The 72,089-nt window shown below is 41.7% G+C and overlaps 1 protein-coding gene across 1 annotated transcript; it reads left to right on the top strand.

Annotated features, from left to right (window-relative positions):
• The first annotated feature begins 27,566 nt into the window (after positions 1 to 27,566).
• On the top strand, positions 27,567 to 56,441 carry LOC126281835 (uncharacterized). The gene is made up of 6 exons (XM_049981085.1): positions 27,567 to 27,592; positions 34,787 to 34,897; positions 38,795 to 38,931; positions 46,038 to 46,102; positions 49,516 to 49,599; positions 56,267 to 56,441. The coding sequence occupies exons 2-6, from the start codon at positions 34,787 to 34,789 to the stop codon at positions 56,389 to 56,391; spliced, it is 522 nt and encodes a 173-aa protein (XP_049837042.1). The 5' UTR covers positions 27,567 to 27,592; the 3' UTR covers positions 56,392 to 56,441.
• The last annotated feature ends 15,648 nt before the right edge of the window (positions 56,442 to 72,089 follow it).

Below are 72,089 nucleotides of genomic sequence, written 5' to 3'. Positions count from 1 at the left end.
GCTTTGAATGTATTCGTTGCACCTATCTGCTCTATCCTCTGCATTCAACAATGGAATACCCGTTGCACTCTTAATGTTACCACACTTGCTTTTAATGGCACCGAAGGTTGCTTTGACTGTGCTGTATGCTGAGTCGGTCCTCCCGACAATCATTTCTTTCTCGATGTCTTCACATTTTTCATGCAGCCATTTGATCTTAGCTTCCGTGCATTTCACATTCATTTCATTCCTCAGACAGTGTTTCTGTATTCCAGAGTTTCCCGGAACATTTTCTACTCCCTCCTTTTATCAATCATTTTTTCTGTTACCAATGGTTTCTTCGCAATTACCTTCTTGTATGTATGTTTTTGTTTCCAACTTCTGTGATGTTTCGTTTTAGAGAAGTCCATTCTCCTTCAGCAGTACTGCCTACTGAGCTATTCATTATTGCTGTATCTACAACCTTTGCGTCAAGGGTATCTCGTCATTCCTTAGTACTTCTGTATCCCACTTCTTTGCGTATTGATCCTTCCTAACTAGTGTCTCACACTTCACCCCACTCTTCATCACCACTATATTGTAATCTGAGTCCATACCTGCTCCTGGGTACGCCTTACAGTCCAGTATCTGATTTCGGAATCTATGTCTGACCATGATGTAATCTAACTGAAATCTTCCTGTATCACCCAGCCTTTTCCAAGTATACCTCATCCTCTTGTGATTCTTGAACAGAGTATTCGCTATTACTAGCTGAATCTTGTTACAGACATCAGTTAGTCTTTCTCCACTCTAATTCCTTGTCCCAAGCCCATATTCTCCTGTAACCTTTTCTTCTACTCCTTCCCCTACAACTGCATTCCAGTCCTCCATGACCATTAGATTTTCATCTCGCTTTACATAGTGTATTACCCTTTCAATATCCTCATACACTTCCTCTATATAGTAGGCTTGCGACCTCGGCATGTATACCTGAAGTATCGTCGTCGCTGTCGGTTTGCTGTCGATTGTGATAAGAAGAATCCTGTCGCTGAAACGTTCACAGTAACACACTCTCTGCCCCATCTTCCTATTCATAACGAATCCTACTTTCGTTATACCAATTTCTGCTGCTGTTATTATCCCGTACTGATCTTATTAGAAATCTATGTCTTCTTTCCATTTCACTTCACTGACCCCTAGTATATCTATATTGAGCCTTTGCATTTCCCTTTTCAGATTTTCTAGCTTCCCTTTCACGTTACAGATTATGAAATTCCATTCCCCGACATGTAGAACGTTATACCTTCGTTGATTGTTCAATCCTTTTCTCCTGGTAACCTGCCCCTTGGCAGTCCCCTCCCGAATATCCTAATGGAGGACTATTCAGGAATCTATGGCCAATGGAGAGATGAGCGTGACACCTCTTCAGTTACAGGTCACTTGTCCTGTGGATACGTGTTACGTGTCTTTAATGCAGTGGTTTCCGTGGCCTTCTTCGTCCTCGTGCCGTTGATCGTTGCTCGTTCTTCCGCCTTTAGGAGCAGTGTCCCACATCTAGGACAAGAGAGTGCCCTGAACATCTATGTGCTCCTCCACCATCTTTGACATCGCGGTTGACAGAATGAAGGTGACTCCTTATGCTGGAAGTCTTCGACCACCAGTACTGATTGTTGGTCAAAATTTGAGCAGCGAACCCGGGACCGAAGACTAATTGATTACAAATCAAAGACGCTACCCCCTTTTTTATGATAATGACTTGGTACCATCATGACACATCAGTAGACCGTAGTCAAAACTTCATATATAAGCTGCAAATGAGAGAAAAAATTAATTATGATAACAGAACAATAAGTAAAATGTGGAAGGAAAAAAATACAAGAACGTAGTCACAAATCACCAACAAGCTTACATGATACGTATGAGCAAATATTTTATATGGTTTTTAGTAATTTTTTAATTTTTATTATTATTTTGTGTTTTTATATATTTTTATAGTTTGTAATAAAATCTAATAATTGAAGGAAAACTAAACCAGATTACATTCGAAATAGCAAACTAAGAAAAATGCCAATTTGATTGCAAGGACTGTAGACTCTCATGTGTATCTATACTTCATGTATGCATATTTTAAAACAGAACAGGTCTGATGCCGAGTCAAAACACAAAACAAAACCAAGAGGGAAACCAGCACAGGACAAGCCGATGAAATAAAGTGGGAACATACATAACAAAGAAAAACACTTATCATCAAAAAAAATTTATTAACCAATACCTTTCCGAGGGAAAACAAGATTCAACATGTTGGCGAAGGGGTCTCGATATCGAGGCATTAGCATCTCCAATAGACAGTGCTCATGTACTGCATGAAGTTCATGTGATCTTCCCCATCGCCTTCTACAACGTAATGAAGGAACTGTCGCAGCAGCCACATAACGGCATGGGTTTCCGACCGTTGAAAGCAAGAAGAATTTGTGCTCAATATGATGTCTGTAGTATACGCAGTCTCATAAGATCGAGTAAGGATGGCCATTTGTGTCCTGATCCAAGACCAGTTTGCCATATGACCTCCACAAGTAAAGCGATGTCGTATCGTGTCTGGAGATGTACAACGACTACATAAATCCGTGTCACTAAGCCCAATAAGGAAAAGTCGCTCATTCGTTGGACTCAAGTTATTTACTTCCTTATACGACGAAGATGCTACACGCATCGGCAAAATCGAAAGACTGATATTGAACCAAAATGCTGTCCAGGTTGTTTGCGGCGATTCGATTTCAACGAGGTTCGGGAAAGGGACTGCTTCCAACGACTCTATAGGAATTTCACGGTTAGGACTGGTCTCCATGAGATGTCATCCCCCAAATAGCTCACCGCAAGATAGAAGTCACGAATGTGTTTTAACTTATAACTTATGCTACCAACATCAATATGGGGTTCAGGACTAGCAGGACGGACACAGAGAAATAAATTAGACGTGAATGTGTGAGTTTCTTGAGTCATCGTGTAAGCAGTATAACGCACATATAGCATCTGCGTCATCATTCGTATATCAAGCAAGTCCAACTTCCCCAAAGGAACGAGTTTTCGTCATACCCTGATCACCTATAAGCGAAATGTATATCTTTTCCATAAGAAATGACCAGGCAATTGTTGTACTTTCTTCGCCATTATCGAGGGAAGCGGATAAACTTGGCCCACTCAGTAAGATTTGCATAAGACGTATGTATCCAGTATTCGGTCTTTCTGGAGTAGAGTAAGAGAGCGCCTTTCATGCTCCAGTATCGCTCCCAGAATTTTTTCCGTAACAGTTGAGCACTGCCATTTTCAGTGGACAACGATCAATGATGATACCGAAAGACTTATGCCGATTCACAGCAGTAGCCCATGGAACAACCGTCAACAAAACCTCGCAAGGGAAGAAGCTTGCATTTACATTCATTAAGTTTTGCACCTAAACTCCGACAAAAATCATCCATTACAGCCTTCAGTCGAGGTATCTCTGCAGGATTGCGAAGTAGTACCATCACGTCATCCACGTATGCACGAACAACTGTAGTTCCGCCGGAAAGCGCCCAACCTGTCAGCTGGAATGCTAGCATCCGAGGTAGGGGCTCCAAAGATAACACAAGTTCATTGACAGCGGTCTTACTTGAGGCACTCCCCTACGGATATTTATTGGGGGCGTCAGTTGGCCATTAATAATCACCGAAGCCGAAATACCTGTAAACTGATTTAAGGGTATTCGTCGTGTGTCAGCAGTGAAACCAACTGCCTCCAGAATTCGAAGAAGAAAGTTGCGATTAACATGATAAACTGCCTAGTAGGAGTCTAGAAAAGGAAGGACACAAGGGACGGACGTTACAGCAGCAACGGAAACCACGTCACGCCACTCGCCTATAGGGGTAAGAATGGTACAACCAGGTACGCAGCTTTGACATTTTGCAACAGTCGTCTCAATCAGAGCCGACATCCTACTGAACTGCCCTCGCCACAGTCGTATAAACAAAGTTTAACAAAGTAAGTGGGCGAAAGCTATCAGGTGCAGTCGGTCCAGAGCGTTTCGGGATTTAAAGCATTTTACCTACTTTGAACGATGTCGGCACTACTGTACCCTGTAACATTCCATTCAAAGGGGAGGTAAAGGTAGCACTGAACAACGGCCAAAAGCCCACGTAAAATTCCTTGGGAAGTCCATCTAGACACGGGGAATTTTGAGAAGGCGATCCCACAGTACGTTTGTAAACTTCCTCAGGCTGAAAGGCAGGTAAGGGCGTTGCATAATGTGGAGGTGTATATGTCGTATCCAGGATGCTGACAAGTGGGTCGTAAAAGGTTTCAGTGGTCTCACCGGGGTCGTAGTTGTCTACACAGTACTGGTGTAAGGGAAGCACTACATCAGCCTGCGCCATTACGATACGTCCATCATTTGTCGTGAGAGAATGAATACAAGCGCGTCGGCGACTGGTCGGATGCAAAATCAAATGATATAAGAAGTCATTTCTTCCGTAACCAATGAACGCAGCTTAGATTGGATTTTAAAACCTTCCATTTGTATTCTCTTCAACCAATTTTGCCTTTACTTGCCTAACATCCGCAATTCGCAGAGGAGAATGATCGTAAGCAGCATAAAGTTCACGCAGGATGGGCTAGTAATATTCTTAAGTTATCCGAACGTCTCGCGCTTTGGGTGCATAGAAACGTATCAGAGTTCGCCTGAGCCTCCGTTTTGCTAAATGTGTCCACCAGTCAAGAGTGGAAGAGTATTTCCCACTGGACTGTAGAGTACGCTCGCACATGACTCTTATCACGTCATCGGGAAAGAGGTCACTAGGTGAGCGACGTTTGACATCTACGGAGGGCTAAACAATTTGACTGGTTGCCGTTCAAGATTGCGAATTGTGGTCACAGCACAGTGATCTGTAAAGGAAGCTGGGATGACTTCAACATTAAGTATACTATTGTTCACGCAGTCTGATAAGTAAAACCAATCTAATCTGCTACTAGAAGACGCGGTGAAGTAGATAAATTTAACTAAAGTCGGGTATTTTCATAGCTAGACGTCTTTTAGGCCTAAGGAGCGGACCAATTCATGTAATTCATGAGAAAAATTAAAATTTGGAAATTCATCAGCAGGACGCAATACACAGTTAAAATCACCACCCAACAGAATATCCGGAGGGCTCTTACAAAACAGATAAACTATATCCTCTTTATAAGAACAAGAATGATCCACTGCGCTCCCAGTGCCAGAAGGGGCATATAAAAGAACCAAGGAAAGATTAAAAAGTTGACAACCTATTCCCCTTCCAGAATCCTACATTTCCAACTTCACGGAAGAATAAGGCGATCCCCGTAGAATGTTCGGGTGCTACATTAAAGATCATACGAAAAACAGGTAATACGAAATTACTAGATAACGCCTTCTGTAAAAATACTATGTCCTTTAAATGCGAACATTTTAGGTTAGGCTTTACCGTCACTGTTATTGACTAGTTTACTGTTACTAGTCACCGTTAAATGGTAACAGTAAACTTATTGTCTCATTTAAAGACTATGTCCGTACAAGATTCCTAACTGAACTGACGCAACGAAGCCAATCGCATTTCTGATTCCACGCTATTAACATGTAAGGAAATGAACGTGTAGACTTGGGTCATTGGTCACAGCTATACAGGGATGTACGGAAGGTACTGACAAGGGAACCTCCCCATCGCACCCCCCTCAGATTTAGTTATTAAGTTGGCACGGTGGATAGGCCATGAAAAACTGAACACAGATCGATCGAGAAAACAGGAAGAAGATGTGTGGAACTATGAAATAATAAGCAAAATATATAAACTGAGTAGTCAGTGTGAAAGATGTGCAACATCAAGGATATTGTGAGCTCAAGAGCGCTGTGGTCCCGTGGTTAGCGTGAGGAACTGCGTAACGAGAGGTCCCTGGTTCTCCCGATGATCATTTCTTATTCTATTAGTTCAATTATTCCATCAGCCATTTCGCCTTGGCTAGTCTACATTTCACATTTACTTCGTCCCAGCGTGTATATAGCCCTGTTACTATCTTTGCCAGAATATATTTGTACTTTCTTCTTCTTCCACACATCACTAAAAGTATTGCCTCTGTTACTTCAGGCCGGCCAAGGCGGCCGTGTGGTTCTAGGCGCTAAAGTCTGGAACCGCGTGACCGCTACGGTCGCAGGTTCGAATCCTGCCTCGGGCATGGATGTGTGTGATGTCCTTAGGTTAGTTAGGTTTAAGTAGTTCTCAGTTCTAGGGGACTGGTGACTTCAAATGTTAAGTCCCATAGTGCTCAGAGCCATTTGAACCATTTGTTACTTCAGGTTTGCTCGTAGTTAACTTCCTAACATCTGTCTTTCCCACATCCTTGATTCCTTTTGTTACAGATATCCAGTACCCGTCAACTGAATAGCCTACTGAGCTATTCTTTATCAGAGTATCCACATCGCTGGAGACCTACAAACGTGCTTCGTCCTTCGTCCGTGCTTCAGTATTACACTACTGTCCCCACTGATGCTTCTGGACCATTCTATGAAACTTCAGTCTACTTCTTATCTTCTGGGATTGCCTTACAATACAATATCTGACTTCCGAATCTCTGTCTAATCATGATGTAATCCATCTGGAACCTTCCCTACTCTCTGAGTCTTTACCTGTTGTACCTCTTCCTCACGTGAACCTTAAGAAAAGTATGTGGTAATAACCTCTGAAATTTATTTCTGTACTTACTCTTTCTCGTCTTTCATTTTACCACCTAAGCTACATTCTGAGTAAGCCGTTCTTGTCCTTCTTCCTACAAAAGCATTCCAATTCATCATGACTATTACTTTTCCATCTACCATTACATACTAAGTCAGTCTTCCAACAAGTTGACATACTTATTCTGATTCTTCATCATCTCCTTCCGACGTAGGTACTCATGACTGAACTACTGCCATCGGCGCTGGTTTGTTACCGATTCTGATGAGATTAAGGCTACTACTGAGGAGCTCACAGTAGCTCACTCTGCACTACTTTCCTTGTTCTTAACGAATCCTAGTCCCATTATAAAATTTTCTGCTGCTGTTGATATTACTCTATATTCATATGAACGGAGATGCATATCTACATTCCCTTTGGCTTGATTGACCCCCACTAGACTGAGCTTCAGGATTTCAGTCTTCAGGTGTTTCTCTTCGGTTTTCCTGTTACTGTCAAAACTTCTAACATACAAAGCTCCGACTCGTGTAAATCTCATCGTTGATTATTCCGTCTTCTTCTCATGGTCACGAGTCTCATTCAGAGATCTTAATGGAGGATTAGTCTAGAAAAAATACTTTGAGGGGACAAGTCATGGGATAACTCCTATTTTCTTGGTGGATCTGCTTTCGCACAGTGTAGTGCAGTAACTCGTCGCGCCATGGCCTCAACCATTTGTTGAATCCTGCATAAAACTGAGTCATGCTGCCACTATATTCGTCCATAATTGTGAAAGTGTTTGCCAGAGAAAGACGAAAATGTGTGTTACATCTTATGGGACAAAACTGCTAAGGTCATCAGACCCTAAGCTCACACACTAAGTAACCTAAATTATCCTAAGGACAAACACACACACACCCATGCCCGAGGGAGGACTCGAGCCTCCGCCGGGATCAGCCGCACAGTCCATGACTGCAGCGCCCCTGACCGCTCGGCTAGTCCCTCGCGGCTAGAGCAGGACGTTGTTCACGAAACGATCTCAAAAATGTTAGATGGAACTCACATCGGCCGATCTTGGCGGCCAGACTGTTCTCTCGAATTGTCCAAAATGGTCTTTTAATCAATCACTAACAGCTGTGGCTGGGTGACAAGGCGCATTGTTATCCACAAATCTTTCATCGCTGTTTGGTAACATAAAATCCACGAATGGTTGCAGACGGTCTCAGTTGGTCCAGTTGGTCCAGGGAACTGAGCACATTCCATGTAAACACAACCCATACCATTAGTGAGCCCTCAACAACTTGGTAAGTGGATCTGCGCCATCCTCGAACCCTACCATCAGATCCTACCAACTGAAATTAGAACTCTTCTGACAAGTTCCCAGTTTTCTAGTCGTCTAGGGTCCAACACAAGCCCAGGGGAGGAGCTACAAGCGATGTCGTGCTGTTAACAAAAATTCTCGCGTTGGTCCGCTGTTACCATAGCCCATTAACGCCTGAGCCCTGGTCCACACCGAAGCCATAGCAATGACAGGATGACCGTTAGTGAACTGTATGAAATAAAAACTTCTCAACGGTTAGCACTACGACGTTGGTCGTGGGGCATGATAGGAATTACTATGCGCATGAATGGTTTGGTTTAGCGAAGAAGCCATTTTTCATGTGGATGGTTTCCCCAATAATGGAAATTGGCACTTTGGCGATTGAGAATTTGCATTTGGCGATCGAATAGTCTGTTTACCCTCAACGGATGACCGGCGTGCAATGCTCAGTCAAGGAATAATCGGCGCGATATATCTATATGGCACAGTGACTATCGAACGATAAAAGGAGGTTTTGGAAGATGATTTCATCCCCATTATCCAGAGTGACCCTGATTTCGACACGACATAGTTCATGCAAGACGGAGCTCGATGTCGATCGAAGCAGGATAGTGTTTGAGGTCCAGGACGACTTAGGGAACAGCATTCCGGCTCTGGGATACACAGAGGCCACGGTCGTGGGCTTCGATTGGCACGATATTCTCCGAATATGAGTACATAGGATTCTCTTTTGTGGGGATATATCAGAGACAAATTTGTACAGCAATAACCCAAAACCACTGCCGATCTGAAAACAGCCATTCAGGAAGTAATCAACAGCATCGATATCGGCTTTTCAGACGGGCCATGCAGAATTTCCCTTTTAGTCTGCACCATATCACTGCCAATGATGGCAGGCATACCGAATACGTCATTCCTAAATTCGAATATCTGTAGTGACCTTTATATGTTTAATAAAGTGTGTGCACGCCGTACTTTGAATTTAATTTACATTTTTGCCCATGTAGTTCAGTAATTGTCACCGTGTACTTCAGTGGTGTTGTCAAATAACAGTTAACAGCTTTTAATTATGGTATAAGTTTATAACTGTGGCAGTAACAGTGCTTTATTCTGAGATGGTAGTAACTACCCATAAAACAATACATTATATCCTCAAGATAATGCTAGTCAAAGGAACTAAATTGCTCACCAGGTCAGTTAGACCAGACCTTTAGGAAGCCGATATGCAAGCACCTTAATTACAGTTACCAATACCAGCGAAGAGATAGCACGTTGCTCCACAGGGAAGAATGGCGTGGGTGGTACGCAAATTTAAACTGAGCTATCGACAAACCGTCACTAGTTGGATACCGTTAACTTACAACAGTTCTTCGGCACGTAAAATGGAGTGCACAGCAACTTACAATATTTGAGTAAAACACAAAGAATAGAATACAGTCACCTTAGGAACGAAGTATTGGTATCAGAAGGCACAGTCCTGCGTGAATTTACACTTACTGTACTTGCGTCTGAACATTAACAGACTGCGTGTCAGCAACAGGTACTGGTCAGCCAGTCATGTGCTTTCAGCCCAAATTAAACAAATGTCACCTGAAAATTGCAAGGACGGAGTTAAAGAAAAATTAAATACTTATAATTTCTATTAACAGAGATGAAGGAAAGAAACCTGGGACATATACTGACAGTAAAAATGAAAAAAAGATCGTAATAAAAGGATACCGTTGTGAGTCGTGGGAGAGGTTCATTGCTAATGTTGAACACGGCATTCATAGAAGACAGAATATAGCGACTAAACTTACGAAGTACGTAACAGAAATAGGAAAAGATACTACAACCATGAATATAATAACAGAAAACCAATGGATGCACCATTATAGAAATCTATGTTATAATGAAGATAGTGAAGAAACTTATTTTATAAAGACTAATAGTAACTTCGCAATCAAACAGACATAAAAGAATTTAAAAGAATCGTAAGCATAACAAAAATACAATCGCTCCTGGACTAGATGGCATTAATGCTGAATTCATCAAACATGGAGGAATCATTTCAGAAATTTCTCCTATAGCCCTTTTGAAACATAGAAACGACTTTAGCTGCGTTCCATTCTCCAGGTGCAGAACAGCTATTCCAACATTATATATATATATACACTCCTGGAAATGGAAATAAGAACACCGTGAATTCATTGTCCCAGGATGGGAAACTTTATTGACACATTCCTGGGGTCCTATACATCACATGATCACCCTGACAGAACCATAGACACATACACACAGGCAACAGAGCATGCACAATGTCGGCACTAGTACAGTGTATATCCACCGTTCACAGCAATGCCGGCTGCTATTCTCCCATGGAGACGATCGTAGAGATGCTGGATGTAGTCCTGTGGAACGGCTTGCCATGCCAGTTCCACCTGGCGCCTCAGTTGGACCAGCGTTCGTGCTGGACGTGCAGACCGCGTGAGACGACAATATATCCAGTCCCAAACATGCTCAATGGGGGACAGATCCGTAGATCTTGCTGGCCAGGGTAGTTGACTTACACCTTCTAGAGCACGTTGGGTGGCACGGGATACATGCAGACGTGCATTGTCCTGTTGGAACAGCAAGTTCCCTTGCCGGTCTAGGAATGGTAGAACGATGGGTTCGATGACGGTTTGGATGTACCGTGCACTATTCAGTGTCCCCTCGACGATCACCACAGGTGTACGGCCAGTGTAGGAGATCGCTCCCCACACCATGATGCTGGGTGTTGGCCCTGTGTGCCTCGGTCGTATGCAGTCCTGATTGTGGCGCTCACCTGCACGGCGCCAAACACGCATACGACCATCATTGGCACCAAGGCAGAAGCGACTCTCATCGTTGAAGACGACACGTCTCCATTCGTCCCTCCATTCACGCCTGTCGCGACACCACTGGAGGCGGGCTTGCACGATGTTGGGACGTGAGCGAAAACGGCCTAATGGTGTGCGGGACCGTAGCCCAGCTTCATGGAGACGGTTGCGAATGGTCCTCGCCGATACCCCAGGAGCAACAGTGTCCCTAATTTGCTGGGAAGTGGCGGTGCGGTCCCCTACGACGCTGTGTAGGATCCTACGGTCTTGGCGTGCATCTGTACTTCGCTGCGGTCCGGTCCCAGGTCGACGGGCACGTGCACCTTCCGCCGACCACTGGCGACAGCATCGATGTACTGTGGAGACCTCACGCCCCACGTGTTGAGCAATTCGGCGGGACGTCCACCCGGCCTCCCGCATGCCCACTATACGCCCTCGCTCAAAGTCCGTCAATTGCACATACGGTTCACGTCCACGCTGTCGCGGCATGCTACCAGTGTTAAAGACTGCGATGGAGCTCCGTACGCCACGGAAAACTGGCTGACACTGACGGCGGCGGTGCACAAATGCTGCGCAGCCAGCGCCATTCGACGGCCAACACCGCGGTTCGTGGTGTGTCCGCTGTGCCGTGCGTGTGATCATTGCTTGTACAGTCCTCTCGCAGTGTCCGGAGCAAGTATGGTGGGTCTGACACACCGGTGTCAATGTGTTCTTTTTTCCATTTCCAGGAGTGTAATAGATGAGAGAACGAAGGGGGAAGAATAAAATTGGAAGACCATGAACGAAGTGCTCTGATTAAAATGGTTGTAAGCCAACGTGCAGTCTTACACTCCAACTGTTCAATCTACACTTCCAAGCAGCAGTGATAGAAATAAGTTCAGGAATGGGACTTAAATCCAATGTAAAAGAATAATAATAATAAAACTCGCTGTAGACATTACTATCCTCAGTGAAAATGAAGAACTATTGGACACCTTTAATGGAATGGTTTAATAATTACAGAACATGTATGTAGAATAAACTGGGTGAAGACAAATGTAATGAGAAATTTCAGTAATGAGAATAGCGAGAAACGTAACGTCAGAACTGGTAAGGACAATGTTGACTGAGTTAACGAAATGTGTTACCTTGGAAAGAGACCAACCCACGACGAACAAGACGAGATGGACGTAAAAATCAGACTAGCACAGGGAATTTTAAGTCAAGAGAAATCTTGTTAGCAAGGGAACTAAATTTCCTTAATGTGTCAGTGATCATTGTATTTTACGAATACAAAAATATAGATCGGTTATTAAAATTGATTTATTTTGTTCGACATTTCGGCTACAGTATCGTCACATATGAAGAACTTTACAAATTCTGTGTCAACATTAAACCTCTGCCTTATCTATTACCACTTCCATGGTGCTTGGTGGAACTACAAAGCGTAAAAATTGTAGATAAAGAATGAGACTGGTATCCACTGGTATTCTCTCGTCAATATATTTTTTATTGGAGGCATCAGTGTCTTCAATAATTCACAGAATGAAGTCTGCGAATTTTGATTATGACAAAATTCTGTAATCTTTTTGCAGATCTTCCAAGAGTCTGTTAGATTTTTCTGAAAGACTCTTTACAATAACACGAATGTCCGCATTTATCTGCGGAACCACATCTCATACGAAAATTTCTTCGTAGATGGTTTTATCTTCCTTAAGCGGATTTATACCACTACTACTTTGTACATGCATATATATCAGCTTCATTTAGTCGGAATAGTTGAGAAGGGACTGTCTTTTAACTTTATAACAAGTCATCTTCGTCCTGTAACAAAACATTTCATTTCGCATCGCTAAATCATTATCACTTTCGACCACTTTCTTGTTAAACGTCAATCGATAACTAATAAGGAACTGCAAGAAATATTACTCCTTGTAATGCAATAAAATAAAAATTATTACGACTCTTTTTCTTTGCTATCAGTGTGATGTAATAGAATGAACATGAGCCATGACTTATATGAGAAAGAAACACACATTAATGCAATGGCACAGCATAAAAGAGAAATAACTAATGTACGAATATTATCAACAGTGTAATATGTTGTTTAATTTAGCCCGACGTGTAAAAGCACTCAGTGAACTAGCTCAGTTCTCAGGGTAGTTTACGTAATCGTTGATAATTAATTGCCCTTTTCTTATCTACCCAACACTACAGGTATTATTCCAGGCTCGTGAGAAGTCGTGTGCTTATCGCAGCAGAGAATATTTGCCGGGTCTGTTCGATGTACACTACTGCAATACGTAACTTAACATCGTGCTTTCGTCTCGATTCCCCAATATAACAAGAGTAGCATCCACAAATGAAGTCCTATAATGGAACTGGAATCCTGTGACCAGACCTTTTCTGCCTGGGATGTTATCTCGTTGCGTAAAGAAAATCTGTAAGTAAAATTGTTTAATTATTAGTGGCTGCCTCCGGTCTCATGGGATCTGAAATAAAGTTAATTGTCCTAAGCGACGGCACGCCTCGTAGAAGAGCTAAAAGAAAATTGTTAAAGATGTTTCCAAGATGGTGTCCAACAATGAAAATTCTTTGTTAAGGACCATATCTACTTCAGACAATCCAAGTATCAGACTGCTAATTGATTGACCACATACACAAACTCTTTTGACAGAATAACCATTATATTTTTCGGGTTTTAAGTACAAGTTGCATTATCAGCTGGTACAGCAAGATGAGCTTTACACAAGAACGTCCTCTTAGTTCCGAATCCAAGCAGATAAGGTAGGTGAAAAACAAAGGAAAGAGAGTGCATACTTAAAAGCGCAACAGTCCATGGAATAACACGCCCATTGTAGTTCTATCTCTTCTTCTTTGGCGTACTTGTCGATTATTTATAAAATTTCTCATAATATTTAGTTCACATTTTTTTAAACCCATGTCCACTCAGGAGAAACAGAACAATGGCTCCCTGGTATGTATGGGACAAACGGATGCATTTGAACCACACATACCACAGTACGCTTCAATCGTCCATACGATTGTACATGCTTGTTTCTTCATTTAGTTTCTAAAATTAGTTTGCGCATATTATAATTTAAAATGCGTGTTTCCTCAAATGGTAAGGGAGAGCAAGTATAATATCATTATTTGTGTGACAGAAGCTCAGTCCGGAAAAATATTGACTAATCTCACTGGAAAACGACTTATGCTAACCCCCTACCCCCCCCCCCCCCCCCCCCCCCCCCCGAGTTCGCGTTCACGGGCACCAGGAGTCAAAAACCAGCCTAGAGCCTTCGGACTATTACAACATTTGTCCAGTGTCCCAAAAAAAATCACAATCTGAATATTGTTATTGCTTAAGGACATATTAATTGAATGTTCCCCAAGTGAATTCTGTCAGAGAACAGGTACAATCAAAGAAAACACAGTGACAGTAGTTACATATTGATATATTACATAAATTTGTCATATGTGATATTCGGAGCACACTTTTGACCTTTTCGTGGTAGACACACATTGACTCTTACAATTGGAGGTTGCTGCCACAACACATGCACTCGTCACACGCAATATATGTCGTCGATAGTCGATTCTCCCCAGTTGCGGCGCCGGTGTAATGAAGACGGTGGCGCAGCGATGCTGCACGTGGCGAAGCTGCCAGGCGACCCCCCAGCACGCGCGGTCACGCGATTGTTGAGTTGAGGCCGTCGGCCACCTGGTCACCTGATTCGCATCGTGTCCGTTGAATGCGCGTGGACATGAAATAACCTGTACTAGCATTAGTGTTTACTAATTATGTAACGGATGTTACCGGATAGGGGAAAAGAGAGATATTAGTTCACTCATTCAATATTCACTTACGAGTGACTGTTCCAATGTTCTATAACGTATTAAAGTTTCCGAGTAACCTTTAGTCCAGTTTTCGGGACACGATGTGTTTTCTGTCAAATTCCTTAGAAAATTATACAGTTTATTACTCCGTGAATAGCTAAGTTTGGCACTCTTAGAATGTCCTGTGAACTTTTGTAGTCACTTTACATAAACTCCAACTGTGTACCGTCGTCCGCAACACGCACGTACACAGTTGTATAACACAGAATGAGTTATCTACCTTTTCACTATGGTTGGTGTCCAAAGGTAGATTCACTTTGGTTCACTCTTACTACCTAGCTCCCCATGTAAAACATTTAGCTTAACATGATATTACCATTCATATTATTTCGTGAAGTCATCTTTGCTGCACAGCTATAGTCTTCACATATTAACTATTTAAAACAACTTTTTTAATATCAGAACAAAATAAATTACTATGTCAGTCGTCAAACTCCAATTGTAGACTCTTTTTGTCCTGAAATTGTTAACTGACAAAGAACATGCACATTGACACAGTCTTGATGCGTTTGATAGTATGTTTTTCTTGTCTTACATAGCACACACTGATGCTTCTACAAATGACATTGTTTCACATATAGTTTCCATTTAAACATTATTTATCCTGTTAAGATTCACATTACATTTTCAGTTTGAGAAGTCATGGCAATAACATTTTGTCAATATTAGGGTTTTGATGTTATTTATAAGGTTTAGTCATCAACTGTCCTCAACCTTTCGTGCCGAAAATAAACCTTGGGCCATCTCGACTACCGATTCACAGGCAGTTACATGTGTGTTATGAGCCTTTCATTACATATCCGTACCCTTAACTATTCTAAATTTTAAGTGAGGAACCGTTTACCTGAAGACCAGGTCTCAGCTTCATGGATACAATCCATGTTTTCGTATGAGTCATTTCCTGATAGACCTCAACCTTATACTTGGTGTCATGAAGTTACTTTCTCTAAATGAGACGCTCTCTTTAGTTCTCAGTAGTGACCCCTCATACGCACACAATTACATGGCTGAAGGCCACTACTGGAAGAAACAAACTATCATGTGGTCTCAGTAGTGTTGTAAATTAATCGTAATATGCTTGTTTATTCCCACACAGAGAAATCAATTATTAGTCACTGTTCCACAGTCTTATTTCTCATGTATTCTGTCAAGTTCTTGATTACATAATATTAAATCACATTTTATTTGCTAAAATTGGTTACTCACAAAAAGTGCACAAGGAATTCTTATCTTAGTACGTACACACACAAAACTGACAACTGTCCTTTAATTCTATCTTCCATGCAATTTATTTCTTCCTACTTCTTTCTGTTTCCAAATCAAGTTCATCCTTCTGACTGAAGGGGTTACACCATCACATCTCATGCTAGAACTACAAAAATATCAATGACATTGACACATGAACATAAAATTTCTTACTTACTATAAAGTATTTTTCTATGAAAATTACAAGTAAAGAATAAATGTTCTCTTTCTCAAGTGTCTGTCTTTGACTGTATGTACAATCTTAAGTCATGGTGTGGGTATAACCCACTTATTTTTCCTGAGTCGGGATACCCCAGAATTCAGCATCGTTCGTTTGGAATTCCTAATATTTTGTATGGTCCTGTGTAAATTATTCTCCATTTTCGGTTTACTTTCTTTATTGCTGATGCTTTTGGGTGCGCCTGTAACAATACGCCGTCTCCATCGTCGTATTGTTGCACCTTTTTTAATTGTCGGTCATATCCCCCTTTCCTGAGAGCCGCCTGTTGACTCAAAGTCCGCAACGCCTCTTTTACTTTCTCCTCGTGACTTTTAGTTCTGGGTAACTGAGGTACGGGTTCAAGCCATTACTTTCTCTCCGGATGGTCAAACATTAATTGCACTGGTGTAAAAGCTGTGGCTTCATGACACAAGTTGTTATATATTTGCTCAAAGATGTTGAGGTACTCACTCCACTTCGTATACTTAGTTGCAGCATATGTCCTCGTGAATCTATTGCACTCACGAAAAATTATTTCCACAGGGCTTGCTTGTGGGTTAAAGTGGGTTATCGATATGTGCTTGAACCCCTGATCCCTTAAGAAATCTTTCCACTCCGTACACTTAAAATACAAAGCATTATCTGTCAAGGTAGAAATTGGCTTGCCCATTTGCGGAACCAATTCCATTGCTATCCGCTTAATAATGGGGAGAGATGTGGCACGTTTTATAGTATATAACTTCACATACGTTGTGAACAAGTCATATATCGCCTAGATATACTTTACACGTCTGCTAGCAGTGTGTAAAGATCCTGCGATATCGGCTGATACCAAACTTAGTGGTCTATTCGGTATAATAGGGTGAAATTCCACTCTGGTACCCATATTACGGGCTTTATCCATTGGATACGTGGTACAGCTGCTATTTACCTCTGTACATGCTTCTGTAGGTTTGGATAATAGCAATAGGTATCGCTCTTTTTTTACTGAAATGTCCCCAACAATGGTGTGTATACTAAATTAGGTTTTCTAATCTCCCTTCTGGAATGCAAACAAGCCATTGTTCACAATTAAATCTGTCATTCACTATCCTCCCAACTGTTAATTATTTCTCGCACAGTTCGCCACAGCGGATTTGCCTCTTGCAAATTCGCTATGCTCTTAAACGTAACAAATATTTCTGTCGTCGAGCTCCATCCTGCAGCAGCAGTACTTTATACTCGGATGATTGCTCCACTAATGCAGCGAATTCGCTGAAGCTCTGTGGTATACGCGATAATGCATCCGCCTCCACATTTTTACTTCCCTTTACGTGTCATATTTCAAATAAATATTCCTGTAAGGCCAAAATCCACCGAGCTAATCGAGCATGTAGCAACTTACATCATAATAATAAGAAACTAAGTGATTGGTGACAACAAAACACTATTATCTTCTTTCCGTATACTTAGTAGTGATCCTAACGGAAAGCCCAGACCGCAGCAAGAGTCCATGGAATAACATGCCCATTGTAGTTTTGTCTCTTCTTGTTTGGCGTAGTTGCCGATTATTTATAAAATTGATCGTAATATTTAGTTTACATTTCTTTAAATCCAATTCCTGCCAGGAGAAACAGTACATATTCCGAACTGTCATGTTACCGTTTGCATTAAAATCCTCTTTAATCTAAAATGGTGACCGGTAATCCACAAGAGTTTGAATGCAAATTTCGCGTGAAGGTACCGATTACTTGAATGATCATGAAGAACATATTTGAAGTCAAGCTATGAAACCAACTATTTCAATCACTGTTCAGAACTCACTACTTTAAAGAAAGTAAATGTTTTCGGCGATATAACACTTCTCAAATATAATTCTGGAACGTTTCACGAATCGCAATGTCGTTTACTATATGTTCCGTGGTGCGTCAATTTTCAAAATTGTCCGTTACGATCTTCAAATTTTGTTTCAGTAATCATCATCAGATTAAAGTAGTTCTCTCCTTACAATAGAGAATCAGTCGAAGGTCTTTGTCTTGCAAGAAGTACAACTTCAGTATGGTTCAGAAGTAGACGTAGTTGACACATTTAATTAACTTCAGTTTTCTTAAAAACGTCGATAACATAAGAGCGGCGTTCTGTTTATGATGGGAGTCATTTTTTCCTCAGCCGATTTCTGTTTAAAAGGTGCGGAATTTGTCGTGAGACATCGTGGAATATTCCAGCTTCAGCCACCATAGTTTCATGAAGTGAGGGAGCAACAAGGAGCCTTTATAATGACGGCAGTAATGTGGGTGCGTTACGGACAGAGAGCTGTCATTGAGTTTCTTTTGACGGAAAATCAGAGCATCGCAGATGTTCATACGTGCTTGAGCAGTGTCTACGGAGACCTGGTAGCGAATAAAAGCACGGTGTGTCACTGGGCGAGGCATCATCGCAGAGAGGTCGCCTGACCTCGCACCTGGCGATCGACTGCAGACAGCTGTGACTCGTGCAATGTTTTCGTCGCCACGAAAGTACAAACGAACTTCTCGTTCTTAATGACAAAGGAAGATCTCAAACAAGCCAGCGCGTCCGAGAGGAGCTGCAAAACCGTCGATGCACAATTGTTCCTCATGCACTCTGCAGCCATGTCACCCACTTTCCTGCTTCGGTACGTTTGTGTCAATGAAGGATGCACTCCGCGGGAAGCAGTACGTGGGTGATGGCGATGTTACTGAGGCAGTCGAATGGTCCCATGCGGGCATGGGGGCCATCACACGAAACGGAGATTGACGTAGGAAATAGGATGTTACAGCCAAAAGACTGAGGAATAATGCGGGTTATGGGAACCCTGGATAAAACCAATCTACTTCAGAAGAAATGTGTTCCATTACTTAAGGAATGCCCCTCGTTCAGTGATCATACAAACTCAAAGCCTTATGCAGAAATGATACTATTTCGTATACTCATTTCAAACATCAGTGACTAACAATGTACAAAGCTGCTGACAATGGTGACCCGATATTCTCGCCGCCGCCGATCTTCGGTCATTTTTTGACTAGTGACCCGGTGGTGGAATATACGCACACACACACACACACACACACACACACACACACACACACACACACAGAGAGAGAGAGAGAGAGAGAGAGAGAGAGAGAGAGAGAGAGAGAGAGGGAGGGAGGAGGGACGTTCAGCATTCAGGCGATTGCAACAGCCCGCAGTAAATCATATTACGTGCATCAAATTTACTTTCCAGAGACACGAAGCAATATCAGATCATCTTTCTAAAGACAGCTCTTCGCAGCAGTTGCTAAGGTAATGAAGGGAGTCGTATTTGCTTTTCTTGCGCCTTTCGCAGGCTGGTGCTCAAACTCGGAGCAGCTGCGGCCTCCAACAGCTAATACTTGCGTTTACCTTTCTTGCACGTGCCTTAGCCAATTACAAGCTGTTCTAACTCCGTTGATATTATGACAGATTCTCTAAATCATTTTACGTCTTATGTTCTTACCTCTACAAACTATGGAAAATAGTTGGCGCTTCGGTAGGTAATAGATTATTATCATACCTTTTAATGGAATAATACGAGAGGCAACTGAAAAGAGCTGCCTCCGAATTTTTTTTGTCAGAGCTCCTAAAACATTTTCAATGAAACAAACGTTACTAACATTCTACATTTTTATTGTTAACATTTGCATGGTGATTTCTAAACATAGCCACCCTAGCGGTGAACACATTTCTCTCAACAAGAGAGCAGTTTGTAGATTCCGTGTGTAAATGTCTGAGTTTGTTGACGGAGCCACAACATTACTTCTGCTTTGACAGTTTCATTACTATCAAAGTGAGTCTTCAACGGTGGTCTTTAAGTTTTCGAAAAACATGAAAATTAGATGGGGACAAGTTGGAACAGTAAGGAAGACGATCGATGACAATGAAGGATTCGGATTGTTACAGATGTTACAGAACTCGTGTGCATTGTGGCGTTCTTATGCTGAAGGAGACGGTGCTCTGTGGACGGACTATTTCTTCGAAATCGAAACTAAATTACAGTATGCTATCTCTCACTTATCGACATTACACACCGCAACGTTAGAAGCTCCGACTCGGAGCCCTCTGCCGGCAATGCGCTGGAAATACGTAAGATTGAATGATAAAGATGAACATTGTGAACAACGTTTGTTTTATTTCAAAAGCTACAAGAGTTTTCACATTAACTTAGGAGGCATTGCATTTCAGCATTCCCTCTTGTAGGTGGTATAATAACTCAGATCTCTATAAAAGTGACTTAAACTGTTGACGCACGCACATTAAAGTGTTTCGTCCGTTTACTGTACCCCTCTTTCCGAAAGGGAAAATTACTAGACCGCGGATTTTTATATAGTAAAAACTGCATTTTAGGTGCTTGTAATATCCTCTTCCAGTACCTCACTTAGGCTACATGAAACCCAAAATAGGCTCTGAGAACGTATTGTGCAGAAAAACTAAACATTATGTAAAATTATGTTTACATTTTGCTGTTATTCATTAAAAGAAGGAAAATGAAAATATGCGCGGTTGCACATCACAGAGAACATTATACCACTTTAATGTCCAAACTGATTCCAAACTTTCTAGTTTTTCCAAAATAAAAAAAGCATAAAGTACTTACACCCATTTTCTGTAGTAGTAGTAGTAAATACTTGGTAAAATAGTAGTTTTAGATATATACATCACTGTGGACTTCACAGTTCAGCTATTATTAATTAATACGCCGAGAAAAGAACGCTTACATCAATCGATATGATAGGGGATGGAATATACCCCATTCAAAATAAACGAAGCATTTAGATTGAAATTAGATGAATGTACTTAATTTCTTCGGGAACAAAGTGTTCGTAGCCGGATATATCGCTGTGACCACAGTAGGAGTACGATTCAGGAACACAGCCCAACATAGCATTAGTTCTCAGAAGTACTTAATGTCTGAGTGGTCCAAACCATGACTCTGTTACTTCCTCGAGAAATTCTTTCATTGGTAGTCAAGTTCAGAGTCATTGTTGGAGAGCACATTAGCTTGGTGATTGCGGATCGTGATGACAATAGTTTAATGCAGTGGAATAATGTCCACTATGCAAATAATATTGCTGGTCGGATTTCGTGACAAGACACTCAGACTCCAAGGTTAGATTTATGAAAAAGGCAAATGTGCATATAATGGCGCTCGGATAGCATGCAATTGATACGTCACCAACCCAATTGCTTCCTAACGTATTTTAAAAGCTGAAACAGACACAACATCTGAACGCACTGTTAGTAGCAGGATTCCTGTTGGATTATTATGAAATAAAAATATAAGTTCATTTAAATATGACCAATATTATTTGTGAATTTATAAGCAGAAAGAACAAAATGTGTCATTACGTGAAGTTGGGCAGACGAAGATGTGCCGTAGTCAGCAAAGGCCTCAATTATTTTTTAAGATGGAGAACGAAAATCATACGAACGATGGCTGCGTAGTTCTTACTTTCAAGTATGAAAACAGATTAACCTATTACAGTGCCCCCTTGAATGGGTGTACCTACTTTTGTTAATAATATTGGAAAAGCCATTCAACTCTATTACTCAGTGGATTCTTTTGATTCGGTATTGTTCCACAGTGGTAATCACTTAGTCACATTTGGTTACGTATCCAAGTGTATGGAATGCCTTCTGATTGGAATTAGACAATTAATTCAGGTTTTGGACTATTATTATTCAACATGGATTGTGCAGCTGCGATCATTGCACAATATCTTGAATATGACACACAAATGATATTTTAGGTTCACCTGCTTCTACGTTATCGTATTATTATTCTGAACAGACTTCACAGGTTATGAATTTATGACAAAAAAGACGTACTTAGATGTTATTGTTCATAGTTCTTATTTTGAATGTTTCATATAACCTGTAATGTTTATTACTTTAACCGTTTCCGTAAACAGTAAATTGGCATGACGGCCAAATGTACATGACAAAAACAATGAAATGAAACATTTACTTCCGTTTCAAAAATAATTTACAAATCAGTTTGTGATAGCCTGCATTGTAGGACTAGCTCTGTGTTATGATATATGATGACCACATGCATTGAAACTAGGGAAATGGTTCAGATGACGTCGACGACTGTGGTAGGTCCCTTCTTAATTATCAGGCTCAAGTCAGGATGGTCATGAACCACAATAGCAAGCGGCCGGCATCTGCTCAGTATCCCACTTATTTCAAGGCTTCCTCAGACAGTTCAGCATTACCAGGTTAAAAGAAATAATTGTACCATAGAATTTTTACTATTTAGAGTATGATATAAACTGGTTATTTTGAAAGTACACCGAAGCACCAAAGAGACTGGTGTAGGCAAGTGAATTCTAATACAGAGATATGTAAACAGGCAGAATATGGCGCTACGGTCTGCAAAGCCCATATAAGCTTTTATTAGCTCGGTTACTGCTGCTACAATGGCTGGTTCTCAAGATTTAAGTGAGTTTGAACGTAGTTTACAGTCGTCGCACGATCGATGGGACAAAGAATCATTGAGGTAGCAATGAAGTAGGGATTGTCTGGTACGTCCATTTCAAGAGGGTACCTTGAATATCAGGAATCCGGTATACCATCAAGTCTCCGACATCTCTGTGGCCTGAAAAACAACCTGCACGAACGGGACCAACGCCGACTGAAGAGAATTGTTCAACGTGACAGAAGCGCAATCCTTCAATAGATTGCTGCAGAAGTCAATGCTAGGCCATCAACAAATGTCAGTGTGCGAACCATTCTTCGAAACATAATCGATATGGACTTTCGGAGCTGAAGGCGCACTCGTGTACCATTGATGACCGTACGACACAAAGCTTTGCACTTCAGTTGGGCCTGTCAATACTGACATTGGACTGTTGATGCCGGGAAAGCTGTTGCCTGGTCGGACGAATATCGTTTCTGATTGTATCGAGCGGATGGACGTGCACGGGTAAAGAGACAACCTTCTGAATTCATGGACCCTGCGTGTCAGCAGGGGGCTCTTCAAGCTGGTGAAGGCCTGCAATTGTGTGGGGCGTGTGCAGTTGGAGTGATATCCGACCCTTGATACATCTAGATACGATTCTAACAAGTGAACGTACTTAAGCACCCTGTCTTTAACCTGCACGTATTCATTTCCATTGTACACTCCGACGGACTTATGCAATTCCAGCAGGACAATGCGACACTCCACAAGTCTAGAATTGCTACAAAGTGGCTCCAGGAACACTCTTCAGAGTTTAAACACTCCCGATGGCCACCAAAGTCACTTGATATGAACGTTATTGACCATATCTGAGATGCCTTGCAACATACTGTTCAAGAAGAGATCGTCATATCCTCGTAGTCTTACGGATTTTTGGACAGCTCTGCAGGATTCACGGTGTCAGTTCCCTCCAGCAATACTTCAGACATTAGTCCACGCCACGTCGAGTTGCTGCACTTGTGCGTGCTCGTGGAGGCAGTACAGATGGTTCAAATGGCTCTGAGCACTATGGGACTTAACATCTGAGGTCATCAGTCCCCTAGAACTTACGACTACTTAAACCTAACTAACCTAAGGACATCACACACATCCATGCCCGAGGCAGGATTCGAACCTGCGTCCGTAGCGGTCGCGTGGTTCTAGACTGAAGCGCTCGGCCACATCGGCCGGTGGGGCCGTACAGGATATTAGGCAGGTGTTCCAGTTTCTTTGGCTTTTCAGATTACAAAAATTTACTCGTATTCTAATACATGGCGTTTCAAACCACTATGTGAGGAATGACCTCACGTAGTCTGAATCGACGATCCTTGTAAAATGAGATATTCACCCTGCAGCGGAATGTGCGCTGATATGAAACTTCCTGGCAGATTAAAACTGTGTGCCGGACCGAGACTCGAACTCGGGACCTTTGCCTTTCGCGGGCAGGAAGTTTCATATCAGCGCGCACTTCGCTGTAGAGTGAATTTCTCATTCTGGAACCATTCCTCAGGCTGTGGCGAAGCCATGTCTCTGCAATATCCTTTCTTTCAGGAGCGCTAGTTCTGGAGAGTTCGCAGGAGACCTTCTCTAAAGTTTGGAAGGTAGGAGACGAGGTACTGGCAGAAGTAAAGAACGTGAAGACGGACCGTGAGTCGTGCTTGGGTAGCTCGGTGGTAGAGCACGTGCCCGGGAAATGCAAAGGTCCCGAGTTCGAGTCTCGGTCCGGTACACAGTTTTAATGTGTCAGGAAGTTTCAACGAACCTTGTAGGTTTTAAACACGAACTTGAATTCAAAACTGACGACATGCCAAAAATTTTACTGACTCTGAGGACTGGCACCCAACCCACAGACGGTTGGAACATCCCACCAGGTCACTGACTTTTGTGCATCACCACGGTTCAGTATTTACTGTGAGTGTTTGTCAAGTGTGCTACTGGGCGTCACATGTCACACCTGGATAAGACCGTCATTTTTCTCTACTGTGCCAGTAACAGATGTCCTTTTGCTGATTTCATTTCCGGTAGTGCTATCTCCATCATAGAACATGCACCGGTAGTTTATTTCTGTAATCCACATTATCAGTCCCTAACATAGTGTTTGAACTGGCACGGAAGTACGGAAGAAGTTCCCAGCCCCAGTAATGAATCTCGGACAACTGCAGGTGCAACTGTTAGGAACAGGACGCATATAAATAAAAAAAGAGATTTCATGAAGGTGGACCCATAATCGCATTTGGTTGCTTTTATGCAAACACGAACCAATGGAAGAGTTTCAAGATAAAGTTATTGTAATACCATCATATAAGAAAGGCGAAAGAAGTTATGTAGCTAACTAAGGGGGTGAAAGTATTCTGAATATCGCTTACGAAATCTACAGCAAAATAATAAAAGAAATGCAATCAAATACATCTCCTCTATAATGCTGGGGGAGGAAAAATAGGGTTTCCCAATGGGAAGATGACCGAGTCGAATTGCAAAATTATTTAGATAAGATATCTGTATGGTGCCAAAAGTGGCAATTGACTCTGAATGAAGAAAAGTTTGAAGTTACTCAAATGATTATTACAAGAAATCCGCTACATTTCGATTACGCAGATAAGTCACACAGATCTGAAGGCTGTAAATTCAAATAAATACTTACTAATTACAATTACAAATACCCTAAATTAGAGCTCTCATAAACATAATGTTGTGGGTAGAGCCAACCAAAGACTGCGATTCAAAGGCAGAAAACGTGGAAGGTTCAACAGGTCTACCAAAGAGACTGCTTACACCACCCTTGCCCGCCCTATTCTGGAGTACTGCTGTGCGGTGTGGGATCCGCATCAGATAGGACGGACGGATGACATCGACCAAGTACAAAGAAGGGTAGCTTGTTTTGTAGTATTGCAAAGTAGGGGAGATAGTGCCACAGACATAATATGTGAATTGGAGTGGCCATAATTAAAACAAATGCGTTTTTCTTTACGACGGGATCTTCTCACAGAATTTCAATCACAAGTTTTCTGCTCTTATTGTAAAAACAATCTGTTAGCATTATCATCATGATAAAATAAGAGAAATCAGGTCGAGCACAGAAGAAATTAAGTGCTCGTTTTTCCCGCGCGCCTTTAGAGAGTAGAATGATAGGGAAACAGCTTGAAGGTGGTTCACTGAACCCCTGCCACGCACTTTATTGCTGATAGCAGAGTAATCAAGTGGACGTAGGTGTATAAGATCATGCGCGAATATACGGTGCCTTTGCACAGGAATAGATAACACAAAAGATACGAGAATGTAAGGTAGAAACTCACCTAGTATTTGTGAAATTTACAGAGATACGCTATTGCCAACAATGGAAAAAGGGAAAGCTATAAACGTTTCCCAACACATGATAAAGGTGGAACAGCAAGCAGTAATACTCTGTAAGCAGTCAGTCTTGGTTTCAGAGATGTATTTATTATTTATTTACCAATCGCGCGTTTCACGTCATTCCCGCATCTTCAGATTTGCTTGTTATTGGATGTTGCCAAGCGCATGAGATATCGTGCAAAGAGAACGCCCCAGAAAATAACTGCCGTTGTCAAATATTTGGAAACATTGCGTAGTGTCCTTGTTGAGGCATGCGACGTAGTCCAATGACATGAAATTAATATCATGCCTACACACATGTTTCATCATTCAAACATATCGGACAAGTTTCCACCATGACAGATCTGTGTTGGCCTCATCCTGTTTTGCTCCCATGATTTTGAGGTCAAATCATATAATAATTCGTTAGCCATACTGTATGCGGGATCTAAGTCTTCTTCAAACGTAATATCGCTAGCAGGGGAAAACGTCCGACGATGTTTTCACTGGCTAAGGTAAACCAATTCACATAAACTGAAAATGGTCTTTACGTCTGCTTTTTGTGTAACTATGTTTGGAGAGATTATTTACTATGCCCTGGCCTCTTTAGTAAATTAAATTGGTGAAGGAACAGTGGTTGCCTCATGCGCTTTGTACTGAGCGTAAGGTATGTAGCCATAGCAAATATTCGGAAAGGCCATGTGTGGAGCAGTCCAATCAGTATCTCAACAGACTTCTACAAAACAGCTGCATGGCACGGTAACATTTCACAGTGTAGAGAAATGTTTGTGTATAGGTAATATATCTTTATTGCTCTCTCTCTTTCTATATAGAGTGAGAGAGAGAGCAATAAAGATATTTTACCTATACACAAAGCATTTCTCTACACTGTGAAATGTTACCGCGTCATGGAGCTGTTTTGTAGAATATATATATGAAGATGATGATGATTCCCATACTTCTTTACAGAGCGTAGGGCAACGATGCGGGAGACCTACACCGCTTTACTAGGCAAGATCCTAGTGGAGATGGTTTGCCATTGCCTTCCTCCGACCGTAATGGGGATGAATGATGATGAAGACGACAAAACAACACCCAGTCATTTCGAGGCAGGAAAAATCCCTGACCCCGTCGGGAATCGAACCAGGGCCCCGTGCTCGTGAAGTGCGAACATTACCGCGAGAGCACGAGCAACTTTAATCTTCATTATGTTTAATTAATTGGTTATTATTAATTAAGCAAAATATATTTTATTTACATTCTAAACTAATGACTTTTTCATTTAAATGGATACGCATCAGAAATAAGGAAAACCTTACGTAAGAGAATAGCGACTAAAATCTGGACTTGTGGCGAACTGTCTCACGGCTGTACGTGCAGGAGTTTACTTTCGGTGTTCACAGCTGTTTCATTAATGTCTGTATTGTTGTCATTAATGTGGAACCTGCACTCAGTCAAACAAGTAGCATGATACGCATACATCGCCACCAAATGCACAAATCCACATTTGGCGTAATCCTTCTGCTTTTTCGTATACTCAGCTGGCAGCTGGTCGTAGAGTGTCATTATAAATATGAATTTGAGGCGCATCTGATATATAAACGGTGTGTAGATGAGCTGTGGTACCACTTTGACAAAGCACCGTTAACTGTAAGTAATTCTTAGTTTTACTTGCACTGTACGTTTGCGATAAGTTTTTCTATCGTACTTTGTTCTTTCTTATAGAATTTCTGAAGTGGCTAGAGGGCGATACTAACTCAGATTTACGAAACTAATCACTATAAATCTCTTGAAAACGTCTAAAAATTATCTCCAGCACCCATAATAACAGTGTTACGTTTTATCAGGTCAAAAAACTATTTACAACTATATTAACTTAATGCTGATACTTCCTACCAAGAGGCTGAACGGTTATCGTCACTGAATTTTGGAAGTAACGGTATCGTAACATAAATATTAAAATTATTACAGCCGCTACGATTTTTCAGGTGAAGTGTATCGGATACGAGGAATTATTCTCATTTCCATGTGCAGTAGGTTCCAGTTTTTAACGTAGAGGTCCCATGTTTGTTCAACCCATATCAATGATTTTGTGTTGTTGCTTTTCTACTATAAGTTACAACAGAGCTAATTGGTACTTCGTTGCCACTCTTTCCAGCTGACTGTTAGCCCATGTCTTAATCTCCTTAATGGCCCCATCTCAAATGAAAATAAATCTCTTCACTGAAGAATACTTAAATTATTAGGGACAAAAATTGTATAAAACTGGCTCAAAATACTTGTAAATTCTACATGTAATTTTTAAATTATGGTTACTGGGTAGTGTACACAGAAGCAGTGTGCCGTTGAAAGCATATACTTTTTACGCAAAACATGTAATTTATACTTAACAAAGTCGAAATGTAATAATTAGGTATTTCCGACTATACTCCGTTGCTTCCACCCATTTTCCCAAATTGTAGCATATTTGTGAATTTTTTTCTGCGTAAGAAAGAAGGTTAAGTAATTTTTAATGCGGAGTACGTCTATCAGTCCTGTTAAAACTATTATTCATTGTACTATTAGTCTGAATTTGTAATAAGACACTGTAAATTCCTCATTGAACAAGAAATATCACGAAGTAATATACACAAGAGAAAAATCTAACAAGTAACTTTGCTCAACAACTACGCGTCTTACACTCTCAAGACCCATGGCAGTACTGAAATAGCCGTCTATTATCATGGTGTAGCTCGTAAAGAGAAATACGAGGGTTCACGGTTTCACCCCCATATCCGACTAAAATCCATAATAACCCAATTTCCCCTGAATGAAACGCTCCGCAACAACTATGTTTTCCAAAGGTCCAATTTAAAACTTAAATTATTTGTTAATTTATTTTTATTCTGCCTTCCGTCCATGAACCACATTTTGAAATATATTTCATTGGCTCAGTATTTACCATTGCATTTAACACTATACGGATTCAAAGAAAGTATAAGTCGTAAAAATCGATTTTCTGCTCTTGTATTAGATTTAGTCTTTACTCAGTGGTTGTAATTTGTAAACACAAGTAGCATGGTTTATTTTAACAAAATGATGGATTCACTGTAACTAAACTTAAGACCAGTTGAGAGACTGACTATCAGTTTCTTATTAAGCGTCTCTTCTCTTTATTTTTGTATGATTTAGCGTAATTTCTAATTCCTCCACTACATACATGGCTTAAGAATTTTGGGTCTTCTTCGACTTTCCTTTCCCTGACCCTATTCCGAGTCTTCACAGCGTCGCTGTGTGAATCTGGGTTTGACAATGATAGACGTATATCGTGGATGGATGGCCTTCCAGTCGCTTAACTTCTCCCTTTGAAATCGAATTTGGTGCCCTCGTTTGTCTGCGTCTTGATTTATCACATGCGAAAGTGTGTGAAAATTTTCGAAATGTTTGTATCTCGTGTAATTGTGACGGTACTTGGGTACCAGCGGGCTATTTCCTTAGTGCGTCGTGGTGAACAGCCTAAAACCCAGATCCAGGTAGGCCATCACACGGGTCGTCGTCATTAATCCGCCCGGCTGATTGATTCGTAATGGCCGCGCCTCCCGGAATCCCGGAAGTGGCATGCTAACACGCGTGGCTAACCGGGATTCTCTATACACTTTCTGGATTTTCTTTTATTCTTTTAATTAATGTTTTGTTTGTGTTGCGGGCCGGAGTGGCCAAGCGGTTCTAGGCGCTTCACTCTGGAACCGCGCTACAGCTACGGTCGCAGGTTCGAATCCTGCCTCGGGTATGGATGTGTGTGATGTCCTTATGTTAGTTTGGTTTGAGTAGTTCTAAGTTCTAGGAGACCGATGACCTCCAATGGTAAGTCCCATAGTCCTCAGAGCCATTTGTATGTGTTGCTGCGGCTGACTTTATGATTTTGGGGGTAAATCTACAGTTGTAACAAAGACCCATAGATATGAAAGATATCTTACCACTCTTAACAAATTCTCTATCCTACAATATGAGGGACAGTAATAAATGAAAACGCAAATTTATGAAGGCAAAAAACTGTGCATTGTTACAGAATGAGACTTTTACCACTTCGATACATCATTCTCACCACAATTATTATTGTTATTATTATTATTATTATTATTATTATTTTTAGTAACGCAAAGAAGCCTTTGTCTTCCTGTTTGGCCCGTTTTCCCACAATTTCTTAGACATGCTCTTTGTAGCTGTACTTTTCCCCTCGTAATCTCTCCTTCTGTGGATGAAACAAATGAAGCTTGTTTAGAAAGAGGCAGATTAACTTCCATGACGCTCTTTCATGCCTGTACATACCATGAGTCCTATTTTGTTGAGCCTACTTTTTTCCGACCTACTCCGCACTTGATTTACTGTAGTTTAGCACGTTACTCATAATAGTATGAACTTTGCCAACACTTATTGCCACTGTTTTTGCTATAAGTTCTGCAGTAACAAGTCGATCTCCTTGAATTATGTTGTCAATGCGTGTTTCAACGCCGGCCACGACCTTGCTCATCATCCACTCGGTTTCTGTTGTTTTTGAACCATCTTCCCAACCAGCAAAAATGTTTACGATAGTACGAGTTTCATTACACTGCAAAATAATGCGAGAGAATGCTTTCGCAAAAACAGTATCACTTAACCATTTTCAGCTAAGCGTGAAACTTCAAGTGGACACGCCACCGTTAAATGTAATATTGAGGTTATAATCGAAACAGTTTGTATACGTAAGCTATTTACAGCTCATCCCAGGGATGACAACCCAAAGTCATGAAAGTAGAGAACTTCTGCTGCAAACTGTTTCATTTCCCCATCAGTTTGCCTCTTTAATTATTAAATGTACCACGTACATCTACGAGGCCCTGCCGAATTTTATTTTATACTTTTACATGTGAAAACTCTTAAAGCTTTTTAAATAAAACAAATATTATTAACATGCTACATGTCCGTTTTTCATATCTACGTATTTTCATCACTATGCCGCTAGAGCGCTCTGAAAAGTGGCGTGTAACATGGTATCCCGGTACTTGAGAAACAGCGTTCTGTGAACGAGTTTCACGAATCCGAAGAGTTTGTCCACATACAATGCTCCCTCTGCTTCAGCATAACAACACCAGACCACACACGACTGCTTCGACGTCTACAACGACCTGACGCCTTGGGTTCACTGTCATCGACCATCGTCCATACAGTCCCGACTTCATCCCATCCGATTTTCTTCTGTTTGAGAAACTTAAAGGACATCCACAAGGACATCAGATTGATAGTGATGAAGCGGTTCAAGCAGAAGTGAGGTTGTGGTTCGATCAACAAAGTAAAACATTCTAGAGTGACGGTATCAACAAACTGATCTTCCGTTAGGAGAAATGTGTTTGTCGTCAGCGTGACTATGGTGAGAAATAGATATGTAGGTATGAAAAATGAAGATGTAGAATGTTAATAACACGCGTTTTATTCAGAAAGCTTTGAAAGTTTCTATGTAACAAATCAGAAGCATTACTTGCCAGAATTCACTCTGATGTTCTGTCGTTGGTCTACATTGAATGCTAAAACTAATTTCTTTGATATCGAATATATCTATACTGTCATTTGTCTTATCCATGCTCTTTGAAACATTCCCGAGTCATTGTAAAAAGAAATGATTGCATCGCGACTTTAACATTTTCAGAGGTTGTGGTTCCATTTGAAGCCACACAGGATTTTCTCAGTTCGTGGTGCATGCACAGCATCTACATCAGTAGTCACCCTTTCCGTCTCCTGTACACGCTGCCTGTAGCGGCTGCAGTTTCTACAACTTCATATTCTAAGAATTGTAGCAGGGAGACGAGAGAACCTAGAAGCCATTTTTGTACACAGTATACGATTCTCTTTTTTTTTTATAACTGTGGTTCAGTTTATCTCTTTAAGGATTAAGCACAGAAAGCTTTCCTGTTCAAATTTATACCTTGTGTATTGAGATAATAGTTAAATTTATGAAATTATTTTCATAATTACTGTGGTGGTTTCCTTTTGAACCACTGCAGGTTTAAGGACAACATGAGTAACTATGACAGCTAGTTGCATTTCCGCTCTTACGCCATGTTCTCTCACAGAATAAAGGAGGAAGAAATTCTGGCATGCCTTTTGGAATGAATTTCTTTCGAGGCCGACTCGGACGGACAACAGCAGTGAAATTGGAGATGGTGCGTTGTCTGAAGAGAGTGGTCTCGATTTTCGAACGAAAGTATTACCGTGTTATTGCGTTATTTCAAAGAATTAGATCAAAGAATCAATTAGAAAGGAAATGTAGAACTGTTGTCCTAGTAAAAAATGAATTAAAGGAAAAAACAGACAACAGATGCAAAGTGTCTACCAGTATATTGCACCTCAGGCACTGTATATATGTAGCACGAGGAGGAACATGTAACAAGCAGTGGAAGTGTGCTCTCTGTCAAGTACCCTGGTGCCTAACTACTGACAAGAACTGCATTTTGCCTTTTAACAAAAAGTAACGGCATCCTTCTACAGAGGCCCAATTTCAGTCCAATCAGTATTTATTCAGTTAATGTATGTTGCACTTGTTTCTCACACTGGTCTCCCTCAATGTATGTTTAATAATCTACGAGGGTTGCCCAGAAAATAATGCAACGAATTTTTTTATCAGCCCAAAATGACGCGAAACTTTACGTATGTATTATTTGAAACCTCCTGAGTGAGCGCGCCAGCTTTCCGTCACTTCCGACAGATAGCGTAGGTGCAGGACAGTTTCAAAGTGGCGTCTATAGCTGATGTACGTTACAAGCAACGTCCAGTTATTGAATTTCTTACTGCAGAGAAAGAAACTGTGGGGAATATTCACAAATTATTGTGCAAAGTGTATGGAGTACCAGCTGCCGCAGAAGTACAGACAGTAGCTAAGCACAGAGGGTGACGTCACCATTCGCCGGACCTTCACGACTTGCAGCAGACAATCCACGGCTGTCACATCTGATATGTTGCAGCGAGCTGATGTTGGCATTGGCGAGGACAGGCGCATTACGACTCGGCAACTGGCGCTGTATCTCTCGGTTAGCAAAGGAAGTGTGGACGAAATTACTCGCTCTGTTGGATATTCAAAAGCGTGTAAGAGATAGATTACGCGGTGTCTAACTGTGGATCACAAATCGCAGAGAAGAAACATTTGTCTTGATTGGTGCAACGTTTTGAAGCTGAGGGGGAGGCCTTCTTGTCCCGGACTTTGACATGTGATGAAACCTAGGTTCATCAGTTTGAGCCTGAAATAAAACGATAGTCGATGGAATGGCTCGATTCCCACTCCCCACAGAAGAAAAATTCAACGTAACTGCTCTCACCGGAGACTGTGAAGGAGCGATTCTCATTGATGTGATGCGAAGAGGCGGTACCATTAATTCAGAACCATATGTCAACACATTAACTAAACTCAAGGCGCGCTCCCAGCGTCTTCGGCGCCACAGCAACTCAGGAGATGTTTTGCTGCAACACGATAACGTTCGTCCCCGTAGAAGTCTGAGGACTGCTGAACACGTGGCAATACAAGGTTGGACAGTGTTACCCCGTGCACCCTAGAGCCCCTTGGGAACTTCCACTTCTCTGGGACATTAAAGTATGCCATTAGTGGAAGACATTTTGAGGATGATGAGGAGGTGATTCACATAGTGAAGCACTGGTTCTGCCACCAGGACACGACTGGTACTGACACGCCATTAACGTCCTTGTTTCGCACTTGAGGAAGGCCATAGAACTGGATGCATATTACGTGGATAAATATGGTGTATAGATACAACACCATTCTTTCCTGTGTGTAATTAGCTTCACGTTCAATAAAGAGCTGCTGAAGAGGAAAATGCGGTGCATTACTTTCTGGGAAATCCTCATAATAAAAGCAAGAAATTTCAGAAGATGTGTTCAGTAATTTTTCAGAACATCTCTAACTGCACTTTAAAAGTGAACACACAGAGTCTCGACTGCAAAAAACGTTTATTTTGCGGTAACCGGTTTCCGTCAGTTTTTTACCGTCTTCAGATCCTCATGCCATAACGGTGGACGATGGCCGTGAATGGAATGGTTGTCACTCAACGTCTACATATACATCTACATCCGTACCCCGCAAGCCACCTGACGGTGTGTGGCGGAGGGTACCTTGACTACCTCTATCGGTTCTCCCTTCTATTCCAGTTTCGTATTGTTCGTGGAAAGAAGGATTGTCGGTATGTCTCTGTGTGGGCTCTAATCTCTCTGATTTTATCCTCATGGTCTCTTCGCGAGATATACGTAGTAGGGAGCAATATACTGCTTGACTCTTCGGTGAAGGTATGTTCTCGAAACTTCAACAAAAGCCCGTACCGAGCTACAGAGAGTCTCTTCTGCAGAGTCCTCCACTGGAGTTTATCTATTATCTCCGTAACGCTTTCGCGATTACTAAATGATCCTGTAACGAAGCGCGCTGCTCTCCGTATGATCTTCTCTATCTCCTCTATCAACCCTATCTGGTACGGATCCCACACTGCTGAGCTGTATTCAAGCAGTGGGCGAACAAGCGTACTGCAACCTACTTCCTTTGTTTTCGGATTGCATTTCCTTAGGATTCTTCCAATCCTTAGGATTCTTCCAATAATGTTCATGGGATTATAACATCCGCCCCATTCACCGCCACCGCCTAGCTTAATGGTATGAGAATCCGAATGTGGTGAGGAACTAATCAAAACCGGTTACCACAAAATGAACGTTTATTGCGTTCGAGACAGTTCGCGCTAATTTTTTAAAGAAAAGATAATGTTTAATGTTTCGAGCCTGATGACGGATGCTCCCTGCTGAACCTCGTCACCTGCCCTGCGTCCCGTTCTCTTGCAGATGGTGTCCTCGCTGTCGCTGGTGTTGGTGGAGCTGCTGTTGGCCGGGGCTGCCATTGGCGACACCTGCGTCTTGCCGGACGCCTCCACGGAGACCTTCGACGTAACCACCGTGAGTCTTTCTTTTGCAAGGGTTTTTCTAACAATTAGCTGTGATATCGGTCACAGTATCAGGAGCTGTTACTAGATGTACACTACTGACCATTAAAATTGCTACACAACGAAGATGTGCTACAGAAGCGAATTTTTACCGATTGGGAAGAAGATTCTGTGATATGCAAACGATTAGCTTTTCAGAGCATTAACACAGGGTTGGCGCCAGTGGCGACACCTAAAACATCCTGACATGAGAAATGTTTACAACCGATTTCTTATATACAAACAAGGGCGCTGATGACCTCGATGTTGAGCGCCCATAAGCACCAACACACCACACATTGTATACAAACGGCAGATGACCGGAGTTGACTAGTGAAACGTTGTTGTGATGCCTCAGGTAAGGAGGAGAAATGCGTACCAACACGTTACCGACTTTGATAAAACTCGCATTGTAGAGTATCACAATTGCGGTTTATTCTATCACGACATTGCTGTTCGCGTTGGTCGAGAACCAATGACTGTTAGCAGAATATGGAATCGGTGGGTTCAGGAGGGTAATACAGAACGCCGTGCTCGATCCCAACGGCCTCGTATCACTAGCAGTCAAGATGACAGGCATCTTACCCGCACGGCTATAACGGATCGTGCAGCCACGTTTCGATCCCTGAGTCCACAGATGGGGACGGTTGCAAGACAACCATCTGCACCAACAGTTCGACGACGTTTGCAGCAGCATGGACTATCAGCTCCATGGCTGCGGTTACACTTGCCGCTGCATCACTGACAGGAGCGCCAGCGATGGCGTACTCAACGACGAACCTGGGTGCACGAATGGCGAAACGTCATTTTTTCGGATGAATTCAGATTCTGCTTACAGCACCGTGATGGTCGCATCCGTGTTTGGCGACATCGCGGTGAACGCACGTGGGAAGCGTGTATTCGTCATCGCCATACTGGCGTATCACCCGGCGTGATGGTATGGGGTGCCATTGGTTACACGTCTCGGCCACCTCTTGTTCGCATTGACTGAACTTTGAACAGTGGACGTATATTTCAGATGTGTTACGACCCGTGGCTCTATTCTTCATTCGATCACTGTGAAGCCCTACATCTCAGTAGGATAATGCACGACTGCATGTTGCAAGTCCTGTACGGACCTTCCTGGATAGAGAAAATGTTCAACTGCTGCCCTGGTCAGTACATTCTCCAAATCTCTCACCAATGGAAAACGTCTGGTCAATGGTGGCCGAGCAACTGGCTCATCACACTACACCAGTCACTGCTTTTGATGAACTGTGGTACCTTGTTGAAGCTACATGGGCAGCTGTACCTGTACTCGCCATGTAAGCTCTGTTTGACTCAATGCCCAGGCCTACCAAGGCCGTTATTACGGTTGTTCTGGGTACTGATTTCTCTGGATCCCTGCACCCAAACTGCGTCAAAATGTAAGCACATGTCAGATCTAGTATTATATATTTGTCCAATGAATACCCATTTATCATCTGCATTTCTTCTTGGTGTAGCAATTTTAATGTCCAGTAGTGTATGTTTGTGCCAGTTGTACTGAATATTTTAACCTTCGAAATAGGCTGAAACACAATATCTTGGTGGTGTAATGGCGAAGTGGACCACAATCTATTAGACAGAGCTCAACATCACAGACGGAGCAATAAGCTCAAACTTATCATAGAAATACTGAACGCATAATAAGAGTATCGTGCACGGATACACAACTCCACAGACATATGAGAACCGTGTCGAGGTTTATCCATTCTGGGAAGTTGGATCGTGATCCTTTTGGAGCTGAATGGTCCATATGAGCACCTGGCCAAGACGATTGTCCTGATGTGACAGCAGCGTAAGAATATTAGAGCCATTATTGCAATGGAAGTTCACAGGCGTATGGCCATAGTTCAGGACATCACGACACAAATGACGTCCATTCTACTGATTTTACCAGTAGCCCTACTGAATTTCACAGCTACCGCAGCGTACATTAGGACGAATATAGAACCTTTACTGTCAGCTTCGACCACCAGAGCGTTACGGCTACAAGTGCCGCTCGCCAGGCTTCCACTCATACTCATCTAGTGTCTAACCTGCCTCCGGCTGTGGCACCCAAAACGTGGATTTTCCAAAAAATGTTGTTTGTTTTGAGGCATCAGTAATAATCAGCTGCCAATGTAACGGCGACGTTAAAAGTGTTTCAGGGAGCAACATACATATCATGGGAGATGTGCCCCTTCCATTTAACAATTTGAAACTTCCTGTGTTTATTTATGGAAGACAGAAGTGTGAAGACAGCATCCACATCACAACCCAGCGCCCCAACTTGTCATTCGTAGACGATCAGGGCGATGTATGCTGCCAACAAAAGAATACCTCAGTGCCTGTTGACACACTTCTCTTTAAGATTACTGTGTTTCCTGGCCTGCACGACATCTGCTGCTGTTGTGCGTGTGTGCCAAATGATTAAATGGCCTCAATTACCGACATTATTGATGAAATTGAAGGAAAGAGAAGTGCTGATACTTACAAAGATGGTATCAGATATCGCTTTGTTTGATTGCGTGTGGTAGGGTACTAGGGTGTGCGTACTGTAAGACCTTCAGTACACAAATATCATCAGATTATTTGACTTGTCGCTCTAATGAAGTAAACGAGTGGCAGCAGTATGTCTCGTGGTCTTATCGTGGCGTGTTTATCTTCTGCCGTTAGGTCAGACGATAGAAATGCCAATTGCACACTTAGAGTAGCAGATTGACGGTGACCAAAATTGACAATCTGAAGTTCCTTTGGTATTGGTACGTTAATCTTATTCTCACATACATCTCTGATACTTGACCAAAGTGTCTATACATTTATCTTCATGGCTATGGACAGGTATATGGTAATCTTATCAGGCGCAGACTTAAACTTGACTATAGACTGGTACAAACTAATACAGACTGGTACAGACTAGCGCAGACAAATGCAGACTGACTAATCGGAGGTCTGTACACTTGTCATAATACCTTGTGCGTTCATGTATCACTGAGCGAGTGTGATCCATAAGGAGAAAAGGTTCCACTTAAGCAGCAGTCTCATTGGCTGCGTTACATATTAATACGCGGATCAGTGGAAGCAGAAATGGTCCGTCTCTATGGCAGCGCCATCTCCTAGTGGCGAGACGGACGAGCGCTGCGCCTGCGCTGTTGTGCTTAGCGGGGAGCGCTCTACTGGGAAAGTTGTGTAAGCACTTACTACGCGGAACTATGTACACAACAGGTATGAATGCTAAAATTAATGTGCAAGATAATTGGTGACGTCATTTTCACTTTTATACCATATTCGCTAGTATTATAGTAAGGCATTTTCTTTCTGTGCAAGTATTTCCATGGATGGTATCAGAAACAGCAATCTATACTGCAACTGCAAGCCGGCCAGAGTGGCCGAGAGGTTCTAGCCGCTACACTCTGGAAACGCGCGACCGCTACGGTCGCATGTTCGAACCCTGCCTCGGGCATGAATATCTGTGATGCCCTTAGGTTAGTTTGGTTTAAGTAGTTCTAAGTTCTAGGGGACTGATGACCTAAGAAGTTAAGTCCCATAGTTCTCAGAGCCATTTCAACCAATTTTTTTTTGGGCAACTGCAGGAGCATATCATAGGTCAACTATCATCTGCTTATGATCGTAAATAGTGTGTGAATAGAACACATTCATGAGGTATAATAGTTCCTGATGATCATTTACTATTCTCGCTATGGCGTGCCGATATGTTTTAACTTGCTCTTTTTCAATCACTTAGTTTAGATAAATATTGGAAGAGAGTTACACTGTAAAATAATTTGTTTTATTGTTGTTGTAAAGTGTACACTCCTGACGACAATGTAAAGCATATTTGGCTGTGAGTGTCTTGTGTGGTCCGCAGGCCCACAAAACGTGGTACCTCCAGTACCGCTACCCCTCAGCTGAAATGGACCCCCTTGGCTGCCTCGTTCTCACCCAGGACCCCGGTGAAGCTGCCAACCAGATGACGCTGAGTGGTGCCTTCAGCAAGGATCCCTCGTGAGTACCTGTAAATATATTTCATCTGCTGATTACTACCATTGTCTTCAGTGTGATTTTCGACGGAAATGTTTTTCGTTGCCCAAAGTTTCACAGCATATACATGCTTCACTATTATGAGTACAGTTTTCTTAATGCTAATATTTAGGTATCGGTTTTGACGAATTATTAGGAAACATATTAAGTATGTGCCAGACCGGGATTCGAACCAGCAGTCTTTGCATCTCTGCCGACTGAGCTATATAAGCAAGAGTCGCGTTCTGCGAAAGACAGACTTAGTGGGTACAAGGTTGGTCCAGTCACAGAGCTATAGTCTGCCACCAAATTTCATGTCAGCTCTCACTCTGCTGTACAGTAAAAATTCATTCCGGAAGCGTCCAGAATCATTAGCACAATGTATAAGAAATTAAATTATCTTCATGACACTTTCAGTATTTTTTCTATCGTGAGGTCATCAACATCCAGCTTAAATTCGAGATGTTAACTCATGCGCCATACTGTTTTATAAAGACATATCGTTATCTACAGATCCGATGCATTATTGTTAAGATGTCTGTGTGATGCGGTGATGTACCGTTACCTTTTCTAGATTTAACGCAAGATATTGGTTTGGAAAAAACCACCAAAAAGTAACTGTATTTTTATCCATTTCAATCGTCGTTGAGCCCCGTATCTGTTGAGTGACTTACTTAAAGAAATACAGTAACCAGCCACCCTTTCTGCAGCTTCCTTTATGCCAAGACGTGTTTTAGTATTTCTCGCCATTCCAGTAGGCGTAATACAACATATATCTCTGTCAGATAGCGTTTTTATCGATTGAATTTAGAACGGTGCTTCCTCCATTCCTTTTCTAATTTCTGGACTGGAGGACTGTGGCTTTCAGCAGTGTTCCGGTGATTTTATAAGCGTTCGTACTGTTCATATTAAGACAGAAAAATGAGCCACAAGCTATAGAACAAACAGTACTACGAATTTTCAAAATTCGGTCAGTAAAAGAGTTATGTTCTTTTAGATATGAATGTACTATGCCACTTGAAGCTGAGCTGGAGTTCAAAACGCTTCTTGGCGCAAATAAAGCTATACGACAATTGGGTGTATTTGGTATTTCATCTGGCAACGTACCTTGTGTCTTCAACTAAAATAGCTTTCTTTTTTTCTTGTGTTTTGTTTTTGCTATACGCTGACTCCGTCAACCATCTCCTCTGTCTTGTAGTAATATTTCCTCTGTTTCTTGACGACTTCGCTTTGCATGCTCAGTACTACACACGGATTGCTGGAAGACTCCCTGATGATGCTGATGGAGGTAGCTGAATATGGTGAAATCAAACACATTTAACTGGTATTTACAATAGCCGCCTGCCTTAGCTAGCAGTCTGCACTGATTTTGGTGCGCATATTACCTTTGCAATTAACGTTAATTCAATGATCTTTGCCACAGCTTGTTACTTATGTTTTTTGAGATATAAATGCCTTAAATACAACTCACGTTAAAAGTAGCCAGAAATTGTTGAACTTCTTTCGTTTAATAGCCTGCTTTAGTCATTCCGTCATCCAAAATGCCGAGGACTTTGTTAGAATGCCCTTACAGTAATCTGTATCAAACACAAACTTAGTCATCCTCACAGTTCCTTTTTAGAATTTCACGTTTCACTAGAGTTTCTGTTCTTTTAATGGGGGATTCCTTCCCCACCAGTTCCTTCAGTTTCACTTTGCTTTCAAAGTTTTAGCTTTCTAATACACCACATTCCAGATGCTTGCGATTACTATTGCTTCCATACATTCTTGTGCTCCAGGCAATCTCTTTTATACAGTTTTATGGCTTCACGGACGTTCAGACGAAATGAAGTACACGCCCATTGAAATGAAAGATATGACACAAATATGCTTTCAGAGTATTCTCTTCTAGTAGCCACACCCATCCCTGAATTTCCTTTCCCTCGTCAAAATCTTGTAACGCGCAGAATATTACATCGTGTCTAACATTGGTTGAAATGACAACTACTTTAGCTAAATATTGGCCGAGAGGCCGTTTGAAGAGGATATATATTACCCGTCTATTAATACTCCTTCTACACAGATGAAAATGTATGGTAGTACACCATGAGAATACGACTCATGCTGCCAAACCTCTACACTGTGGGCTCCGTTGATTACAGTTTAATCCTTGTTGTTGTTGTGGTCTTCTGTCCTGAGACTGGTTTGATGCAGCTCTCAATGCTACTATATCCTCTGCAAGCTTCTTCATCTCCCAATACGTACTGCAGTCTACATCCTTCTGAATCTGTTTAGTGTAATCATTTCTTGGTCACCCTCTACGATTTTTACCCTCCACGCTGCCCTCCAATACTAAATTGGTGAGCCCTTTATGCCTCAGAGCATGTCCTACCAACCGATCCCTTCTACTTATAAGTTGTGCCACAAACTCCTCTTCTGCCCAATTCCATTCAATACCTCCTCATTAGTTATATCATCTACCCATCTAATCTTCAGCATTCTTCTGTAGCACTACATTTCGAAATCTTCTATTCTCTTCTTGTACAAACTATTTGTCGACCATTTTTCACTTTCATACATGGCTACACTCTATACAAACACCTTCAAAAACGACTTCCTGACACATAAATCAATACTCGATGTTAACAATTTTCTCTTCTTCAGAAACGCTTTCCTTGCCATTGCCAGTCTACATTTTATATCCTCTCTACTTCGACCGTCATCAGTTATTTTGCTCCCGAAATGGCAAAACTCCTTTACTACTTTAAGTGTCTCATTTCCTAATCTAATTCCCTCAGCATCGCCCGGCTTAATTCGACTACATTCCATTATTCTCGTTTTACTTTTGTTGATGTTCATCTTATATCCTGCCTTCAAGAACACTGTCCATTCGGTTCAACTGCTCTTCCAAGTCCTTTGCCGTCTCTGACAGAATTACAATGTCATCGGTGAACCTCAAAGTTTTTAATTCTTCTCCATGGATTTTAATACCTACTCCGAATTTTTCTTTTGTTTCCTTCACTGCTTGCTCAATATACAGATTGAATAACATCGGGGAGAGGCTACAACCCTGTCCCACTCCCTTCCCAACCACTGCTTCCCTTTCATGTCCCTCCACTCTTATACATGCCACCTGGCTTCTGCACAAATTGTATATAGTCTTTCGCTCCCTTTATTTTACCCCTGCCACCTTCATAATTTGAAAGAGAGTATTCCAGTCAACATTGTCAAAAGCTTTATCCAAGTCTACAAATGCTAGAAATGTAGGTTTGCCTGTTCTTAATCTAGGTTCTATGATAAGTCGTAGAGTCAGAATTGCCTCCCGTGTTCCCATATTTCTACGGAATCCAAACTGATCTTCCTCGAGGTCGGCTTCTACCAGTTTTTGCATTCGTCTGTACAGAATTCGCGTTAGTACATTGCATCTGTGACATATTAAACTGACAGTTCGGTACTTTTCACATCTGTCATTTATCCATACAGTAAAGCTGCATGACCTCGGGAAAAATTAAGGCCGTAGTTTCCCCTTGCTTTCAGCCGTTCCCCGTACGAGCACAGCAACGCCGTTTTGGTTAGTGTTACAGGGCCAGATCAGTCAATCATCCAGCCTGTTGCCCCTGCAACTGCTGAAAAGGCTGCTGCCCCTCTTCAGGAACCATACGTTTAATCCTTAAGGTAGCTTATTTTAAGTACGGTAGAATTCTATTCGTCTAGATAAAGAGTGATGATACTTCGTGATGACTATTTATAGTACCTGATATGATTGAAACTTTCCAGATTGTGTTCGTTGCACAGACCGCCCGGAGGGCTATCATTTTCAGCTTATCGACGTCTTTCAGACAGGTCGAAAAACTTGCGCCAGGAACATGAAGTCACAGAGATGTAGGTGTAGCGTTTTAGAATACTAATCAAAACGTCCTGCGTCCTGGGAGCTATCCTAGCCACTGTTTAAGCTTTGAATAAAAATAATATGCAATGACAATCGAAGACTTCCTACACAAGAACACACGATTTTCAGCCAACGGCATTGTTGAAATGATTGGAGAAATGGTCAGAGTTTCGGGCACGAAATGAAGACAAGTTAAGGTGAAATGGCTGCTAGAAAAATACGAAGAAGTCGAAACGAAATGGTCCTCGTAAGGACACTTTTAGCATATTGAAAAGTCGTAACAACATACTGTTAAATTAGGAGTATAACTGTCTACATTAAGAGGACGAATTCCGCTGTTCATCACAGAGAGTGGGTAGCTGTGAAGAATTCATTGAGGTTCTCTGGGAGGGAGACGGACTGACTGACGACCTGATAGAAGAAGAAATGGAAGTCAGCCTGTAAAACTTGGGCATCCTTTATAACAGCGTTCAAGCAAATAAGGGAGAACTCGTGGGTAACATTCGTTCCGAATCACGAAGATAACGGGGGATATGACAGTCAAACGAGTATTCAGGTTAGTGTGCGAAGTGTATGAAATGGCGGGTATACAAACAGACTTTCAGAATAATCGTCCACACCATTACCCAGATATACAGAGCAGGTAAGTGGAAGAATCTTGGCCATCCAAGTTGGAGACCAGAATAATATATAGAATAATGGAAAAGAAAACTGAGGATCTCTTAAGTGGTAACCATTAAGACTTTAGGAAAGGTAAAGGCACCTTAAAGACTGTATTAATGTTGCACTTGAGAATGGGATAGATAATTAAGAAAAATCTAGACATCTAGAAAAAGCGTTGGACGGTGTAATCGTGTAAGACATTCGAAATTCTCAAAACATTTGTAATAAGTTAAAGGAGAAGACGGGTATTATGAAATTTATGTGAGAACTAAAAACAAACAATAAGATTATCGTACAAAAGACTAAATGCTCGAAATGAAAAGTATGTAAGACAGGTGTGTGGTCAGTGTCAGCAACTGTTCGATCTGAACGTCAAAGAACCACTGACGCAAATAAAAGATTTGCTCTCGACTGGGTTTAAAATTCAGGAAGAAGGAATGTTAGTCATAAGATTCTCCGATGACATTGCTATCTCTAACGAAAGCAAAGAAGTGTCTCAGGAACTGCTATCAAAAATGAGTTGAATGGGAAGCAAAGGAGGACGCAAATAATGGGAAGTGGTACAAATGAGTTCAGCGATAAATGAAACACCAACGTAGTGCTACAATTAGAAAGCGTACAAAACGGCTATGTATTTTATACCATTTTTATACAATTCATACATCTAAGAAGTAATGGCAGAAATAAAAGACAGATTCGAGAGCGTGAAACGATATCAATAATAAGTTTCGGTAGTGACTTTGGTGTCCCCAGTGAACGCGAGACAAAAAGAGCAGTATTTGTTGAATGAAATGAACACCAGGTATGGAGTGGGAGTAAATCAAAGAGACACGAAAGTCATGAGAAATAGTAGAAGTGAGATTAATGAGAAACTAGACTTCAAAATTTTGCGGGATGAAGTAGACGGAGTGAAGGAATTCTGTACCCTTGAAAGCAAAATAATTTATGACCGACGAAGTTGTGATGACAAAAAAAGCAGGCTTAAAGAGACAAGAGGTACTGCCCTTAATTTAAAGACGAAATTTCTGAGAATGTACGTCTGCAGTACAGCACTGCACGCTAGTGAATCATGGACCGTGGGAAATTAGTAAAGAAACCAATAAAATAGTTTGGATGCGTTCAAAATTTTTTGGACTTACTTGAAAGAAATGAGGAAATCCATGGGGATTCGTCTCGGAGAGAATTTGTGTAAAACACGACAAAGAAGGGACAGAAAACATATGTTAAAAACTAGGGAGTAGATTCTTTGGTACTAACAGAGCTACCTAGTGTGAAAAGTGCAGGGAAAGACTGAGACTGGAATATTTCAGCCAATAACTGAGAGAGTTGGACGTAAGAATTACTCTGAGCTAAGAAGGTTGGCATAGAAGAGTAGGTAGTGGTAGGTCGCAGAAAATTTGTCAGAACATTGATGACCCAAATGATGACCCAAAGAAAGACAAATGATGGTAGACAGAGGAGCATTATATCAATAGGTCACATGGACAGTGGTAAGAAGAAAGTTACTGTTCCTTTCAGAAAGACCCCTCCAAGGAAGTACTGTGGAACTGTTCATCTGTTTCTGATGAAAATGCGGGTGGCAACATCCGAAATCGGGGCAGAAGAGTGACCATGAACAGCCAGGAACACATCACCGGAATATTGTTGATCTGGACTTGCTATGTGTTGTTCACCGCTGACACCACACCATAGTCAGAAAAGACTCTCCTTATATGGATCCGCTGTCAGCTATGACAGAAAGGGGCATCCTGTGGTGTTCAGTGCCGCATTAGTTTGTGGCGATCAGACCGACGCCAATATTTCAGCTGGCGACAGGGTTAAAGTTTACAGTAAGCAGTGACGGTCTAAACCAACTCTTCCCCATCTCCTAGAGTCACGGTGTGTGGAGGTTTTGGATACGGCAAAAGGACTGACCTCATAACTGTTGAAAGGATGCTGACAGTTCATCAGAATGAAGGAAGAATGGTAAAACTTGTAATTGGTTCCTCCGTGACCGGGATACGGAAAGCCATGTTGTCGCACGTTAATGTAAGATCCGACTCCGTAGAGTACATAATTAACATACTCATGATTCTACGAATCCTTCATTGGCTGCTCGGTGGCCTGATTTTCCACCCCTAGAGCGTGGTTGGTGTGCGAAGGGAAGGCGTATACGTTCAGACCACCAAACTCCTTGAAATGTAACGGTACACGTTCATGTATGGCTAAGAAACCCTCAGGAGTATGTGACAAGGCTTCCAGTAGACAACGAATAATTTAGTGTAGTCGTGCCCGCTGGAGGCACATCTAATACTGGTGTCCATGCGCGGCATCAGTTCCGAATGGAATGCCTATTTTATTGGTCAATATCGATTATTTTGTGAACATATCCACAAAGTTTGACAGATTTCGGACTAGTGCTTTATGGTGCAACACTTTCCATTTTTGTCAGAGTTCATGCACTGGTGTTGCTGATTTTCTTGTGTCATAATCTCTACTACTTTACTTGGTTTTTCTCAGTAATGTCTCCTTATGGTTAAATTGAAATGACACTGAGATTGAGCATCACACACTGTTGCAGGACCCTCATCACAGCCGATGTCACAATGGAGGGTAACCGTCTTCATTGCACCTACTACGGAAAATGTGAGTACATGACTCTGCACTACAAGGAGCTTCACTAAGCGCTCGGTAACATACGTGATTCTTTTACGATCTGATTATTATAACTAGAATAGCCCATGGTCGAAATTTGACCACTTGTGTTTATAACGTTGAGAAAGTAATTTTGCGTATAGTTAAACGGATGTCTTTCGCATGCAGATTATTAATTCTTATCTGCACACGAAGAAGGTTTCAGGTTCTTACCTGAACGCTGTGATGAAAAGACCGCTAATGGGGGAAGAGGAAGCATTTGTAAATTAGCGGCTTAAATTAGGTAAATTATTACTTTATTTTACAATTTAACGATACGAAACTTCAATATAAACTATATGTTTCGTAAAATATTCTTTCATCACTAGCTAAATGCCTTCTTTGGTAGGTTCAGAAATATAAAATTTCAAACTATCGGGAGATCTCACTCTACTTGATGCAACATGTAACTGATTATGCGTAAAACATGGTTGCATCAATAAAATCCCAACTTTTTCGAATGGCTTCCCCTGGCACTTATTAACGTAACTGCTGATGCAGAATTAATAGCCAATTGTCTTCTTTGAAACTCAGCAGTGAAAATAGGACCGGAATAAGTCATATCTACAGCGGGAATCAAAAATCACTTACGTTATTCGACACCATTTAATCGATTCCAGTCAGTTGCATTATTATCAGGACTGATCAACAAAGACTGAGAGTGAGTTTTTCCTGTAGCTTCCATGATGGTTTCCTATCTGTGCAATGGAAATATGAAAAGAGCTAATTTTTGTATATTACGTCCAAAGGCAGCAGTAGTCTTGTATCGGTAAGTTGTAGTAATGCTCTATTTGGCAGACGCAATTTGCATTCCGCATGTCAAACAATACAGGTGACACGAGATGACCAGAACGTAGCAGTTAAATTCTGTCTTCGTTTAAGACATACAGCAAGTGAAATTTACGAAAAGTTGCAGCAAGCGTTCGATGAAGATACACTACTTCATACAATAATGTTTATGTGGTTCAAGGATTTACAAGGCCAACTTAATGTCTTAAGCAATGTGGGCATGGCGTTTCGGCTTCTGCTGTGACTGAAGTCAACATCAAACAGCTGCTGTGTCTCTGCCTGAGGATCGGCTGGTAATATTTCGTAGTGTCAGTGAAGTGTTGTGAATTTCGTTTGGCAGTGTCTCTACGATATTGCATGATCATCTCGATCATCTCCATATGACCTGTGTTCATGCTCGTTGGGTGCCACGTCTGCTGATTCCCGAATAACAGGTTGTGCGAATGGAGAGAAGTCGTGAGGTACTACGTCTCTCTGCTCATGGAGAGGATGCGTTTCCGGAATCGACTGTCACCAGTGATGAGTAGTGGCTGCATCATTATAACTCTGAAGGAAAACGACTCAGCACAGTGTTGAAATCGCCAGGTTCTCCAGCATCAGCAACGCAAAAGTTGGAGAGAAAGTAATAGATATCACATTTCTTTTCCTGTTATCGAATGATTTGCGAGTGTATAGTTCCCCCTAGCACTATTGTGATATCAGCATACAACATCTCAGTATAACTTGAAATCAGGAAACATATTGCTAGGAAACGCTCACAACGTTCTCAGACCGGGTGGCGACTTCATCATGACATCTCGTGGCCTAACATCGCGTATCAAGGCATGCAGTTTCTCACTAAGTTCAACACTATCTGTGTACCTCATCCTCTTCATAGCCCCGATTGCGCATCCTGTGATTTTTTCCATCACTAAAGGTAAAGCTTCGGGGCTAGGTTCGAAAGCTCTGAAGAAGTGCTCAAGGGAAGTGAAACGGTTCTCAAGAACCTAACAGAGAATGGCCTGCTCCATGTGTTCCAGGACTGGTAGAAGCACGATAAAAATTACGTTCAAGTAGGAGGTATCACTTCGGAAAAGATCATGTAAACATAGGTGAAAAAAAATGTCTCAGTCTTTGTTTAGCAACCCTCGTGTAGAAATATTTAACACGCATTCTGGTTCCATTAATTAGCCTTTCGTTTGTTTTTATACCTCTGACAAGAAGAACAGTGCAATTAATTTTCAATTGTAACTTATTTAGCGGTAACCCAATGACACAAAGAAAATTCAAAACCTCTGTTGCATAGTGATTATTTACTCCGTAATCATTGTCAAAAATTATTTTATTATAGCTGGGGTAAATTTTTTGCCTCATCTGGAACAGCATTTACTAGATCGTTGAAATGAGTCATTGATGTTATGTGTTGGAGAGTAAATTTTGCGTTAAAGGCGGCAAATGAACTTCCCCGTTAAAGCAACACAATGTGAATGTCCTTGTATCAAGTAAGGTAACCGCAGACGTGAAGTATTTTGCATTACTGTATCTCCACTTTAAGTTCATCGTATCGCCGTTATGAACCTCAAAATAATTTTTAATTGCTTCAGTGCACATTTAGATATAAATTTGAAATCAGCAATAGAATTATCATTATCAAGGCCACATTATTCCATTACTTTGTTCAAAATGGTTCAAATGGCTCTGAGCACTATGGGACTTAACTTCTGGGGACATCAGTCCGCTAGAACTTAGAACTACTTAAACCTAACTAACCTAAGGACACCACACACATCCATGCCCGAGGCAGGATACGAACCTGCGACCGTAGCGGTCGACCGGTTCCAGATTGTAGTGCCTAGAACCTCTCGTCCACCCCGGCCGGCTATTACTTTGTCTACGCAAAAATGTCTCCCTCTAGCTCTTCGTGTTTCATTCTTGAAAATTAGGAACTTACTTCAAATTATGTAGTAACGTTGGCAAACGGACTCAAAGTTAGTTTAGCCTCAGACAAAAATAAGTGAAAAACCGACTCCAATACATGTATTATGTACAGTCTGTGTTGCACCCGATGGCTTCGTTGGTGCGATATCTTGTTTATCACTGCTGACATCAGAGACATATCCACTGTGGCAGGGTTGCAGCTCGGCATACGTGTGTTACTACAAATGCATCATCCACAAAATTTAAACACGAACGCCCGTACAATGCGATTTAACGAAACGTTGTTAGCTTCGTGTGTAATTTCTAAAGTAACACACGAGCGGAACACGCGGTGGAGGTTGGTAGCAGTGTGTGTGTGAGAGAGAGAGGAAAACTATTTTCGGGTGTGTATATCTACTTCCTCTTACCTCTCTTCACGGCTGCTTCTACAAAGTTTTTATTTTCTCGTGCACATCTGTGGCAATGCACCTTTTAACTGTATAAGTCTCACAGGCCTCCTTGTATAACTAATATTCAAATAAAGTTACATCAATTTTTTATGTTCACGTATTAATGTTTTGGTGTGATTACTCGTATACTGTGAGCTATCTCTTTGTTTTAACATTACGTCACCTCTTAAAGTAATTGGGTGAAATTTTTTTTCCATTTTTTTTTTTCAGATGCTGATTTGTTGAGTGCTGATCGCAACCTGGTGTATGGAAGTTCGGACATCTTCATTGAACACTTATGTATGTCGACCGGAGGTAAGTGTCTGCCCACCTTATGTCAGAATACCCATGCCAAAACTCTTTTTTGATGCTTGGGATTGTTTCTGATCATCATTACTTGTTTGCTACACTTTGTGCGAAACTCAGTGAAGCTGTTGTGTCATCGGTCCAGGTATCAGAAAATGCCTTAATCCAATATGTGCAAAGTCTATTTGATTATTATACACTGTAAATAGGACAGGAAAAGGAGCCTATGAGCACTGGAAGGCGGTATCATAGAATTCATATGTGTCTTCGTAATTTACATAAATCCATCTGATGACAGGCATTTAATTCTCCAAAACTCTTTATGTAAATAAAGACAAATCGTGATATGATCAAGTCGAATGTTCTAAAGATAAATTATGGTAAGGGAATAGTTTGTACTTATAATTATTAATAAGAGTTCAGTTATTGGCCTTATCCCAAGAAAAGCGAAGAACGTAGCTTAGAAAATCAGTACACTTAAATCCTATGCTACCATTTCATGCTAATCTGAAGATTCAGTATGAGTTACTCCCCGCAACAGGAAAAGCTACCAGCTAATATATGGCTTAACTGAGCTGTGTGCTATGAGTGAAGAGTCGGTCAGTACTTGGAGTATACGTTCACTTATTACAGCTACTTACGATGTTAAGGAAATAGCTTCAAATATGGACACTTCTGTAGTACTAAGCATGAGAAAGTGAAGATACCTAGTATGTTAGATGCACTATGGTAGTTCTACAAACAACAAACTTGAAACAGAAGGCTGAGGTAAGTTTGTCTTCCAATAATACTATCAGGGGATTACCTGATATTCCCAAAACTTGCGTAGCATAGCCCTGCGGCTTTCAGTTTCAGTGTTAACGCAGCTAATGCCGACATATTTCTGCCGGTCACTGAAGTTTCCTGTCAATAGCAATAGCAATACTGTTCCAGTAACAATACGGTCAAAGAGAAGATCAGTCATTAGTTTCATATGTGCGATGTCAAAAATTCACTTATGAATTCTATTACTATGTACACTACTGGCTCTGAGCACTATGGGACTCAACTGCTGTGGTCATTAGTCCCCTAGAACTTAGAACTACTTAAACCTAAGTAACCTAAGGACATCACACACATCCATGCCCGAGGCAGGATTCGAACCTGCGACCGTAACAGTCGCACGGTTCCGGACTGCGCGCCTAGAACTGCGAGACCACCGCGACCGGCCCTACACTACTGGCCATTAAAATTACTACACCACGAAGATGACGTGCTACACACGCGAAATTTAACTAAAAGGAAGAAGATGCTGTGATATGCAAATGATTACCTTATCAGAACATTCACACAAGGTAGGCGACGGTGGCGACACCTCCAACGTGCTCACGTGAGGAAAGTTTCCAACCGATTTCTCAAACGCAAACAGCAGTTGACCGACGTTGCGTGGTGAAACGTTGCTGTGATGCCTCGTGTAAAGAGGAGAAATGTGTACCATCACATTGCCGACTTTGATAAAGGTACGATTGTAGCCTATCTCGACTGCGGTTTATCGTATCGCGGCAGTGCTGCTCGCGTTGGTAGAGATCCGATGACTGTCAGCAGAATATGGTTCAAATGGATCTGAGCACTATGTGACTTAACTTCTGAGGTCATCAGTCGCCTAGAACTTAGAACAAACCTTACTAACCTAAGGACATCACACACATCCATGGCCGAGGCAGGATTCGAGCCTGCGACCGTAGCGGTCGATCGGTTCCAGGCTGTAGCGCCTAGATCCGCACGGCCACTCCGGCCGGCAGCAGAATATGGAATCGGTGGGTTCAGGAGGGTAATTCGTAACGCCGTACTGGATCCCAATGGCCTCGTATCACTAGCAGGCGAGATGACAGGCATCATATCCAAATAGCCGTAACGGATCGTGCAGCGACGTCTCGATCTCTGGGTCAACAGATAGGGACGTTTGTAAGAAAAGAACCATCTGGACGGAGAGTCTGACGACATTTGCAGCAGCATGGACTATCAGCTCGGAGCCCATGGCCACGGTTACCCTTGACGCTACATCAGAGACTGGAGCGCCTGCGATGGTGTACTCAACGACGAACCTGGGTGCACGAATGGCGAAACGTAATTTTTTCGGAAGAATCCAGGTTCTGTTTACAGCATCATGATAGTCGCATCCGTGTTTGGCGACATCGCAGAGAACGCACGTTGAAATCGTGTATTCGTCATCGCCATACTGGCGTATCGCCTGGCGTGATGGTGTGGGGTGCCATTGGTTACACGTCTCGGTCACCTCTTGTTCGCATTGACGGCACTTTGAACAGCAGACGTTACATTTCACATGTATTACGACCTCTGGCTCTACCCTTCATTCGATCCCTGCGAAACCTTACATTTCAGCCTGATAATATTGCAGGTCCTGTACTGGCCTTTCTGGATACAGAAAATGTTCGACTGCTCCCCGGCCAGCACATTCTCAAGATCTCTCACCTCTCACCTCTGGTCAATGGTGGCCGAGCAACTGGCTCGACACAATACGCCAGTCACTACTCTTGATGTACTGTGGTGTCGTGTTGAAGCTGCATGGGCAGCTGTACGTGTACCGCCATCCTAGCTGTGTTTGACTCAATTCACAGTCGTATCAGGGCCATTATGAACGCCAGATGTGGTTGTTCTTGGCACTTGTTTCTCAGGATCTATGCACCCAGATTGCATGAAAATGTAATTACATGGCAGCTGTAGCATAATATATTTGTCCAATGAATACCCCTTTATGATCTGCATTTCTTCTTGGTGTAGCAATTTTAATGGCCAGTAGCGTAGATGCCAACTAATGTAACAAAAAACCTACCAACGAACATAGAACGACGACTGGTAGTGGATTAGCTGAAAACTACTTCAGTTTATAGTGGAGCTTTGGTGAGCTTACTCTAGTGCCTATGGATGAGTGAAATACCAATAAACAATGTAGTCTTCGTAGTTGAAGCACCTTCCGTTACGTGTAAACAACTTATACACTATACCGTTTCGCACATGAAAATCATGTCCGAAAGAGGGGACACCACATACATACAAATAAACTAAATACAACACACTAAGGAACATAAAATGGATGATTTATTCAAGAGAAAGAGGAAGTCAGTAAAATGTTGGTCCACCTTTCTTCATGCAAACTGTTATTCGGCTTAGCATTGATTGGTAGAGATAATGAGTTATTGAATACCCTCCTGGGAAATATCGTGCCAAACTCTATCTAATTTACGCGTTAGATCGTGAATGTCTTCAGCTGGTTGGAGGGCCCTGCCCATAATGTTCCACACGTTTTCAACTGTGGAGAGATCCGGCCGCCTTCTTCTCCTAGGTAGGGATTGGCATGCAGCAATCACCGTGTTCGAGCGGCCACAATTTTGCTGAAATGTCAGTCCAAGGTGGATTGCCACACAGGGCAGCAAACCGGGGCGTATAATATCGTCGACGTTTCACTGTGTTATAAAGGTACTGCGGATGACAACCGAAGCGGTCCTGCAATGAAAAGACCAACACTCCTGGATACCGACGCATATGGCGGGTGAGGGTCGGGCTGGTATCCCACCGTTGCCTGGGGCGTGTCCAGTCTCCAGACATGTCTTCAGCCTGGAATCTGATTGACGGGAATAGAATTTTCTTCAGTGACGAGCCTCGCCTAGAGTGCAGCTCCATGTCTGTAGATGCCTCCGACAGTAGTGACACAGCAACCTTGCTGCGGTCCTCTATGCAGCCCATACAACCAGGAGTAATGACATCGGTTGCCATTTTTTTCATAGCAGAGTTCTCTTTGGTAGTCATCTGCTTCAAGCTTACAACATAGCGGTACGTCGACAATATTCTGCACTCTGATACGTTGCCCTTCATGGAGCGTACATTTCTGCAAGATAATGGCCGCCGGCACACGGCGAGAATTTCTACAGCTTGTCTTCGTGCTTGTTAAACGCTGTCATGGCCAGTAACGTGGCCGGAAATCTCCCCAGTGGAGAACGTATGCAGCATTATGAGCGCTGTCCTGCAGCCAGCTCGGGATTGCGACGACCAAGTGCGGCATTTGGATAGAATTTAGAACGATAATCCTCAGAATGTCATCTAATAACCCTATCAATCAGTACCAAACCTAATATCGACTGGGGCAGGTGCCATAGGTGGACCAACACTACTGAATTCTAACTTTGTGTAACTCTTTCTCTTGATTTAATCAACCTATTATTCTGAAACTCTCTTTTGCGAATCCAGCTCTATGAGGCGAGATATGACTATTGTGGACAGGGGGCACTGTCGAAGGGGTCTCGCGACATGGATGGGAACTTGGGCCTCACGGAAATCGTGCTAGGATAGCAACGGCAGCTGACGCGGTCACGCCTGTAAAACGTGATATCTGGGTACGAGAAACAGTCGGGCACAAATTTTCTCTTGTCCCCATTGAATTCATTTTAATGTACAATTGCGACCGATGTCACAATTTAATTTATTTTATCATGTACGTGTACGGCTGCAGTATCGAGTATACTGACCGAAAAAAGGCGCCACGTATACATACACACAACCATATACATACTTGGTGTCACATTTATCTTGACCACCATAAATAACTGCTCACCCAGATGCAAATTACAAAATGTTTCAAGCAAATGCTCTTTTGCTGTCAGGGGAACATCAGTCAGCATGATTGGTTTCCTTGTAGCTTTGCTTTTTACAAAGATATGAACAGCGGTATGACATTCTTAAAATGGCACCCTGTATTTTTTATTCGGTAATTCATTTCCTCTCCTAAAGACCTATCCAAAAATTTATCACAGTGTAACATTCACTGAAACATAACGTTATTAATTACATAACACAACACTGACGCTGACGCTCCCAGCGGTTAGTGCAGGTACTCCGGGTAGTGGAACATATCCACATGCTGACGTTGGCAGGGGACAAATATAAACATAAGTAGAATGCACACCCGTCATCCCGTCAACCATCGTCAGTTGAAGAGTTGTGTGAGTAGAATGTACACCAACGAAGTGAAAGTAGGAATGCTACTCATCTATGGAGACTGTAAGTTAGCAGAACAGTAATTGCAACACGGTTTTATTATGTACGGATACATTTAGTACAGTAGTTTAGGCCTTTTAAATAGTGGTGTACAGAGTAGGCACATAGTAAAGCCTGTCCTTCCTAAAAACTGCATCGACGTAACGTTTCTGTTATTGTTGTGATAGAAGGTGGGCGAAATGCTACGCAGACAGCGCAACTATACAGAGAGCGATATCCTGACAAGGACCCACTTTTCCGACAGATGTTTTCTCGCCTTGTTGCGACCCTTCAGAAAACGGGAAGTTTTAACCAGTTTAACGCAATCGTCGTAGCACTCGCACAGACGAAACTGCCGAAGTTACTGTTCGTGCTTCCGTTGCTATGAATCAACATGTGAGCACACAACAGCTTGAATACGTGACAGGCGTTCCAGAAACCAGTGTACATCGTATTCTTACTCGTCGCCGGTTCCATCTTTACCATGTACACCTACATCAAGAATTGCATGGGAATGTTCACCAGAATCGTGTACATTTCTGTCAGTGGGCACAGCATCAAATCCTCGCCAACACGAACTTCTTCTTCAATGTTCTATTTACCGATGAATGTTCCTTCTCAAATAAAGGAAAGGTAAATACAAGGAACATGCATTATTCATCCAACGACAACCCACGATGGGTTAGACAGGTGGAACATCAGCGTCAATGGAGAGTTAACGTCTGGTGTGGGATGCTTGGTACTATAATTACTGGCATTTATTTCATCAATTGTAGTGTAATCGGCCCAGCGTATGCCAACAACTTCAGACAAATTCTTCCTCTTCTTCTGGATGAAGTGCCGCTAAGAACCAGAATGCTTATGTTGTATCAACACGATGGATGTCCAGCACATGATGCCTTGCGTGCACATCTTGTTCTGAACCGAAGGCATCCTACCAGATGGATTGGCCGAGGAGGAACAGATTCTTAGTTACTTGGCTTGCTAGTTCTACTGATTTAAATTCTCTGGATTCTTTCCAACAACTGAAAAGCACATGCAGGAACGTATCGTGCTTGCTTGTAATCCTCTTCAGCAGTCAACACTGGAAGCAGTAAATAATTCTTTCATTCAACGAGTGCACCAGAGTATCGGTGTCCAGGGTCACCATTTTGAGCACCTTTGAACGTTCTACTCTTGGACAATGGTACAAGAGAGTCAAAGTCAATTTTGTGTTATGTCTTTACTTGGTTGTCACTTGTTTTCTGACAACTCCAGTAACTGGACGAATTTTTGATCCCGGGCTCAAAGTCGATGTTGTGTTATGTAATTAATAACGTTGTGTTTCAGTGAATGGTACGCTGTGAAACAGTTTTGAATAGGTCTTAGGAGAGGATATGAGTTACAGAATAAAAAAATACAGGGTTGTATTTAAAAAAGTCATACCGCTGTTGATATCTTTGTAAAAACCAAAGCTACAAAAAAGTCAGTCATGCTGATTGATGTCCCTCTGACGGCTGAGGAACATTTGCTCGAAACGTTTTGTAGTTTGCATCTGGACAAACAGTTATTTAGAGTGGTCAAGATAATTGTGACACCCTGCATCTATAAGGATCATTGATGTATTACCATGTTTTCTCACTACATATTGTTCTCTTTTTTGCAGATGAGATGGTTTTCATCTACACAAGTGTCCCAAATCCAAGTGACGAGCTGGTGAACCAGATATGGGAAGAAGTTGATGCCCGGCCTGAAGTCGACAGGTCTAAATTTCAAAAAGTCAGTTGCTAACGGCGAAAAAGCTTGAAAATACATTACGCATTTGGAACTGAGTACGTTAATACGAGCACTTTCTTCAGCAGTATCCCTTCTAATTACGGCATTATTTATTTCCGCGAGTTGATTTACTTTAATTGAAATTCACTCGACGATTATATCACGTTATCTCAGTTGAACTGTATTTACTATAAATATAAACCTTCCATATTCAACAACTTATGGCTGCACCGGGTTCAGTCCCACAATGTACATAATGTCTAAATGACGTGTTTGATAACTATACAGAAACGTAAACATCACAAATAGGATATAGTAAATGGGGCTCATGTGTCATCAAGTACGTAGTACGAATTTTTGTGCGAAAGAGAATAACACGTTTGGACCATAACACCCGCCATTCCATCAAATTCCTTATCTTACATTTTTAGAATTTTCACAATTAGCACAAATTGACAACTCCGTCAGTAGTTTCGGAGCAATCAATAGTAATGAAATATGCTTATGAGTTGGGAGGATATAACAACCACAGGATAGTGTACCTAGAGACTCATGATGTTTTTTGCTCGGTAATTCAGTCTAGTGACTGATTTCAGAATCACATGAAGCAATGCGCACGTGAGACCACCATTAGCAGTTTCTGTCATTTTCTGTAGTTTTTGCTGTTGATAGACATGAAGTTGTGCAGCATTTGTAAATATTGCCACTTCCACACAATTACGTGCTGTATCATGTATCTGAGTTATTTGGGATATTTTTCAGGCCTTCAGTTATAGAAATTTAAGACAAGTATAACTGTATACATATTTTTTACTCTAGTTATGTAATGCGTGGAAGATGGTGCCATATTTCGCCGGTCACACACCACTTTGTACCTTGAAACAGAAGGTCTTCAACCACAAATCTGAAACGATGCTAATTAGCTGAGTTTCTTTATTATCTTAAGACATTTACTTGTCTGTGTCAGATGCCAGCAGCTTCAATTGAAAAAGTATACAAGTTGTAACTGTTTTCTGAAAATACTTCTGCTTCATCCCATTACGCTTACTGATTATTTGTGTGTAGTAGAGTAGTAATGTAACAGTCGACGACTGAACACAGAGTTCATAAGATTTTCACGAGTGAAACGCTTTAAACATCAATAGAATTGTTTCTCTGTATACCGGACCATGTTGTACCTTGGAAGCTGTTTTCACATTTAGAAAAACTTAAATTTTCAGGAAAATTTTTTTAAAATTCAGTGAAAGTCTTCCAAGACCCACATTTCCCAGAAATTTAATTAATTAATGTAATTAAAGTTCAAATAAATAAGCAATATATTGCTCGAATTTATCATGAGATCCATTTTCTAACAAGAGAGTTTTTCTCTCACCCCACCAATTTAAAGCAGTTGTCTTCACTTGATTTCAAGCAGCGGTCATTTCTGAAACTGTAGTTATTACATTCTCTCTTTTTTTTGTCTGAGGGTACGTAACCTCGCCAATATATTTTACATACTACATCGAATAGTTTTTTTGTCGAAGCTATATTCTTATAGTCATAGTCATCTTGCTAGCTGCGTGATTTGATACTTTCTGTTCTCCAAACAAATTCTGATGAAGTGCGAGTTTAGATAACAATGTGGGAGATTGTAATACGGTTCTTCCCTGCAGTCATGGTACGGAAGATGAAATGGTGATATCGAGATAAGCGATCATGGAATAGAAAACCAGCTAAAACTCTTCAACAATGGAAAGGCAACTGGACCCGACAAGATAGCTGTGAGGTTCTACAGAGATGTGTGAAAGAACTTGCTGTGGCTTTGGTAGTAGTTTATCCTCGGACGCTGGAACAATGAAGGGTACCGAACGGCAGGAAAAATGCACAGATCACCCCTGTTCTCAAGAAGAGTCGATAATCTGATGGATGTAATTATAGTCAATCAGTTGTAGAGCGACTTTTTACATGTATGGATTTTTTGGAGAACGAAAATATTGTTCATAAAACGTGATAAGGTTTCCATAAACAGAGATCTTGAGAAACTCAGGTTATACTGTTCGCTACCGCTTTAAAAAACAATGGGCCTCAGGTCGATGCCATGTTTCTTGAATTCAGAAAGACATTTGACACTATCCACGGCCACCGTAAGAAACATCATCCAAACGGTCAATTAGCTTGTGTTGCAGAAAATGAAGGTACAAAATGGCACGAAGTCGACTAGATAAGACCTGTGGCTCTATCATCAGTTATCAACGACAGCTGCCCAAACATTAATGGAAAATCATAGCTGACATGCCGTCTCTATGGTAACATATCAGTTCACATGACGCCAAACGTGATTGCTGTGGATGATCGTAATTTCATCTTGCGTAAAGCACGTTTCCTCTGCAAGTTACACAAGCGCGAGGATCCGTTGGCAGAAGGCAGCCAAGACTGAATGTCAGGTGCCGCCAGGGCCTGCACACTTTGTACATGATATGGGTATAGGTGTCCTTCTTTAATTTCAGACTAATACTACACCACATAAACAGTGAATGCCCTCTTTGAAAAATAATACGTATTAAACTTCTGTTACCGGGAGGCGAAGAGGTGAAAGACTGGTAAGTGTACCATGCTGCCTAACTTTCCTCTATAGTTCCCTTGTGGAACATGTTAACTAGAGGAATTTCTATGTGAAATACTTTTACACTGACAACTGAGAAGGGCCCCTACAGAACCAAAACAAAACTTTTTCTTCGAAACCATCTTTATCGTTTTTTGTTTGGAAACATGAGAAGATATTAGTTTTCTGTATTTTTCTGGCAGATGGGTGTGTCTGGCTGAGGTTATTAACATCACACTGGAGGTAGAGTTTTATACCGATTTAAAGAGAATCAGTGGTTAGAATCAGTTCTGTTGTGAAAGTGAGAGTTCCATACCTTTCACCATATGACTTTCCTGTAACCTGTTTATAAAGGAAGTATTGTGAAACGTTTTATACTGTACTAAATTTATGATATAAATATGGCCAACAATTTAAATGGGAAACTGGAGCAATACAATAACTCACGAACATCGGAAAGCGATCACATTGTAGATGCGAAGACGGATGTGCAACCTTGCTCTCCGGAACTGTATGTTCACAATATTGTGGACACAAAGTAAAGCCAAACATCTAAATCTTGAAATTCTAAATACATGTTGCACAGAATCCTGAACAGCCTGATAAGTCCAGTCTTCTTGAGACGCGCGCTCTACGTTAATCAAATTTGATGGAACACTCATCACCACCACGTATTCTCCCCTCCCCCCCCCCCCCCCCCCACCTTCACTCAAACTCCCAACAATAGTTTGCCTAGAAAAACACATGAGAGGACAAGACCATGTATTGTTTGCTCTCAGGAAATTACTTAAGTCCCTCCCGCTGCATTATATTTACTGTTACGTTCTATCCAGCCTCCACAGTCATTTTACTTTCAGCTTTCAGCGTGATGTTTTCTCTCTTTTGTTCTAAACAACGAATGACGATGCAACCTCACTACTGCTTGAGCAGCATATACCTACATCTACATCTACATCATACTCCGCAAGCCACCTGATTGAGTGTGGTGGAAAGTACGTTCGGTACCACTATCTGGTACATACAATCCTGTTCCACCCGCGAATAGTATGTGGGAAGAATAATTGTCGGTAAGCCTCTGTACTGGACCTAAATTCTCAAATTTTCTCCTCGTGGTCAATACGCGAGATGTATATGGGGGGAAGTAAAAAGGTCTGACTCCTCCTGAAAAATATGGTCCCGAAATTTCAGTATTAAATCTCCCAGTGATGCACAACATCTCTCTTGTAATGTTTGCCAGTGGAGTTTGTTTAGCATCTCCGCAACGCTCTCTCGCCAGCTAAACGATCCCGTGACGAAACGCACCGCCCTTCGTTGGATCTTTTCTAGTCTGATAGGCATCCCACACAGATGAACAATATTCAACAACCCGGCAAACAAGTTCGTGGATGAGTTACATTTCCTTAAGATTCTTCCGATGAATCTGAGTCTTCTGTCTGCTTTCCCCATTATCTGTTTTATATGGTCTTTCCATGGTCTTGCTCCGGATATTTACGTCTAGATATTTTACGGAAGACGCTGTCTACAGCTGTTTGTCATCAATAGTGTAGCTGTACAGTAGTGGAATTATTTTCCTATGCATGCGCAGTATGGTACAATCTTCTGGCGTTGCCTCTTTGGTAGAAGCAGCTGCATCATCTGTGAATAGGCTTAAAGAGCCTCTGACGTATTTTACTAGATCATTTATATATATTGTGAATAGCAACGGTCCTATCACACTTCCCTGTGGTACTCAAGATATTAATTTTACATCTGTCGCTTTACTTCCGTTAAGAGCGACGTGTTGAGTTCTACCTGAAAGAAAGTCCTTAATCCAATGGTAGATCGGCTCCGATACGTAAGTACTAAAATCTCGTTAGTAATCGTCACAATCGAACAAAAACATAGACTTGTGCTTTTCTACGATAATAGTTTGGATGAATAGTGTAGTGGATGTCGAAGTGGTTATAAGCAAGAACAAGACACTAACAGTACCCAGTGCCCTCTTGGGAAGCAATACAAGATAATGCACCCTATCGTGCATAATATTTTACTTTGTTCCTCACCTCACAGTGCACCTGACCCATGTAATATAGCTGCTGGGAGAAAAATTTCCTTCGTGGATGATATCGACACTAATATAACAGGTAAAATACCAGAGCTCCTTATAGGAAAGGCCAATCACATCGTCACTGATGTACATAATAAGGTAATAAGCAATACTTTGCCACTTAGCATAAACAAAACATTAGACCATGGAACTGAGTTTGAAGACGGAAAATAATGTAGTAATAATTCAACAGATTTTGTAACAAACGTAAAAGTTAGGGATGGATATAAAATATGAACTGAAGTGGACTGAGTGCACAACGATGCTAGCAAAGGGAATGTATACATGCAAAACGACAGAGTTTTGGTATCAGTGCCACTGGGTTCGAAAGTTAATTTCATGCTTTTACCAATCTGTCTTCATTGGTGAACATATTTTATCTGTCTGCCTGATGTAATTATGTGTGCACATTCGAGAAGCTATCATACGTCATTACTGAGTTACGAAAACAAAGAAAAATAGAATTAGCGAAACTCATACGGTGGTATATTTCTGCACGTGTCAGTGCTAATCCAAATGCGCCTTGGTAATAAGTCATTCAATAATCATTTGAAGAGCTACAATGAAATTTGTTAATTCCTGTATAATTCATGGTTACACGCTTACTTTACATTTATTTCAAACGAAAACACCTTACAATTCTATATGAAAATAATTAGGACGTATCTGCGACCGTGAGAGCTCATATTGCATGTCATTTCGTGAGAAAAATCTCTCGGTCGATTGATTTTTATGCCTCATACCACATTTCCTAAGCAGCTGCCCTTGGTTGGATAACCAAGATCAGTACAGACAGCTAATTTGCAGTGATGACCACATATCAGACTGCTCTACGAGAAGGAGATTGGTCAGCGTCTTAAGAAGCTGGCTAAGCTCCACGACGGAAAAGAGGTTATCCTCAGCTCTTGTCGTTCGTATTGGTTTACCGCGACCGACAATCGAGAGCATCATCCATCATTTAAACATTGCAGCCGCCCACCAATCACATGAGGAAAAAAAGGCTCATATATGAGGTACGACGTGGACTACTTGACACAAGATGTAAGACACTGTTCGTGGTTCAGTTAGGAATGTCTCCTTTACTCTCACCTACTTCTAGGTAGTGGGCTGCTATTGATCTCAACGTAGTGCTACAACCATGCAAGTCTACACGTTCGAACAACTGGCAGCAAGGGTAAAACAACCGCAAAAGGAGCAACGATAAACCGTAATAAATCTCACCAGGGAGAAAAACTTTGATGGGGCGAAATCACTTCTGGAAAAAAGAGTAATTTTGGCACCATGCGACCGTATGAAAGTTTTGATTGGTCGTCTATCTACCAACCTGTTACTTGCAAATAAATTGTTGTTGTCAAGAAACTGTTCTGCAGAATAAAGCTCGTCAGCCCCCAGGTTAGATGCATAAATTAAGTCACTGTTCGTAGGACCTCTGAAAGCGTGGTTTGTGTGTTAAGATTTTGCTACGCTTATGTCTAGACGAATCAAACACATTTGTCACTAATATGCTGAAAATCTCCAAGCAGGAATTTGAGGTGAAAAACAATTTTCACAACTCACTATTTTACGATTTAACAAAATTGAGTCGATTCACTTTAAAAAAATCAGAGTTCATTTGGCATAAGTTTTAAATTATAGCTGCACAATAAGAAAGTAGTACAAAGTAGTTCAAATTACAAGTTCAGGCCACTAGACAATAATCGCCGCGAAGTTTCTGGGTTCACACTACTTCTCCTAACATGAATTATAAGAAATTTACGAGTTTATTTATTCAGGTTTGAATATAATTATTCAGGCTTGAATATCACAAGTCCCCGTTTCAACACTTAGAAATTTTTCGACGCTATCGAAAGGCGACCTGCATATGGTTCAGGAATGTCAGGTGTCTATTCTACCCGCAGTTCTCAAAACAGAATGCCTCCAACAGACCACTAGCAAGATGGCTGCCGACTATTTAAGCTCTGGGCTGTCATGAGTCAAGTTCATACGCTCCCGTCTTCCGGAACAGACATAAAAATCATTAATGTTATGCTACGCATATTTATGATACATCGCTTTGTATGCATAGTTCATCAGCTTTCCATAGATGTTCTTGGTTTTATACTAAATGAAGTGTTTTGTTCAGCAATTAAGTTTAAGTTGTGGTAAAATTGCTTTTAGCTTTTTTGCCGCTAAAAATATATAAACAAACGAAACTAAGAATATTCATACATTTCTGTCTTTAAGAACTTCCAGCGTGCAGGAGTAGCTGTGGGTCAACAAAGTCTGTTAATAAGTACAACGAGAAACCAACGGAAAGCAGCAAATTTTACTTTATTCTTCACTCGATGAGTAGTTTCGGGTCGAGACCCACTTTCAAATCATCGTGACACAGTCAAAAATGTTACTTAAGAAGATGTGAAAACCATGTAAAGAATGTACAACGAACAGTCTCAGCTCATACAGTTAACTGCTTGCTAAAATTATAATCTGATAATGTTCTGTGAAAACTATTTATAGAGAATTTGTGAAATCATTAATTTTCAAAGTTCATTCTAGACACAAAAACTTTGGCAATATAAGACTTAAGAACTACTGGGTGGTTACAATTAAAGTGGAGCTACTCGGGGAATACCAGGGTTGGCTGTACTATCACACGGAAGCGAAACTTGGTCGAAATGATAATTTGTTAATGAAGGATCAATTTACGATGGATAAAAATAGTTCCAATTTTGGCCACCATGGTCAAATCTGGGACTATACTCCAGCATTTCAACGTCTCCGGTCCTCATGTAGAACAAATTGTGTAAGCATGTAAGTAGCTGTTAATAATAGAATCAGCATCATGTTTTTCACTCTTGTCAGATGTTTTCTGCCCACGTGACTTTCGTAAACTACTACATGTGGAAACATTTCTATACCGCGTTCCCGCACCCAGGCGCCAGATTTGTACCTGTTATCCAAAGCAGGAACTAATTTCTTTTTGCAGTTAAATCGGTTCTGCATTAACGCACTAGTATACCCACCAAGTGGCACTGCCGTATGATGATTACAGCCCTCATTGAACCATTGTGAGTAGCTACACTTTATTTATTAACACACCGTATTTTTCCAATAGAGAGTGCGTTTTTACCCAAGTATGTACCTTATTTTGGTCGTTATAACCGTGTTACTGTCTCCTCAGTAAGTAGTGTGGTTCAGATTTTATTGCATTTATCTTATTTAATAGTTATGCCGATTATCCAGTTGAGTCAGTGCATTTATCCTCTCTGCGTCTCTTGCCAACTATTTATTCAATATGCTCGTACCTTCGTTAACAGCCTATAATGGGGCACCGTGTCAAATGCTTTCCGGAAATCTAGAATTATGCCATCAGCCAGTTGCTCTTCGTCCATACTTCGCAGAATATCGTGTGAGAAGAGGACAAACTAAGTTTCGCGCGAACAGTGCTTTCTAAAACTATGCTGATTCGTGGACATAAGCTCCTCAGTCACAAGTAAGTTATTATATTCGAACTGAGGATATGTTCAAGGAATTTGCAGCAAAAAGAAGTTAGCGATGGTTTGGAGTAATGTTAATTCACCGAACGGTAGCGTCCCTCCCCACAGGTAAGTGTCACGATGAGGATGAACAGGTTAGAGAATGGGAATACAGTGTATCAGACCAGCCGTATGTTCTTAGCAGGCAGAACACAGCAAGTTATTTAATTACAAATGTTTAAGCCTCCTCCTCTATTTTCTAATTGAACTAGGTAGGAAATATCACAAACCTGACGCTATATTATGAAGAGAAAAAAAAACACACTTATAAAATACCAGTCCCAGAAATTCACCCTGCGCGAAAATTTTGGTCGTAATTCTGATAACACCGGGTCATGTACTTCTGAAAGTATAGCTTTTAATCTTCCACACGCAGCAATTATCTTTCACTCGCTCTGCTCCACTGCAGGTGCCTAATGTCCGAAGGCAGTGTACTATACAGTGTACTTCGAGGAATGCGAAGATGAGGGAATAAGAGAGAGGAGTTAGGCACGTCTGTTCAACGTGTTTTGAAATCTTGTTCGAGAATACATGCTATTATTCGTGAAAAACAGTAAGTAATATGAGTATCTAACATGCCAACTTCCCGTACATATAAGTTCTATATTATTTCTCGAATTGGTATTCCGCAATTATAAAGGCATCAAAATCAAAACAATAAACCTAAGTGACTAGAAAACTATTATGAAGTAAATGATTTTCTATCTACAATTTACATGCCAATCATCTTGAAGATTAGTGTATCCCCTGCACGTATACTTTATCAGTGCTAACTTTAAAATCAAAGGAAAGAAAAGCACGACACTTATGTTAATAATCAGGTAGCGCTATGCTACTTATTTAGTGACATACTTATTCGTCTCATTCATTAAGACTGCATTTGTGAGCAGCAACATAATAACGTTCAGTGGAAAGATATCTTTTGCACCAGCTACAGGTTAGAAAACGCTCACTTTGGCACAATGAACACAGCGTGTTATCAATGTCTCAGCAGTACTTCACAGATTTCTTACACACCGAAATGTGCAGTACTTCGCGCTCGAGCACTATGTGTCTGCAATGGACGGATAAACGACTTCTAAGCAAGGAAGTTTAAAAGCTGTACTTTCAGAAGTAGCTACAAGAACTGTGGAGCCCTAATTATTGCGTGGGATCGATTGCCGTAGCTGATATTTCGGAAGTGTGCTTTGTTCTCCTTAAAATATGACGACGGTTCTGTGTAACAGGCAGTCAAATGAAAAGGAGACAGGCGGGAAAAAAGTAAGTAAAATGTTTATCAATTCATTAGTAATCACAAAAACTGTTAACACATTTATACCAGTCTTAAACAAGGCGGTCAGTGCCTGTATGGAAAAATATTTGTAGCATGATTGTACTCATGCGTCCATTTCTTCGCCCGAAGCAAATCGGTAGTCGTTGTAAGTAGGCTGTTTAGGTTTTTTTATTGGTAACGCCGCCGCCACGTAGCGCTCTGTATGAAAATCACTCGCTGTGCCGTGTGCAGTCTGTGGCTGGTTTTCATTGTTGTCTGCCATTGTAGTGTTGGGCAGCGGCAGCTGGATGCTAACAGCGCGTAGCGTTGCGCAGTTGGAGGTGAGCCGCCAGCAGTGGTGGACGTGGGGAGAGAGATTGCGGAGTTTTGAAATTTGTAAGACAGGATGTCATGAACTATGATATATATTTTGACTGTTACGGTACATACACTGTTTGTTCTCTATTAAAATCTTTCATTTGCTAACTATACCTATCAGTAGTTAGTGCCTTCCGTAGTTTGAATCTTTTATTTAGCTGGCAGTAGTGGTGCTCGCTGTATTGCAGTAGTTCGAGTAACAAAGATTTGTTGACATTTCGATTCGATTTTATGTAATTCAGTAGTTAAATCTTCACGTGTTTGTTCAAGCGTATGTTCCACTGAGTCCAACTTTTGAAGCTTTTGCTCCATTGCGTCTAACTTTTGCTGTGTTTGTCTCTGATTTTGTTCCATTGTGTCTAACTTTTGAAGATTTTGTTCCATTGTGTCTAACTTTTGAAGCTTTTGCTGTGTTTGTCTCTGATTTTGTTCCATTGTGTCTAACTTTTGAAGATTTTGTTCCATTGTGTCTAACGTTTGAAGCTTTTGTCCCATTTGTTTCTGATTCTGTTCCTTTTGTTGCATTAATTGCAATATATCTGTTTTTCTATGGTTTTTGGCAGTGAATTTTCACCGGCAACATTTACATTTTGACATGCAGAAAATGTGTCTTGACTCATTTGAGGAAACGGTGAGGGCCCATAACCTAAGTCTACAGTATTTGCAATATTGTGTTCTGTCATTCCGGATACCTGAGGCGAGCTGTTGCCGACTGATCGATCGATAATTGTTCCCTGTTCACTACTTGTTTCATTGTCTACACCATTATTTGCCGCCCGCTCCATTTCCCTATGCACAATTACCAAATTACTACTTCGAATGTCTGTTAATTCACTACACAGTGGTGCTGATAAGCGACGCTCGTCGTCACTATTATTTCTCAGTTTACTTTGGAGCCTAGTGTTACGTTTTTCACACGCCATTATTGTCACAATATTTCACACGATAACACATAACAGCACTATTTGAAGAGCAAAAATAAGAGAACACATTAACATAGCACTGAAAATAATATCTAGTTAATTGCAAGCGAAGCTGCGAAATACTTGGTGCAAATCTACATGCATGCCACAACTGTTTTACTGTACAACAATGAAAAACTACACCTACAAAGGAGATTCTCTCTATGATTACGCGCTAGCAATAAACAAAGTCTACATTAACTACACAAACTACAAGAAAAAATCAGAAGAATCCAGTGAGGTATCCTTGGCTAAGGGTCGACATATGAAGCATCCCCTGTGAAAAATTATACACGACTGTGCTTAAACTGACACACAATATTTTTAGCGCAACGCAATCTGAGTTTCAATAATCCCTACAAAAGAATGGCCCTGACTAACATTAACCTATACCTTTCACAAATCACTTACCTCACAAAAAATCTTTGTTACTCGAACTACTGCAATACAGCGAGCACCACTACTGCCAGCTAAATAAAAGATTCAAACTACGGAAGGCACTAACTACTGATAGGTATAGTTAGCAAATGAAAGATTTTAATAGAGAACAAACAGTGTATTTACCTTAATAGTCAAAATATATATGATAGTTCATGACATCCAGTCTTACAAATTTCAATACTCCGCCATCTCTCTCCCCACGTCCACCACTGTTGGCGGCTCACCTCCAACTGCGCAACGCTACGCGCTGTTAGCATCCAGCTGCCGCTGCTCAACACTACAATGGCAGACAACAATGAAAACGAGCCACAGACTGCACACGGCACAGCGAGTGATTTTCATACAGACCGCTACGTGGCGGTGGCGTTACCCATAAAAAAACCTAAACAACCTACTTACATCGTGAATGTTTTTCCTTAGGGCACCAAAAATATGGAGATTGCGTGAGAAGAGATCGGGACTTCGTGAAGGTTGTGTATGGGCTTCCGAACGAATCTTCTGCAACGTAATAGTAACAACCTTGACAATATTATCCGCAACAGACTGATACTGCTTGTCTACATTCCAGGCCTCCTGGACTTGATGGTGCCCTTCAATTTTTGCCACCGTAGGCCGATGGAGAAGCTGCGCTACATTGGACTTTACCGTATCATGTCGTAGAGTGGCCACGCCCCGTGTGTATTTCCCGGCAGTTATCCGTTTAGGACCTCTCCCTATAGCTCTTATAAATACTAGCTGCAGCACACCAGGCCTACTTTAGTAACTTTAAACCTCAGCCAGATGGCGGCGTAACATAGGAAAACATATTATGCACACTCATCACTATAGAAATAGTCTCTGTTGATCCATTGTGGACGTCGGACATGGACTGGCCAAATATTGAACAAAGAAATTCTCCAAACAGCAATACAGATTGAGAAGTTATTTTATTTTATTTTCACTACCAGCAATTTAGTATGTCATCTTCAGGCTCCATATGCACCTCTAAATAATTATCGATATTTGCATACTGGTGCCACGTGTTCCTGGATGTCGTCAATTGTTACCTCAAGTGCTTCCTTGGAACACTTGACTCCGACCAATCTGTGCAGCTGACGACTGATTATTTCTATTCTTAAAACACGCTTCACAGCTGCTGATTGACAACAACGAATAAAATTTGGGAGTCCGTTTTTCAAAGTTCTCAGTCACTGTTATTGAAACGTATCTCCACAAACAACACTGGCATTTACACCTGTTGCCGATTTTATTTGTCGTATGGAACATGTCATTTCCTGTTTCTCCACACGCGATGAGCTAGGTTAAATGGGGAGCGAAACCACCATCGATGCTCCACCAAAGACAAACATGAAAAAAAAAGGGCTGGCACCTGAGACGCTCTGACCCTTAATTAGTCATTTTATCTGCAGATAAAAGGAATACCTCCGTAATACTTCCGCTGTCAGAGAGCAACAGCAAATTGATCACCTTACCCAAGGACCCTGAAAACACGATATCAAAAGGACATAAAAGCAACAGTGATAAAAGGAATACCGTCGAACTGCTTACCAGAAGTTTAAAAACAAGACCATCCTCTACAGTCTCTTATAAGCAACATAGGCCCACTGGCATACCAGCTGGCCAAACACCAAACGACAATGTAAATGGCAGCGGTATATCAGGTACATTTCATTCAGTGAATCACTACGCCTTATGGAGGACTTTGATATTTTCTCCCTCTTCATAAGGATACCATGTTCGGACACCTTCCAGCAAATCAGGGATATGTGCAACCCCACAAAGACGAACTTTCTCGAAGGTGTCCTCGGATCTAATTATTTCTCTTCGCTGGTGACTATTATGATCAATCGGATGGCATCTCCACTGTCTGCCGTCAGCCTAGATTTCGCGCAAGCCTCTGGAGAAAGCTACACTGAAGCCCACATGGTTCTTCGTATGTGTTGATGACACAATTGTGGAGTGGCCAAAGTGAGGGAAAACGCTCCAGGAGTTCTTCCAACATTAAACACCTCTACATCCAAGTTGTAAAATCACCATGGAGGTGACGAACTTCTATTTTTCGACGTCCTTGTCAAACTCAGAGCGAATTGCACCATGGATACAGAATGTACAGGGAAGTCACTCACACTGGCAATCCTCTAGGAGCCAATAACCTTCACACAATGAGAAGTGTAGCGCACATTGATCCACAGTGCTAGTGCAGTACCGAAGAGAGCCTTCGGGAGCTCTAACAATCTAACAACGTATTGAGTGCAGATACGGCGAGAGAAAACTCTGACGAGCTTTCAGGCAGAGCGTTTCCAACAAATACACTATGAGATCAAAAGTATCCGGACACCTGGCTGAAAATGACTTACAAATTCGTGGCGCCCTCCATCGGTTATGCTGGAATAGAATATGGTGTTGGCAGACCATTAGCCTTGATCACAGCTTCCACTCTCGCAGACATACGTCCAGTCAGGTGCTGAAAGGTTTCTTGGGGAATGGCAGCCCATTCTACACGAAGTGCTGCACTTAGGAGGGGTATCGATGTCGGTCGGTGAGGAATGACACGAAGCAGGCGTTCCAAAACATCAAAAAGTTTTCTGGTCAGTACTCTGTGCAGGCCAGACCATTAAAGGGGTTTTGTTGTAGTGTAACCACTCCGCCACAGGACGTGGATTGTGAACAGGTGCTCTATCGTGTTGAAAGATGCAATCGCCATCCCCGAATTGCTTTTTAACAGTGGGAAGCAAGAAGGTTCTTAGAACATCGGTGTAGGCCTGTCTGTGAGAGTGCCACACAAAAAAACTGGTGGTGTAAGCCCTCTCCATGAAAAACACCGCTCCTGTATTTTACTCTTGGAACTACACGCGCTGCCAGATGACGTTCGCCGGACATTCGCCATACCCACACCCTGCCATTGGATCGCCACACTGTGTACCGTGATTCCACACAACGCTTTTCCACTGTTCGGTCGTCCAGTGTTTACGCTCCTTGCACAAAGTGAGGCGTCGTTTGCCTTTACCGGCGTGATGCGTGGCTCATGACCAGCCCCTCGACCATGAAATCCAAGTTCTCTTACCTCCAACCGTTTTGTCATAGTACTTGCAGTCGATCCTGATGTAGTTCGGAATTCCTGTATGATTGTCTGGATAGATGTCTGCCTATTACAAATTACGAACCTGTTCAACTATCGGCAATCCCTGTCAGTCAACAGACGATGTCGACCGGTACGATTTTGTAATGTACGTGTCCCTTCACGTTTGCAATTCACTATCACATCGGAAGCAGTGGACCTAGGAATGTTTAGGAGTGTGGAAATGTCGTGTACAGTCGTATGACACAAGTGACACTCAATCACCTAACGACGTTAGAAGTTCGTGAGTTCCGCGGAGCGCCTAATTCTGATCCCTCACGTGTCCAATGAATGCATTGGTCACTGATATGGTGTACCTGACATTAGGTGGCAGTACAATCTGCCACAATACGAAAAAAGTATGTTTTTGTGGGCGTTAGGATACTTTTGATCACATAGTATAGGACGGGATGAGGGGGAATGGCGGATCTGCTGTACGCCAGAAAAGTATCGGACAAAACCGTCAGAATCCTGGCGCAGCGTGGTCCGTCCACCTCCGAAACCGCGAGCACTACTTGGTGTGGTGAAAGAGGACATGGGACTCCGTAAGCCGGGTGCCTTCCATATTCCATGCTACTGCGGTAAAATATACGTAGGATATACAGACGGTGCCCTATGCGGACAGTAGAAGGAAGGTGCCTGGAGTAGAGGGTACACATGTGACTCAAACAACCCAGTGAAACAATGTTCGTAAAACACTACTTAGCTGCAGAGAATTCGACGGAATACTGGCTACGAAAAAAAAACGCACTACTATGAAATTCTTAGAATTGCAATGAGAGGAAGGCCGGTAGGTTTGAAGTACATCTACAGACAAAAAAAATTATTATAGTATGCAAATGCATGGTTTTGTGGCCATAGGCACTGATAAAATTTTCACGGTCTTCCCGACGGGTAGAGTTCTATAAAATCCAAAAATGGAATTCAATCCACTTGACACCACAGGAAGGTAGAGAGACTTTTATTGAAAGATTTAGATATCAGGAAAATTGGATGATGTATTCAAGATTAAGAGCTTCACAAACTGAGCATATCAATTACGCGTGGGTCCCACCTCTGACCGTCATCCAAGCAGTTTTTCGGCTTGGCATTGATAAAGTTGCTGGATGTCCTCCTGAGGGATATTGTGCCAGATCAGTCTGCGCATTAGATCTTCAGAACCTTGAGATGGTTTGCAGCCCTTCCCTTAGCTCTTCAATCGTTCTCAGTTAGGGAGAGATCTGCTGCATCGCTGGTTAAGGTATGGTTTGGCAAGCAAGAAGACAGGCCCTAGGACCTTTCGTCGTATGAGGACGGGCATTGTATGGCTTTCCACGAAAGGTGAATATCGCATAAGCACCATTGTGCTTTAAGAGTGCCGCGGATGGCAAGAAAAGGGGT

This window comes from Schistocerca gregaria, chromosome 7 (assembly GCF_023897955.1).
Source record: "Schistocerca gregaria isolate iqSchGreg1 chromosome 7, iqSchGreg1.2, whole genome shotgun sequence".
In the NCBI taxonomy this organism is placed as follows: Eukaryota; Metazoa; Arthropoda; class Insecta; order Orthoptera; family Acrididae; genus Schistocerca; species Schistocerca gregaria.
The sequence above is the reverse complement of the archived record's forward strand: the minus strand, read 5'-3'. Positions and strand labels throughout refer to the sequence as shown.

What these genes read in the sequence shown, in the direction of transcription:
- LOC126281835 (XM_049981085.1), top strand. Translation starts at nt 34,787, where the DNA reads ATGGTGTCCTCGCTGTCGCTGGTGTTGGTGGAGCTGCTGTTGGCCGGG. An exon ending in AGACCTTCGACGTAACCACC is followed by an intron (nt 34,898 to 38,794) that starts GTGAGTCTTTCT and finishes TGTGGTCCGCAG; the next exon opens with GCCCACAAAACGTGGTACCT. An exon ending in CTTATGTATGTCGACCGGAG is followed by an intron (nt 49,600 to 56,266) that starts GTAAGTGTCTGC and finishes TCTTTTTTGCAG; the next exon opens with ATGAGATGGTTTTCATCTAC.